The sequence below is a fragment of the Jaculus jaculus genome, chromosome 1 (genome assembly GCF_020740685.1).
Source record: "Jaculus jaculus isolate mJacJac1 chromosome 1, mJacJac1.mat.Y.cur, whole genome shotgun sequence".
NCBI classification, from domain to species: domain Eukaryota; kingdom Metazoa; phylum Chordata; class Mammalia; order Rodentia; family Dipodidae; genus Jaculus; species Jaculus jaculus.
The window spans coordinates 304,044,155-304,116,243 of record NC_059102.1 but is presented as its reverse complement, the minus strand read 5'-3'; the positions used below and the strand labels follow the sequence as shown (position 1 = coordinate 304,116,243).

The 72,089-nt window shown below is 41.5% G+C and overlaps 1 protein-coding gene and 1 non-coding gene across 2 annotated transcripts; both read right to left on the bottom strand.

Annotated features, from left to right (window-relative positions):
• Nucleotides 1–19,111: 19,111 nt before the first annotated feature.
• On the bottom strand, nucleotides 19,112–42,216 carry Tnfsf4 (TNF superfamily member 4). Its single transcript, XM_012948846.2, has 4 exons — nucleotides 42,064–42,216; nucleotides 27,160–27,202; nucleotides 23,719–24,054; nucleotides 19,112–19,153 (listed from the first exon to the last, which is right to left on the bottom strand). The coding sequence occupies exons 1-4, from the start codon at nucleotides 42,214–42,216 to the stop codon at nucleotides 19,119–19,121; spliced, it is 567 nt and encodes a 188-aa protein (XP_012804300.2). The 3' UTR covers nucleotides 19,112–19,118.
• A 26,044-nt stretch (nucleotides 42,217–68,260) lies between these two features.
• Nucleotides 68,261–68,367, bottom strand: LOC123458135. Its single transcript, XR_006635433.1, has one exon. It is a non-coding gene; the product is annotated as a U6 spliceosomal RNA (small nuclear RNA).
• Nucleotides 68,368–72,089: the final 3,722 nt, after the last annotated feature.

The window sequence follows — 72,089 nt, the reverse complement described above, 5'->3', positions numbered from 1 at the left end:
ATATTTTCAACAGATGAGTCGCCACTCGACTGAGCACCTGAGGTCTTGGCAAACACCCAAGCCATGGCTTGTTTATCCCTTGAGAAACCTCAAAGAGCGCAGCTGAAGAGGCTGGGGGAACCAAGGGCTATGTCAAGTCTGGCTCAGTCCAAATCTCTGAAGGAAGGAAACTCATGTCCCAGCGGCATAAGCCACATGGTGATGGGCTCTCAGACCACACTCCCCTGATACAAAACAATTTGAAGTGTTCTCTCCCACCCACACGACCCAGTAAAGCCACTCAACAGGGGGAGCTGAATTGTAATCCATCTCTGCCTTCTGGTCCCCAGAGAGGTTAGGATCCCTCTCAAGGTGGCTTCTGGGTAGAGCCCTCGGAGTTTTTCTGAGCGATGGAATGGTGATGGTATTTCCCCAGTTCTAGCTAGTGACTAGCTGAGCAAGTCAAAGTCGCTCAGGCCAAATCCCCAAACCAGTCCCAGTGCTCCTGCGGACTGGAGGTCGACTGCCATTTGGGGAGGGGGTGACTGTTTTCACATCTTGCCCTAACTTAAGGTTCCCTGACTTGTTCATCAGCTCCCCTGCATTGTCTTTCTGACGTCATTTCCACACTGTTTAGGCTTTCAGCCACTTCCTATTTAGTTTCCAGAGTTTCCCACTTTCTTGCCACCAGTTATTGTTTTAATTTGTTGCTCTGACTTTTCTCAGTTGCAGATGTAAACCTAGGCTGTTTCCATTCTTCCATCTCAGCTGCACCTAACATTATTTCTCCACAGGATTCCCCACTATCTTCACTGGCTTTATAGTGAAGCCTCTGCCTAACTAGAATGAATATAACCTTTAGGTCTCCTGCCTTCTGATTCCAGGACCCTTAGACTCAAGGGAAATAATTCTTCCCATTCAAGAAGGCCACTGCTTGGCTTTTGCTTTCCTTGAGAGAATTTTAAAGAAACAAAAGTATTACCAATATTCACATATGTTCACAGTCAAACAACTTTAGAGACCAAGTCCAAACAAAATATGCAAATATTTGAAACCATGAGATTTCCAGTTATCACCTGAGGTGTTTCCTCAAGATAAGAAATCACAGTCTAAAACTACTAGCCAGCAAACAGAAGGGGAAACTACCTTCTCAATAAGCCAAATACCATAGCATCATCACCTCTGTTTCATACACCTAGATATTTCCCATCAAATGATTGTGGCTTACTTTCTTTCAATAACATCATTTACACATTCCTTAAGAATGTGCCCTGTCCAGCACTGAGATTAATGCCACCATCTCTTCTTTAAAGACATCAGTTTTTAAATTCATGGTGCAGGAAAGAAAGCATATGTCTTATTCATTTGTGCTCACTACCTGCTGTATGTAGGTGTGCTGAATTCAGTTTGTTGAAGTTTTGAAGCACTTTATTTTCAGCAAAATACATACTTGCCCTTTAAAATGAGATTTTACAGGGCTGAGAGAAATGGTTAAAGGGGCTTTCTTGCAAACCCTGATGGCCCAGGCAAAGCCAGATGCAAAGTAGCGCTTACATCTGGAGTTCTGTTACAGTGATTAGCAAAAGGCCCTGGCATGTCCAGCCTCTCTCTCTCTCTTTCTCTCCCTCCCTCTCTCTCTCTCTTTCTCTCCCTCCCTCCCTCCCTCTCTCTCTCTCTCTCTCTCTCTCTCTCTCCCCCTCTCTCTCTCTCTCTCTTTCTCTCTCTCTCTCTCTCTCCCTCTCCCTCTCTCTTTCTCTCCCTCCCTCTCTCCCTTCCTCCCTCCCTCCCTCCCTCTTTCCTTATTTCTATCTCACATAAATAAAATATTTTAAAAGAAACCCTTAGAAAGGCATGTCTGGTTCCTTGTCTCACACATGGGCTAGTACATGGAAGAGAATACAATATGGCCATGATAGTTTGTGAGGCAAAAGCATGGAAAGTTCAGAGAGAATCTTGATTCCAAGTATGGAATAACTGGTCTGGTGGCAGGAATAGAGCAAGTGCTGGTAGACTGAAGTCAGACACTTATACTAGAGTTTGTCAGGGCAAGAAAGAGGAGGGGAACTATGATATGGGAATTTGGGAATCTTTGAGACAGAACCATTCTTAGCTCTTGGTTGCTTGAACTCTGGACTTAGGGTGCTGAATGGTCAGGATCATGCAAAACTTTCTCAGAATCAGTGGCTTCCAGCTCCTTGTCTAATTAATCTGATACGTGAAATGTAAAAATCATAGAGGGTGACATTTAGAAAGGGTTTATCATAATTCTTTTTTTTTTTTTTTTTTTTTTTGGTTTTTCGAGGTAGGGTCACACTCTGGCTCAAGCTAACCTGGAATTCACTATGTAGTCTCAGGGCAGTCTCAAACTCTCAGCGATCCTCCTACCTCTGCCTCCCAAGTGCTGGAATTAAAGGCGTGCACCACCAAGCCCGGCATTATTATAATTCTTAAGAGAAGGAAAGAAGGCAGAGTTCTTTCTATAAATGGGGGCTTCCCTAGAAATGGGAAACTCACCTGATGACCCACTCTTTGTGTCCAGCCTATGTGGGTGGCTTGGAAATTGAACCCTAAGACAGAAGGTTTTGCAAACCGTTGTCTCCAACCACTGAGCAATCTTCCCAGACCCCTAAAGTCAACAGTGTTTCAGTCAGCTTTGTTACTTCAGCAAAGACCTAAGATAATCAACCTATAAGGAGAAAAGTTTATTCAGGCTCTCAGTTTGGGCACTTATGGTTGGTTATCCCTACTGCTTTGGTATCTAGGGCAGCACAGTATGATGGGAGTACATGAAAAGTAAAGCAGCTCACCCCAAGGCCAGTACACAAAAGAGAGGGAGAGGACAGGGCCCCTTCAAGGGTATATGCTCAATGACTTCAGGCCTCCCCCACTGGGTCCTGCCTCTAAAGGCTCTACCACTTCTTAATTGTGCCAAGCTGGAGACCAAACTTTTAACATACAGGCCTTGGGACATTTCACTTCTAAATATAGCATATAAGAACCAGAGTAATGAATCATCAAAGCCAAGTCTATTCAAAAGATCTCAGATAGCCACAAGTAGCACAAGTTGTCCTCGTCTCCAGGACGGTAAGTGCTTAGTGTGTCTCTCATGCGGGTTTGCCTTTCTATCAGTTGCACTGTGAAGTGATTCTTGTGTCCCCCGCCCGCCACCCAAGTCTGTTAAGGAAAGTCTGTGTTTAGCAGCTCTTGTTAATAGCAGACAGTGTGTCCTTATTCAGAACCCACAGACTTTAAGTTTCAGGTTTGACTGCCAATGTTTTCATCTTTTCTGCTGTTCAGAAGTCTTAAGTGCCAACAAGGGCTCAACACATCCATGAAATTTTCTCAGAAATTACAATCCATGATGATATCATCTTTTTCAACTGCTATATATAGCACCTCTCTCTGTGCCATTCATCTGCACATGTAATACCTTTAGTGTCGCTTCTCAGTCCAACCAGCAGAAAGGAACGACGCCACACAACGTTCTTCTCAAAGTAGTTTATTCAGGAACCTTAACCGCATGCAAAGAAAGAAAAAAATGAACCCCGAGCCCTTCCCAGTCCGTCCTTAAATCCCTAGCCTGCACCACTCAAGAGTCCGCCGCGTAGGTCTCTTCAATAGGCTCACATCAGTAAAACATCAGATGGTCTGATCTTGCATAGCAACGAGTCTGCGCAGTGCGCACCGTGGACGTGGCTATTCAGGGGTGTATAAGGAAGTCAGGTGCAAATCGTACGACTTGGCAGCCGTCCCAGGCGCCATCTTGGAATGGCTGCCACACCTGCTCCCTACAATTCCCCCTTTTTTTATTGTTTATGGCAGAGAGAATGCCTGTCTTAGGCTGCCCCCTGCGACAATGCTCCTTACCCGTCATGGGGAGTCAAACAGCATTGGTTTAATCCCTGTCTTAGGTTGGTAGCACGTCCAGGGAGTCTTACCCGTCTTTGACTACTTCTCTAGCATGCCAAGCCACACTTGAGGAGATTGTCCCATCTCCATCACTGCAAATGCTTGTATAAGTAAGACTTGATTCTTTTGTTGACGAACTCTCTGTTACATATGCACCAGAACGCTAGGCAACTGATGAGGAGCAGGCATAGGGCTAACCCCCCCCCCAGTCCAGCCCATTCCTTCAGATGAGACATTGCTTGAAGAATCCAATTGGTTAATCCCGAAGCTAGAGAGGCATCCACTCTGGTTGAATTTGTGTGGACAATGGACTGTCGCAGTTCCCTCAGCTTGGTATCCAGCTCACGAGACCAATTACCTGTAAGATAGCTAGAAAGCTCTCGGGAAAGATTACCAGCAGCAATTGCATTATGGAAAGGAACAGAGGTTACACACAATCCTGGATAACACCATTGGCACCCTAGCTGCGCTAACTCCATCAAAACATCTACTTGTTCCTGGACTAAATATACTCTTTGACTAAGCAAAAGGATACCTGCTGTTAATTGGCTATTTATATTACCTTGCACATATAAGGCCTCTGCTACTCCTGCTTATTATTCAAGATTATTCAAGGTAGCCACAGTCTGTACTGTAGTGGTTAACGCCACTGCGGTGGCCGTGGCAGCAGCAGCTGACACAGCAATGGCTGTAATGATGGCTGCAGTAATGCCAAAATCTCTTTTAGATCTAAACAAGGTCACAGCAGAAGGAGCCTCCACAGGCCAGGGAACATACCGAGGCATGCGGGCAACAACAGCCAATTGATGCTCAGAAGCATTCTAGCACATCATATAAAAATAGGTATCATTACTACAATGTAAAACACTATCATTATGACTACCATTATATACTATAAAAACAAAAGGAGGCCACACACACACTGGCGTAGGCTGAAAGGAAATATTCTGTCCAGGGCTCAGCTCTTGTACAGAGGCCTCAAAAGTTCCATCCCAACTAAAACTATCTTGTTGATCTGTTCATACACCTTTAGAGGGTAATTATTCTGGAGGTTGGCAAACCGACCCTGCCCCATTAACATATCCTGGTCCCAGGCAGCTTGGCCATTCGCATTATTTACAGCCGCCTGCTCTGCTGCCAGCTCCATATAAAAGACTTTCCAATCTAAGTATTGACCAGGAGACAGACAGGCTCTAGCAAGATTTTGCCAATCACTGGGAGTCATGCAATATCGATGGAGAGATTCTAATTGGGCAACCACATAGGCAGCGGTAATATCATAGGCTCGAACCCCTTCAGCTAACCTTTGAATAATTTTCCAATCAAGTGGCTCATGATAGCGGTTACCTTGGGCATCCTGAAATACAGGAAAACACTGAGCTCGTAGCTCCCTCCAAACCTCGGGATGCAAACTCCATCCCGAAACTCCATTAGGAGCATACGGAGGTGGACGCGGTGGTCCTGGCACTGAAGGTTCCACTTTTAGTTTCACTCTTCCTAAACTTTCAGCTATGCTTTCAAGCTCATCTTCAGAGACCTCCTCATCAGCAGAACTCTCAGCAGCCTCAGATCTCTGCGACCGCTCTTCTCTTAACTGCTCCAACACCTCTGTGCCCTTTTCTAGCTCTGCTCCGCAGCCCTCCTTATCCTCTATACAATTCCTAACTAGCTCCCAAACTGGCAGCACCGTGGTCAGCAGTATGCCCTGCTCTTCAGCAAACTTTAAACCCTTCCCTAGCTTCTCCCAACTGGGTGCCATAAGACGTCCTGATACTGAAAACCAGGGCACAACTTCATCAACTGCCCATAAAAATTTCTCAACAGTAGCTTTCTTAAGGCCAACTCCTTTCACTTTTAAAAGACTTCGGAGGGCCTGACTAACTGAACTGGCAGACGATGTATTTCCCATAGTGCTTGTGCAACTTGTCCCTCAATCGGGAACCTTATTGTCTCTTGCCGAGAACTTGCCCTCCTCCCACTTACCTGGGAACTTACCAGCTAGCTGCCCTGACTGCGATGAGTTCTGAACATCCCCATATGGGCCACCACTTGTCACTTCTCAGTCCAACCAGCAGAAAGGAACGACGCCACACAACGTTCTTCTCAAAGCAGTTTATTCAGGAACCTTAACCACATGCAAAGAAAGAAAAAAATGAACCCCGAGCCCTTCCCAGTCCGTCCTTAAATCCCTAGCCTGCACCACTCAGAGTCTGCCGTGTAAGTCTCTTCAATAGGCTCACGTCAGTAAAACATCAGATGGTCTGATCTTGCATAGCAATGAGTCTGCGCAGTGCGCACCGCGGACGTGGCTATTTAGGGGTGTATAAGGAAGTCAGGTGCAAATCGTAGGACTTGGCAGCCGTCCCGGGCGCCATCTTGGAATGGCTGCCACACCCACTCCCTACACTTTAGCTGTAGTGTTATTTAGCTGCAATCTTCTTTGTAAAGGCAGTTGGAATTGTATGATGAAGAGAGCTTTATCAGTGGTTATTTAACAGAATTTCATATGTATATCTCCATGCATGATACATAATAAATACACATGGCAAATCTTCAGGAAGAATCTGCACCATAGGCTTCTGGAGTAGCACAACACTTAGAAATCATAATCCCACTGTATGGTAAGCTTATAAGAAACAATTCAAAGACATATGATCAATGTTTTGCCACTTTTTCAGCATGCACCCCCCCACAGCAAGTGCTTCATTAGGAGCCTGCCCACAGAATGCTATTTACCAACTCGGTGCTTATCTGCCACCCCCTCATCTCGGTATCTCTGCCCACTCCAAAGCCTATCCCAGATTCACTACTGGCTGCCAAACTCTTTTTCACAATGCTCTGAAGAAATGTTCCATAATGCAAAGGTCTAAGTAAGGATGACGTGTCATGACTAAGAGGTGCAGTTTGTGATATGGGTCATAACTCTGTAGCTCTGGGAGAGCCTTTAGAGCTTGGGTGAGCCTTCATCTTAGTATATATTAGCATCAGTCGTTCCCCCTCCTCTGAAGTTATGATGTTCTTTTAAATAGAAGTTTCTTCTAACATAGTGTTTTCTAATCACATGGGAATAGTTCTGTCTGATGACTTTGGTGCTTCTTCACCATGGTGTGATTGTCCTTAAGTGTTTGGCCATCTTTGTATTGAAGGACCTGGCTTGGGCCTGTTTATTCTGGTTACCTTCATTTGCCTTGAGTCTTCATGGAAGAGGAGCAAGACGTGTACAGGAACCTCCGTCTTGCTTCTGTTTCTGGTGCTTACACACTCTACAGTAACTGCACATTGCTTAGTACAGTAACCTCATCACTCCAAGCACAGAAACTAAATCCATAACCCTGCCGAAGGCTCTGGGGTCCCCTCTGAATGCTTGTACTGGTGTACTTTAGGCTTGGAGCTCTCCAGCCACTCTCATATTCATGGTGTACATATAATTTTGGAGGATTGGTTACACTGTGAACTGACTTGAGTATGCTTTTTATCCTTCCAATGATTCTCAGAATTTCACATTCATGGATGCAGTAACTATCTTAGCATTTGTTACAAATCAATACTTTCCTGATCTTAAATTTCCGTAACACTTTATAATTTACAAAAACATTTTGATTACTTCATTTAATTCTTACAACAACCTTGTCATAGAATTTTACATATGGAAATGCAGCAGTTTGGAGAACTGTAGTGACATGTGCAAGACCACAGAGCTACAAAGAAGGAGATGAGGCATGTGCAGCTTACACCATGCAGACTGCAGGATGCTCAGCTTTCTAGCTCAGGGTCAGCAGTTCCATCTACACTCTCTCAACCCTTTGGAATAACAATACTGACTCAGGACTCACAATACCATTCAGTTAACCCCACAATTGTGTCATTTGGAACCTCTTAGGTAAGCCTATACCTATGACTCATTTTCATTATAGTTAAATACTTCCAACATCTCCATCTTTAATACTTTCATGACAGAGAAATCTTCTTTGTCTTATTAATACCAATCAGCTTCATTTGTACACATAACACTTGGTTAACAAGATTGCTGAAAGTAAACAGTTATAACAAGAGAGAAAGTCTAAATGAGTTAGACCTGTCTGCCACACAATGACAGACTGAGACATGTAAAGCTTATTTTCCCCTCTCACCTTCTACCCATCATTCTGCAACATTTTTCTTGCTTGTTAACTTTTCATCAGTGGGCATGGGACTTAGTTATATTCCTTGCTTCTGAATATTTTTTAAAAAGTAAAGCCTCTAGTCCATGAGGTACTTGCTGGGTATGTAAGGCATCTTGGGCAGATCCAGGTTAGGTGTTGCAGATGAGTGAGACTATGTGTCGATTTTTTTTCTGTGATTGGGTAAGTTCGCTGAGAATGATCTGTTCCAGGTTCAACCATTTTTCCTCAAATTTCTTTATGTCTTTTTTTCTTACTGCTGTATAGAATTCCATTGTGTAGATATACCACATCTTTGTTATCCATTCTTCTAATGATGGACATCTGGGTTGATTCCAGCTTTTAGCTATTATGAATTGAGCTGCTACAAACATGGTTGAGCAAATCTCTCTGGCTTTTGGTTTGAAGGTTTTAGGGTACATGCCCAGTAATGGTATAACTGGGTCTGTTGGTATTTCTATAGTCAGCTTTTTCAGGAGTCTCCATATTGCTTTCCAAAGTGGTTGTACCATCCTGCATTCCCACTAGACAATAAGATGGATGGGAGGGCGGGGAGGGAATCAAAGGGTGGAAAACAGTAATCCGGACCCAAACGGCAATGGTACCATAAAATTCTACTTCCTAAAAGACAGACCAAATGGCTGAACCTTCACTAGTCCCTTACAGGAAACACCTGAACCACAAGACACTGGAGAGGGTAGGATCAAGACTGACCTAAATCTCCTACATCTTCCTTCCCTCCCTCTCCCCCTCTCCCCTCTATCTCTCTCCTCTCTAACTCTTGTATATTAGTTATCTTTTTCCTCAATTTCTTAGTGGACACTGACCTGTAACCCCCACTTCCAGCTTGGGCCTACCATCCACAATGAGCTTTTGATCAGAGAAACCTACAAGGTTTCCCAAAACAATGACAGACTTCTGTCAGAGTACTTGATGACCCACCAAAGGCCAGTGGTAAGACCCTATTGCTGAAGACTCCATACGCAGCTGACGCGTAAAATGGAATGACATGGCTGGAAGCCAGGAGAGAGTCAGTCCCCAGACAGTCAGCGTGTATAGTGCCAGAAAGCGCTACATAGGCGACTGGGAGAAGTGACCAAGATCTGTCCAAGCAACACATCGTTTAACCTAAGTAGCAACAAATAACCGGATGTGATACCCACACAAGTGCAATAGTGGTACACAGCCATGGTGAGGAATCAATTGCTCTTGATTTGGCTAACTGATCCACTCAGTGGTACTAGACCCTTAGCTGGAGCTGGGAAACAAGTCAGAACCATACCCAAACACAAGCCCACTCTACAATATCAAGCTACCATCAATCACGGGGTATAAGAGGGCCTACACCTATCAAACTGTCTATCAAAAAAGTAAGTGTTATCTCAATTTTCCGGGTGCTAACTTACTCTCCGTTGGAGAATCTGCTTCTCTTTTCCAGATAGATGCAGATCCTAAGAAGAGAGCTGCCCCAACATACCTCAAAAGGGGCCCAACTGAAACTAGGGACAACTGGCAAAATAAGCAAGGGTGATGTTTTCCTATGAACTGGATACCAGGACAAAGGGGAAGGAGATCAACGCAGAGAAAAATCAACTCCTACCAAATCAGAGAGCCAAAGCCTCAGAGGCCCCCAACACCTCAGCACTGAAGCAGACCAAAAATGAACCCAACATGGCTCAGGGAAATCTTGCGGAAGAGGGGGCGGAAAGAATGTCAGAGTTACATGTTGGGTCATGATTTTCAGAGACATTTATCATACTAATAACTGGGGGCTAACTCCACAATGCACGACCCATTTTCAATAACAAGGAGGGTCTAATGGGAGGGGGTAGATCACAGATGAGCCTAAATAATGGTACCAAACTGCCTGTATTTACTGAAAAGAAAACTAATAAATTAAAATTTAAAAAAAACTTACAAACGAAAAAAAGAGAGAAAAAAAAGTAAAGCCTCCTTTTCAACCTGGCATTTCAAATATATCTACAACTTGAAATTTCTGACTGACTTCAACAAAATCTGTTACAGTTCCTAAAACAATTAAGATAATGTCATGGATTTTAGTTATATTTCTGTGGTTTTACATTGGCCAGGGAGATAGGGACAGGCAACTATTGGGAAAGATTTTTTAAATAAGCACAACAAAGGTCAATATATAAATCTCAGAAATGCAGTTGGCCCCATCATCTCAAAACTCTCATTTAGAGTTTCAGAATTCTATCTGACTACTTTAAAAGAAAGCAATTAGAGAACTGTTTTATTCAGTGACAAATATAAAGTCATGGAAACAAAAAATGGACTTTAAAAGTTCTTGTGACTTAACTACTTTACGGATCAACCTTGAAGGGAAGCATTTCATTCAGTAGTCAAATCATAAGAATTAATGGAAGACAGCTATGTGAGATGGTTGATATATTAGTACAATGGTGGCAATAATTCCAGGAGTATGCTCATAATAAAACATCATGTCATTAATCTTAAACATATGTGTCAGTTGGGCCTCAATAAACCTAGAAGGTAATTTAAAGTTACAAAAATAATTGTAAATTTATTCTTAAATAAACCAAGCCAATAAAGCATCTGGAAAAAAATAAGATTGAATATGTTTGTGTGTATGTTTGGATATATATGTATCCCCTTATCTCTGGAAGATATGTTCCAGGACCCCCAATAGACACCTAAAGCCTTGGGTAATACCAATCCATATAAATACCATGCTTTTTATGTGTATATTTATGATAAAATTTTAGGGCTATAGAGATGGCTTATCAATTAAGGCACTTGGCTGCAAAGCCGAAGGACCCATGTTCACTCTTCAGATGCCACATAAGCCAGATGCACAAAGGTGATGCACATGTGCAAGGTTACACATGCCCACAAGTTGGTGCACATGTCTGGAGTTCAATTGAAGTGGCTGGAGGTCCTGGTAGAGCAATTCTCTCTCTCTCTCTCTCTCTCTCTCTCTCTCTCTCTCTCTCTCTCTCTCTCTTTCTCTCTCTCTCTCTCCCCCTCTCCCTCCTTCTCCCGCTCTCGCTCTCACTCTTGAATAAAAAAAGGCCAGTCTGTTGGATTTGCCTCAAAAATAAAAATAACAATTTTAAATTAGGCGTCATGAACAAATAAAACCAATAATAACATAGAGCAATTTTCATAACATACTCAGTAAAAATGTTTATAAATATGGATTCTCTTGAAGTATATTGAACAGACCCTTTTTCTTTCTGTGATGGTTGCCTAGCTGGTGAGATAGTTGAGGCGAGTGGCAGCCGTTATGTTGCAGTGTTAGGCTACTGTATAAGGGTTACTTGAACACAAGCCTACAAGACTGTTACAGTTGACCTGATAATCTAGACAGTCATTAGACAGTTGTTACGTGAATAACAGGTGACTAGTATGAATGATGTATAAATGCTAAGTAAATGATGCAACATCAAACATTTCCAGCCAGGTTTCAGCCTCTCTCTATATGCAGACCCCAAGACAAGACAATCTTAAGCAAGAAAAGGAATAAAAAGAGCATGAAAGTGTGAGTAACAATCAAAACTGGGGGAAAGAAGGTAAAACTTGCGCAAAGTGTCGATATTATCAGTGCGACATCTGGTGCGTGGTGCCGCACTCCTACGACCCATTGCTCAACCTGAAAAGAGCCAGACTATGTCCTCAGAACTTATTTAAATTACAGATGATGTTTTGTATGAGGAAATATCTGTTTAAATTAGATCACCTGTAAGCCAAGGTGGGTGGGTTGGGTGAAGAGGGGAGAAGGAGAGAAGGAAGAGGGTAAGGAGTAAGGTGTACATATTGGCAAAAGTAAATTATAGACAAAAGTGGAAATTTTCCATCTTCACTTGTTTCTATAGAACCAGAGGTCATATGGCACAAACCTACTGATTGGAGCCATGCTCAGATCTTTTTCAGATAAGGGACAATTAATTGATTCATTTTTATGAGCATTTATTTGGCTTTTAATTCATTCATTTCTTAGTCACCACACATGTAAGAAATAACTCACAATGACAAAATTCCTACTAAACATTAAAGGTTAAACCTTGGGCATGACACTGTTCCTGTCTTCATTGAACCTAACTCTTAAAGAAGGAAACAGACAGATGGTTTAGCAATTACAGTTGATACCAGACATGTTTTATGGGAATCTTTAGAAACTATAACTATTCAGTCTTAGAATAAAAAAGAAACATTCCTATAATAAGTGATAAAGCAAGAAAGAAGAGTAGGCATTTTAAAATGAGGCATAAAGAATAGAACAAATTTGGGGAACTGAAAATAATTAATACTGTTTGAGATATAAGTCTTTAATGGTTGAGGGCAAAAAGTGGGCAGACCTGGTATAAAGATGTGACTGAAAGCTTAGGCAGAAACTAGGCCATAAAGCCACAGATATAACTTTGATGTTAGGTATAACTGTGAAAATGAAAATCACCAAGAAAAGTATTTCAAATAAGTTGTTTTCCTTTTCTGTAAAATGATGTGAAGAGGTAGTAGTCTAAACTACCTCCACGATGAAGGGACCAGCAAATATTCAGAGTCACTCTGGCTTTCAGACCTTCTGCTACTAGCACAAGACTTCTTTCCAGAGGTCATTTCAGGGTTTCAAGATGGTCATATTATCTTTATCCACTACTCTGCCAGGCAAGGAGGTAAAAGAAAAGAGTAGCATATTATACTCAACCCAAGTTATTCTCTTTGTTTATGGATCTTTTCTAGGTGTCACACTCTGAACTGGACTTGTATCTCCTTGCATATAACTTGGTCATACAACCATTCCTTTTGCATGGGATGCTGGGAAATGTCTTTTCTTATCTGCATAAAATTGCTTTCCCTAACAAAAACAGAGCTCTTGTCCATAAAGAAGAAACAAAAGATATTAAGAGAAACTATGAATCTTGGTCATGCCACACAAGGTTAACCCTGTCTGGAGACTAATGGAGAGTCATCCACATGTATCAAGCTAAGAAGTAACATGGTCACATTTTCACTTTCAAAAGTACCTGTTAGATATGAAATAGAGGCAGAATCTGAGGAGATGTGGTTGGTGACAACAGAACTTGTTAGAAAGAAGTTAAATCCAGACAGTAGGTTATGGTGGCCAATAAGTATGGTTTCATAAAGAAACGGGATGAGATCTAGAGAAAAACAGAAGAAAGGAGAAAAGAGAAGGATCCTGTTAACTGTAAAGACAAACCTGACCTGTCTTGTCACTGTTTCTGATATGGTTCATCATGTCAGTCTCACTGTAAGCACAGCAAGCCAACAGAGCATTGAGCTTAGCTCGTTTTTATTGGCTCTATTAATTTTTTGTCTCTATAATTTTTTATTATTAGATATGAACATATTTTGAATGTAAACATCACATGTTGGTACCATCCTTTCCCTCCTCCCTTCCCCTTTTCTGAAGAGGACTTCCTCATTGGGGATGCAGGTCAACCACATGGGAACTGTGGATCATGCATTATGGGGCAGCAGTTAGTTGTGGGGGAGAGGCAATGTCTCTGTGCAAAATGTCCCAACCTGTGGCTCTAACAATCTTTCCACCCCTCTTCCACAAAATTCCCTGAGCCATGCTGGGAGCATTTTAAGTCTACTTCAGTGATGAGCACATAGGAGCATCTGGATCTTTGATTTGGTAGTTGTTGAGTTCCCTCAGTATCTTTCTCCATCACCCTTGTGCTGGTATCAGCTTAACTAAGTAAGAGAGCAGCATTCTTGCTCATTCCTCCAATTTCTCTGTGGTTTCAGCTGGGGCCAGGGTGGAGTCTGCTGGGTCTTTTAACTCCTCAAGTCCAGTTCCCATCTGAAAAAGAGAAGCAGATTCTCCAATGGAAAGTGAAGTCAGTGTCAGTTAAATAGGATAATCATTATTAATTTAGAGAGAATTTTAAGGGTTTAGGCACTTTTATAGTGTAAGGTTAGTGGGAGCTTGACGATGGAAAGCAGAATCATTATCTGGATATGATTCTAACTTGTTTCCCAGTTCCAGATATGGTTTCCTTTCTACTGAGTGGATCTGTTAGCCAATCCAATAACAGTTGGTTACCCATCATGGCTGTGTGCCACTATTGCACTTGCATGAGCATCACATCAGGTTGTTTGCTTCTGAGTAGCTTAGACTTTGAGTTGCTTGGACAGATGTTGGCCACTTGCCCATAGTAGCTCATGAAGTGCCTTCCATCACTGCATGGGCTAATTATCTGAGGTCTGGTTCTCCTTCAGATTCCAATCAGGTGTCTCCATGGCCCATGCCAACAGCACTTAGTATCTTCAGCAGTAGGGTCTTACCATTAACCTCTGGTGGGTAATCAAGTGCTCTGACAGAAGTCTGTCTTATTTGTTTTGGGAAATCTAGTAAGTCTCTCTGATCAACAGCTCATTGTGGATGTAGACCACATCTTTTTATAGGGAGTTACAGGCCAGCTCCAAGGAAAAAAAAGAAAAATCCAGAGAAGAAAGAGAAACAGGACAAATTTGGGGTTAGGTTTCATCTCACTCTCTCCAGGTCCCTTTGATTCAGGTGTTCCCTATAAGGTTTGCTTGAGAGTTCCGCCTTTTAATCTGATTTACAGTGGTACCAGTTCAGTTTGGGCTGAGATTTTGTGTCTCCCCCATACATACCCTTTCCCTTCCCCCAAGCTCTACCTTCCTATTGGGGTGATATGGATAATGGTCTTGTGATTTTTTTTTTATTTATTTAGTTAGTTAGTTTTTCAAGGTAGGGCCTCACTCTGGCCCAGGCTGACCTGGAATTCACTACAAAGTCTCAGGGTAGCCTTGAACTCACAGCAATCCTCCTACCTGTGTCTCCCGGGTGCTGGGATTAAAGGTGTACACCACCACTCTTGGCTACTTGTGATTTTTTTTTTAATGTTAAAAATTTACTCATAGCGCATATGAGCATCCACTTGTATAATGCTATATAAACTCACAAATAAGATGTCACAAATCCTATTGTCTCAATAACTTTTTATCTATTTATTTGAGACAGAGACAGAGAAAAAGAGGCAGAGAGAGAGTACAGGCATGCCAGAGCCTCTTGTCACTGCAAATGAACTCTTGACACACCCACCACTCTGTGCATCTGGCTTCATGTGGGTGCGGGGCAATCAAACCTGAGCTGTCGGGGTTTGCAAGCAAGCCCCTCTAACTACTGAACCATCTCTCCAGCCCTAATGACATATTTTATTAATATTAATGCCATATTATGTATTTGTACATTGACATTATAGTCGAACTAACAGTCATGATTCACTATCCAACTTAAAAGCCAAAGCAGAAGCAATGGTTCCTTACGCTTAAGCTATCATCAAGTGAGAGTCAAAATATCTAACTGAATTTTCAGTTATCTCTTACCACATTCTTTATATTCTCATAGATGCTGAAAGATGGCAGGGTTTTGAGACCTCTGTAGCCTTTTAGTTCCTTCAGTGTCGTGAAGCACTCTAAAATCATAACAAGAACAACTCATACACAGTTAGTGTTTACTAGTTGCCAAACATTTTCTGAATGCTTTTTGTGTGTGTGTGAAGTCACGGTATACTCAGTGACCCTGTAAAGTGAACATGATTGTTCTCATCCCTATTTTACAGTTGAGTGAACTAAGCGAGGCACGGAGCAGTTTAGTATCCTGTGTAACTCACACAGCTACTAAAAGATGGAACCAAGATTCAAATACCTGTCATCTGCTTCCAGAATTTAGTCCTAGCCACTAAACAATGTTCTTGCCCAAAACTTATGATGAGAGTGGCTGTGGTGCTAGGAGTCTTCTTCTTCCTTAAGTATGATCGTTCCTCTTGTGAATGTTAGGTCTGGGAGAAATGTTAGAGACTATACTGATAGATTTACCCATTTCATAAATTTAAAACCCTTTTTCCATGATTTCTGACAGCTTGATTATATGTCTTGGTGAAATCTTCTTTGGCTTGAAACTTACCCAAGAACTTTGAGCTCCATGTTCCTGGGTGCTCATCCTGCCCCACATTTGGGGAAAGATTTGTCATTATTTCCTTAAAGAACCCTACTATCCCTTTCTCAGTGTATTCTCCTATCATTCCTATAATACCATAGTTGGATCTTTTGTTGACACTCCATAAATCCTAAAACTTTCTTCATTCTTTTTTGGTCCTTAGTATTTTGCCTCTTCATGTTTTCAAACGCTATGTGGTGGAATACACAGATTTTCCCCTTCTACTTGACCAAGACTTCTGTTAAAGATTCCAAGTATATATTTTATTTTGTCCATTTTATCTCTAATCTCCAGAATTTAATTTTTTTTCATTATTTCTATGACTCTGCTGAACTATATTCTGCTTGTACTACTTTCTTAACTTTGTGAAATTAGCTGTTTTTGGTAGCTCTGTGGCTTCCTTAGAACTATTGGTTTTAGTTCTTTAGCAATGTATACATCTTTGTTTCACTTCTACAAAATGCATTATGTAACTTTGATGCCAACACATTTTCTTAGTTTTTCATGCTTCTCATTGATACCCTTGTATTTGACGAAACACCTTTTGCCTATATCAGAAATCATTATAGGTGAGGAAAAACATTCACCTCAAAAGATGTGAGGGCACTGGCTTGAAGGATGTGTTTATCTGGCTCTGGTGAGGGCACACGGGTGGAAGACTGTATGCAACTCAGTGGGCTAAAATTAGCATCAGAAAAGGGTACAAGGATCCTCACCAGCCAAAGCTGTAGGTGTCTATTGTAGAACCAAAAGCTGTTGGGGTCCTCCCAAAGTCATGATCAAGGGGGGTCTCCCAGGTACTAGGTGCAGCTTGTGGACACGCTCACTCATGGTAGCTGTGGCACCACTGGAGCATAGCGGCGCTGTTCTGAGGTTCATACTGATATTCTCCACTCCTCTTCTTTGTTCCCTACCACCGCCAGGTATCTCAAGTGTGTTATGCTCTGTGTGTGTGTGTGTGTGTGTGTGTGTGTGTGTGTGTGTTTCACCAACAATGCTTTCCATGTACTTATGTTCTCCATTTCTTCTCCACTGTGTTCCTGGAAGGTTCTTAACTGGACCCTCCAGCCCTCTCAAGGTTATCTTCCTTTGTGGGCAGCTGTCCAAGAGCTGCACTCCATCATCACTGCTTTGTAGAGGAGGCTGAACTCAGCATCTCTTGCCCTGTCACCTGGGTAATTTTACTTCCCCTAGAATTTTCAATAAGGCAAAAGCTAGAGGTCAAACATTCCATATAAAAATACACACTGTTTGGTAATAGTGTAAAATTTAGCTACCATTTATCCACTTTTTTAGTAAACCCATAAATTTTCAACTTCCTGTACTTCTTTTATAGGCACCTGTGTTTTTGGCATCTTTGAAATAAGATCCTTTGTGGGAGAAACTATGGTTTCTACAAGTAGCAACAACAACAACAACAAAAAAGGTTAAACCAGGAGTGATGGTGCATGCTTTTAATCCCAGCACTTGGGAGGCAGAGGTAGGAGGATCACCATGAATTCAAGGCCACCCTGAGGCTACAGAGTGAATTCCAGGTCAGCCTGAGCTACAGACCCTACCTTAAAAAAAAGTGGTCAACTTGACACAAAAAAACAAAAGAGAAACTGGGCTTGTGTCCCAGTATCCCTTCCAATTTGGCACAATGCAATGCTTTAAAACTCTCTCACTAGGCCCCACATCCAAAAGGTTATACTTCTTCCCAGCAGTGTTGCTATGGGTGACAAAGTTCAACCCATATGCTTCTGGGGGATCATTCTAGATCCATATCTTCAATTTAATATATCTCTAGTTGGAATCTGTGTCATTAAATCCAATTACATTATCTCTTCTTTGATTCTTTTAGTAACTATTTTTCTTTTTTTAAAAAAAATGCTAATTTTATTTATTTGAGAGAGGAAGAGGTAGATAGAGAGAGAAAGAATGGACACGCTGTGGCCTCCAGTCACTGCAAACAAACATGTGTCCAGGCCCATGAGCCACATTGTACCATTGGCGTATGTGGGTCGTGGGGAATAGAATATGGAACCTTAGGCTTCACAGGCAAGCACCTTAACCACTAAGCCATATCTTCAGCCCTTTCTTTACTTTTGCTTTTCTTTCCATTGCATTCCCTTATTCCTGTTATAATGCTCCCAAGAGCCATTTTAGTCCTGCTAATAAGATCTTTTTTTTAATTTTTATCATTTATCTGCAAGTTGAAGTGTGTGAATGGGCATTCCAGTGCCTATTGCCACTGTAGACAAACTCCATGGGCCTGTGTCACTTTATGCATGTGGCTATGTGAGTACTGAGGAATCAAACTTAGGCTGTCAGGTTTTGCAAGCAATCGCCTTTAACCACTGATCCATCTCTCCAGCTCAGAAGAAAGCCTTCTGTTTAGGAGTTACAGTGCACATGTGCTTGCACTTAGACACATGAGAACTTCTGGCAAGAACTTTATGAAGAGCACAGCTCCTTATAATTTGAGAGGCTCCTGACTTAATCAGCTCCATGGTTAAAGAATTAGACAGTCAGTTCAGACCAGAACTTCTTATAGAATATGAGTCTAGACCCAACTGTCTAGATGTCTAGACTTAACTTGGAATACTATTATTTTCTCCAGGCTTCTTAGCTGGATTTCATTTCTCTTCCAGAAAGATTCCTATTAATGATACATAAGTTATGTTTTCAATTGACACTGGACTGACATAGAAGTCTGCCAAGCCAAACATCATGCTTTTTTATCTGGTCTAAACACAGATGCCTTAAGCCTCCACTTAGAAATGTTTTTGTTCATAAACTTATAATTTATGGCAGACTCAGAATGCATTCTACAGGTTCCTTACATCCTACTCAAGGTATCATACTCTGTGTATAAAGAAGTTGTAGTTGGTAATTAGGAATGATGCAATTGCTTTCTTTGTGGGTAGATAATTAAGGTTTATGAAGTTTGTCTAACAAATTGTGTCCACAAAAACTAGCCACCTTCAGAAAACAGTAAAAGGATGGGCCCTTGGGGAGCTATTTCCACACTACCAACATGAACAGAATACTCACCAGGGGCAGGAGCTAGGTATCCACAAGGAACATTTGACTACATAATGAAGAGACGGCATTCATGAGAGTGCTCCATCCTGCAGGTGCTGCATTACTTTCAGGAAGAAAAAGTGAGGATCTTGTTTGAGAATTTTGTTAACAGTTGTAATTCTGTTTCTTTAAGACAAATTATTTATCTATTCACAAACATATACTGACTGGCCAACTTCATGTGCATAGCACTACACTAAGTAGAAAAATTCATTATGGTGCTTCAGAAAATGCATGATGTCACTGTAATGCAAACTTACAAAGGAATGAGTGACAAAAGAAGTGCAGAAAACAAGAAAACTTCTCTCCAGCATAATGAACATCTCATGGAAGGCTTGTGTTTGAATTTAGCCTTGAATAGTGCTTACACATTTACTTTATCCCATTCTTTACACAGTGGCAGTTTTCAGTAATATGTGATTCATGTGAGGAGTGGTGAAAATCCTGTGAGATTACGCAGTGCTCACAACATCCCATTTGACATGTGAAAATGCTACTAAAACAGTCCTGCACAGCCTTCATGAAATATACTCTCCAAGCTCACTTGAACAACACATTTACTAAACACACTCAAAACTTAATAAAAATCTGTGTATGGGGCTAGAGAGATGGCTTACCAGTTAAGGCACTTGCCTAGGAAGCCTAAAGACCCACGTTCAACCACCCAAAACCCACATAAGCCAGACACAAAAGGTGATGCATGCACTCAAGGTGGAGTGCTCATCTGGAATTCAATTGCAGTGGCTAGAGGCCCTGGTGTGCCAATCTTCATTCTCATTCTCGCTCGCTCTCTCTCTCTCTCTCTCTCTCTCATGTCTTATAAAAAATGTAAAAATCTGTGCATATTTTTTGCCAAATACTATGAATTTAGCCCTTATAACATTTCTTTATTTTTGTTGTTCTCTTCTAGTAAAAGTAAAGCTCCTGTCCAACTGACAGAAAATAAAGTACTTTATAAATTTCATGAAAATAAAACATGGTGCTGTCAGAACTTAAGCTCTTTTCCCAATCATGATAAATTCTCTTTATTAGAAAACTTTCAGTGCCCCTTTATAGGATTTAGCCAAAAGTGGTCTCTAATGCCTTTTATCATCAAATTACCCATTAATCTTTATCTTGAACCATAACAAAACACAAATTTCTACCTTAAAAATTAAGCATGTGATTAAATAGAGGAATGAGGCAGTGTAGTCACATTGGTTTGTGGTCTCTTTGCCTCCAGAATACATCATAACGAGTCCTATCTTGGAATGACCTGCTGCATATACTGCCCTTCCCATTACATTTTCTTTCCTTCTCCTGTAACCCAAGTCCTATAAAACCCTTCGGCCAAGTCTCAGTAACATCTCCATCCTTAACTCCCCCAAATGGTGGTATGCATTTGACCTTAACTTTCTGAATTATGGAATAGATGACTTTTTAATAAGTTGTTATTTATTGAGACCAACTATTTTCAGGCAATATACCAGGTATTCGATAGGAATTATACTTATAGTCACAATAATCAGGAAGGTACATATTAACATCATCACTTAATAGAGGAGGAAAATAAGATTAGGAGTGGTTTATAAAAATTTCCAAGGTTACCCTGCCAGTAAGTATCTGGATTTAAAGCTGATTTCCCAGCATCATGCTTGTTCCATGCCTGCCTCATTTTGTTTGTTCATCTTGTTCATTCAATGAGCTAATGTATATCAGACCAAAACTCACTGAGGCAAGAAAGCCTGTGGATACCTGCTATAGTACTATGAAGGAGAATTCATGGGGAGAATCTGTGAAGCTATACTCCATGGGCTAGTGGGTGAAGGAGGGAAGCAGATAACACCAGATTCAGGCATGATTATAATGCCTTTAACCCACATCATGTATCAGGAGGAGGGGTTTGGCAACCAAAACAAGATACGCTACTGTGAGCACACTCCCATTGCATACACATGGAACTAACAAAGGGACAGAGTTGCAGGGTTACAAACATAGTTTTGGGGGGTCAACTATCTTTGGTCTTGAATATGAACCCTGATATTTGGTAGCTGCATGCTTCTGGGAAAGTTTACCTCTGAGAGTCTCAAGTTCATATATAAAATATGAATAAGTTATGAAACTGCTGCCTGATAGAAGTATTAAGCAGGCAGAATTAACTAATCCTCATAGAATGCTGATATAATGCCTGTAATAGATTAAGTACTCAATAAGTGTTATTTGATTAGGAATAACACAAATTATAGTAATAAATGTGACAATGAAATTGAAAATATCTGGACTGAGAAATGGTTTTACATATCATGGTTAAATAAACTGTGTTTGATGGCATAATAATCAATTTCATTGGTCTATGTAACAAGTTTATTTTATGTGTGACAGAAATTACAACCCAAATGCTTCAAGGCCAGATAGCAAGTGAGTTCATATAAGCATATTTGCACATTATGTGTATGTAGGACTCTGGGAAAACCAAAAATGAAGAATATTACAGAAGTAAGCTGAATTTCTATTTGAAAAGGTTGTGACCATGCCAAAATTGAAATGTTTTGTTTTGTTTTGATATGCCAAAGAAACCAGAAATTGCTAGAAGTTGGGTAAATTTGAAGTTAACAACTAAATGAAATGCATATATGGGCCAGATTGAGGCTAACGACTGTTCAAATGTGGCCTCTGGCATAGAGAAAGAAGGGGACCAGATGGAGCCCTTAATAACACCAGCACTAGAGCAGCGGGCAGAGAAAGGGAAGGATAACAAAGGCCAAGAAAGTCACAGAACAGGAAGGGAAAGAGCAGCCTAAAGAAGCCGTGGACAAGGAGCACTTCAGAGGGGCAGTCATCAACACCATGCAGGTGGCACCTCGGTCACTGTGGCCCACAAGCCCATCAACAGCTATGGCTCTCCCTTGGGGCAGCAAGTGGAATTACTACCAACAAGGAGGGATGGAATACTCTCAGATCATCCTAGAGTTAGAAATGAGGTCAAAGGTCTTGTGCAAAAGAACAGGACATGAAAAAGCTCTGCATTGCTCCATCCCTTGAAGTGTGATAACTTCCAGGGTCTTTTCAAGAGCAAATATGAACTTTTCTAGCTCAGCTATCCCCTGAACAAAGCTCTGATGGCTAAAGTTAGGAGAAAGTTGGAAACCAGAAAGCATGTCACTTCTCCCCTTCTAAGGGATTAGCTTATCAGAAAAGAAATGTAAAAGCTCCAACACTCGAATGAGTAATGAATGCTGAAGTCTTTTTATTTGTGTCCATGTAGATATCAATATTATTATTAGCTATATCATTAACATCAATATTTATACTGAGAGCCAGGAAAGCACTAAACACAAAATGTATAGCTTAAAATAGGAAATATATTTAATGTGCTTATGAACAAGTCATGATTTGTACCAAGATTGCAATCTTCTTTATTTGCTAAGCAAAAAGTCACTAAATAACAGTGGATCACTGTAGTATTGTGATGTTTCTAGACTGAGGTCATTGTTTTGCACGAGGTACAATGACTTCAATGTCTATGTGACACAAAATTGCATTGCATCCTTATGAAACTAATGAAGTGGTACAAGTGTATAGGCAGGGTGCTAAGTGTGGAATTCAGCATAGATAGAAGGCTAGATTTTGCCTATCTGTGGCAACTCATGGATATTCCTCCCCAGATTTAAAATCTTTATTGTCGCCTGATGTGGTGGTACATGCCTTTAATCCCAGCACTTGGAAAGCAGAGGTAGGAGGAGTCCAATGAGTTCGAGGCCACCCTGAGACTACATAGTGAATTCCAGGTCAGCCTGAGCTAGAGTGAGACCCTACCTCGAACCCCCCCCCCAAAAAAAAACAATCATTGTCTTGTACCCTGAGTTATCCAGTTAACTACCAACCAGTATGATAAAAATAGCCTTCATAATAAGTTACATAATCCATGTACAAAAAAGTCTTAATTTTTCACGTCACCAAGTAAATGTCTTGGCAGCACCATCTCTCTGGGATGGCTTTTTGAAGGGGTGCTATATTGAATATGTTTGGAAGCAAGGAAAGCAAAATGGTAATGAGAAAAGCCCAGCATGCATGCCATTCCTAGACAGCTATCTCCAAATCCTGATTCTTCACAGGCATATCTTCTACTTAGCTCCCATCAGATGACAGACATATTTAGGCAGCATAGAAATATCAACCAGGTAAACCCTGAAGAGGTCATTTCAGCCACAAGAGTGATGGACATCACCTTTTCCAGATCCATAACCCCATTACTTGCCCTTCTTTTGGACAGTTACATAAGTCAAATTTCCAGCAAATAGTACCTGAGCACCCTTTGAAATGACACAAGTTTATTATGACAACTGTCTAGTCAATCAAAGCAATGTGTCTTGAAGAGGTTCCAAAGGGGCTTACAGCAACCATGAGGAATAAGAATTAGGATCTTTATGAGGTAAAAGGACAAATGAGGTTAACTGTCATATAAAACACTTTAAATATTCCTGAGTCAAGGGGGTAGAATCTGCATCTGGTCACATCCCATGTGGCTGAGCTGGACAGACTCCTCTGCTCCCAAGGAATCACCCATGTCCTGTCCACCAGCAGTTTGGTTTTCATACTGGTGCCTATTTGAGCAGCTGCCATCACAACCTCAGGGGTTACAGAACCCACCAGGATTTAGCTGGACAAGAATCAACTCCCCATAATTCATCTGGAGATGTTCACAGGAAGTATTTTGAGTTTTCACATCCAAGTAGACGATATCTTTGTAATACAGATAGACCACCGCAGTAAAGTTGACACTGTGGTCACTGCCCACCACAGAGATGGAGATGGGTTCCCAACCCTTCCGGTAATGAAGGTTGATCTTGACATTCTGGAAGAAAGACCCCTTCATGTAGATGAGGTAAAATCCATCACAGGTGATGACGATCGAGTTGTTTTGCACCTTCATGGTTTCAGACTTGTTGAGGGGTGTGAAGAGGGAAAGTCTGTTCTTTTCACATCCTAAGAGAAGGGAAGATAAGAATTAAATGAACAGGGTTGGAGAGATGGCTTAGTGGTTAAAGTGCTTGCCTATGAAGCCTAAAGACTCATGTTCAACTCTCCAGGCCCCTATAAGCCAGAGATTCACAGTAACACAAACATGCAAGGCTGCACATGTGCACAAGGGGGCGCTCAGGTCTGGAGTCCAATTGCAATGGCTGGGGGCCCTGGCATGCCAATTCTCTCTCACCTTGTCTCTCTCTCTCTCTCTCTCTCACAACACACACACACACACACACACACACACACACACACACACACACTTTTGCATTTAAAAAATGCAGTCTTTTGGGCTTGTTTCAAAAAAAAAGAATTAAAAAACATTATTTCTAAGCACAGCATGGGGTAAGAATCTTCCATTTCATCTAGAATTTAGTGGACTGAATGTAACAGGGAAAGAGATTTAAAAAGAGTGAGATTATGTTATTTGGGGAAACCTGAACCCATGTTCCCTGCCCATAGTTATTGGGCTGAGACTGTAGTTCAGTGGCCAGAAGGGAGTCTAGATTTTCCTAGAACGTACTAGGCCCTGGGTTCAATCCTAAATACTGAAAGGGAACAAAAAAGAGTGAAAGTGATGGAGCACTGTTTCTACCTGTGACCTAGAGCCTGTTGTACCTGAGGAATGGAGAACAAGGGCAAAGCAAATACCAGTGGCCAAGGGAGTATCAAATAGAGCAGTGATTCCAGACCTGACACATTATATCACAAGTATGACAGAAAAGGCGAGTTCCAGGTCTCCCCAATTTTTATAAGAAAAGATGGCAACTTTGATGCCTCTGTTCTTGCTGAGTGGATGGATTACAGCCTGGGGTGGCAGGAGGGCCCACCTTGCCTTGGTCCTGCACCTTCCTTATTTAGCATGACTCAAAGAAATTGCTGTTACCTACTTGCTACACTGCTCCACCTGACCATGAAACACAGATGTTCCATATGCCCCTGAACACCAGGCTCACTGATTCGCATTTACTAGTTGTCTTCACCTACAATTCCAGGAAGCTTAGTGTCACAGCTAAACACAGGACGCCTGTGAGATGGAAATGGGCTCAATCAGGTACAGCAGCAAGAGCTCAAGGACACCAGATGAGTCTTCTATTTCTACCTCCTATGGCTAGGTTCTGGAAGATTACTCAGGAAGAATCACTACCACAAGAGAAAGAAAAAGAGGAGGAAGAAGAAGGAATGGGAAACAACAGCAGTAGCTTTGGTAGTGGGCCATTCCAAGTGCAAGTCTAAATTTCTTGTGTTTTCAACATCCGCCAGAATATCTTCTCAAATGGCCAAGCAACTACATCTTGGAACGCCTGCTCTGGCTCATGACCCTCAGTGACAGGAACAAATAGCTTGCAGTATTTCCCCCAATTTACTACTTTGAACTAAAAGTAAAAGCCAGTTACTGAGGGAAAAAGGTAACTTCCCTCCAGGCTCAAAGAACTTAATAAATGAGTAGCCATGTGGAGACCATTGTTGATTGGCTGTGATCATGGGCCCAAACAATAACTTAAATAGCAGTCAAGTACCACTTTTACATCATGTAGAGCATCTCAGAATAGACTTAACAGGTGATGTGTCTTACAGTCAGAAGACTTGTAAAAAGTAAATCTTTAGCTTTCTTAGATCAAAGAATGAGAATAATACCTACTCAAAAACTTTCTGGGGAGGATTACAGGAGGCATATTAAAAGCAGAGACACCAGGCATGGTGGCACACACTTTTGATCCCAGCACTCAGGAGACAGAGGTAAAAGGATCACCATGAGTTCAAGGCCATCCTAGACTATTTAGTGAATTCCAGGTCAGCCTAGGCTAGAGTGAGACCCTACCTTGATAAAAAAAAAAAAAAAAAGCAGAGACAATGGACCTAGAGAGATTGCTTAGTAGTTAAGGCACTTGCCTGCAAAGGTAAAGGACTCAAGTTCAATTCCCACATAAGCCAGATGCACAAGGTGGCACATGTATCTGAAGTTCATTTGCAGCAGCTGAAGGCCTGGTGCACCTATTTGCTCTCTCTCTCTCTCTCTCTCTCCCTCTCTCTCTCCCTCTCTCTCTCCCTCTCTCTCTCCCTCCCTCCTTCCCCCTATCCTTCTCCCTGTCTCTCGTAAATAAATTAATTAAAAATTTTAAAAAGAGTAGAAACAAGTACCTGCTTAGTAACTAACTAATACCTCCCCTCTTGTCTTCTTTTTTGGTTTGCTTGTTTTCATTGTTATTTTGCTTTTGCAAAGCAGGGTCTCACTCTACCTCAGGCTAACCTGGAACTCACTCTGTAGACTCAGTATGGCCTCGAACTCACCAAGATCCTCCCACCTGTCTTCTGAGTTCTGGGACTAAAGTCATACAACCCCACACCCAGATTCCCCTTGTCTTATTTATACACCTTCTTTGTTCCTAATGAAAATAATATTTAGGCTTAAATAATCCTAGGATGCAAGGCTTCCCTAAGCAAAAGGAGAGATTGGTGCAATCTATTCTGAGGAAACCAGGATACTACAGAAGAGACTTTAAATATGAATCAGGGCTGGGGAAATAACTCAGTCTGTAAAGTGCTTGCCTTACTAGCATGAGGACCTGAGTTTGATCCCCAGAACCCACTTTAAAAAAGAAAAAAACTAGATGTGGTATCATATGTTTATAAACCCAGCACTGAAGAAAAGGAGAAGGAATGTCCTTAGGATTTGCTGGCCAGCCAGTCTAGCCTAATTATGAACTTGAGGCCAATGAGCAAACACATCTCAAAAAAGGGTAGACAGGGGCTGGAGAGATAGCTTAGCACTTAAGGCACTTGCCTGCAGAGCCTAATGACACAGGTTCAAGTCCCCAGTACCCACATAAAGCCAGATGCCCAAGGTGGCCAATGGCTCTGGGGTTTGTGGCTAGAGGCCCTGGTGTGCCCATTCTCTCTACCCCCCCCTCAAGTAAAATATTTAAAAAAAAGAAAAGGTAGATAGAATTCCTAATGAATGACACCTGAGGTTTTATTCTGGCCTCCATATGTACCTATATACATGTGCACACAGATACACACAAAGATGAAATATAGATCAATTAAATTATTGATAATACTTACTGATAAGTTCTACTCGTATACTTTGAATTGAAGGACTCTCCACCTAAAAAAGAAAATAAAGTTATATATTTAGAAATGAAAAAATAAGTGAAGTGATATATAGTAGCCCACAGGGGAAATATTTGACAAAAGATGGCTTTTCTGTGGGGATAAGGCCCAGCCTTCCTGCCTGCACTCTGGCTTTTCTACATTTTTTAAAATAAGTTCAGATTATTTGCTCTCTCATAAAAGCAGCTATGATCTATCTTCACTTCTGCCAAAGGCTTCTGTTGTATTGTACTGGTTCACTGAGCACCAATTTCCACTTTCAGGTAGTATATACTTAACAGACCTCTTGTTAAGCAACCCACTGATAGATATTCCCTCATGGAAATCAATCCATCATGGCCAGATTCCAAGAACACACTAAGTTCTAGAAGCTTCCAGAGGATTGGGAGTAAATGCATACTATTTTCAAGGGTCACAGATATTGCAGTCTATTCTGTTTTCAAACACTGGATCTTTCCTTTTTTCTTCAAACAGCTTAAAAAACCTAATATGAAACAAGTCAGTATTCAATAGTGAAAAAAAGAATAACATAGTGAGGTGAGAAATCTAGGTGGATAAAATGTGCATTGTTAGAGCCACAAGTTGGAACATTATGCACACAGACATTTCCTCTCTCCCATAACTGATGGCTGCCCCCACAATGTACCACCTACAATCCCCATGGGGATGACCTGCATCCCCAAAGAGGAGGGACCCTTTGGAAAAGGGGCAGGGATGAGGGAAAGGATGGTACAACATGTGCTCTTTACATATTAAGTATGTCCACAACTAATATAAACTTGGATCAAAAAAATGTGCATTGCAATTCGGTAGCTAGAATAAAAAACAAAGAAACTCAAGATGGAGCAAAATCAAAGCTCTATTAAATGGCAATGGCAGAGGGTAGAATCATGTAGTGAATATTCATTTGTATCAGATCTAGAAAAATAGGACTGGAGGGATAGCTTGGCAATTAAGGCATTTGCCTGCAAAGCCAAAGGACCCAGGTTCAATTCCCCAGGATTCAAGTTAGCCAGATGCACAAGGGGGCACACGCATCTGGAGTTCCTTTGCAGCAGCTGGAGGACCTGGTGCACCCATTCTCTCCCTCTCTCTCCACCCCCCCCCTCTCGCTCTCTCTCCCTTCTTCCTCTGTCAAATAAATAAAAATAAAATATTTTTTTAAATTGAAAAGTAGAAATGTTTTAAAAATTGAGTATACGTGAAAGAACTCACAAGGAAGCCAGTTTAACGTTACCTCTGGAGAAAAGAATTAGAAGCAAGAGGACAGGGGTAGAAGGAATAGAAGGAAACCTCGCTTTTCTGTTTTGTTGTAACATATGGCTATATTCCCTAATAAAGGAAATAGGAAAACATGCCTGTGTGCCAGCCAAGAACAGCACCTCCTCTCACAGGTTGTTTTTGGCAGGATGTCCTGAACAAAGGTATGGAGAGAACACTTATTTTCATGCCCTGGGCAGTGGAATCCCTGCTTCCCACTCTGCTGGCAGACTGGTAGCCATACTTGAGAGGATTCCACTGGGGACTCCCACACACAAATGAGGAATCCCCTACTTCCTTATAAGCATGACCACAAAAGCCTTTGAGCTGAAACCAACAGGGAATGAAGGAAGAAGGGAGGGTTTCGCTGAGCCCTGTGGCTGGGCTGGGGAACAACAGCAGTTCAACATGCCGAGTGTGTGGAGAGGTGCTGGCTTGACTAGCAATGTCAGTCTTGGCTTCCTTTCCATTGCATGCTGTTTTTGGCAGTTGCACTAATGCCTGTGTTTAAGGCAGTACTCTCAAGGAAGACCTCCAAAAGGCACATTACCACCCATTTCCATCCCCACATCAGGCCTGGGTGTAGCCAAGATGTGCTTCAGTGGGTAAAGCCATGGTACAGCCACCCAATAGAACATCATCTTCAGCACTAACAGGAAATAAGCTATCAGGCCATGCAAAGATGTGGAGAAATCTTAAGTTTGCATTACTGAATAAAAGCAGCCAATCTGGGAAGACGATATACTGCATAGTTTCAGTTATATGGTGTTCTAGAAAAGCAAAGCTAGGGAGACTAAATGATCAGAGGTTGCCAGGGAGTGGAAGTTGGGGAGAGATGAATAGGTAGAGCACAGAGGACTTTTATGGGTAGTGAAACTGTAATGGGAGAGATATGTCATTTTACATCAGATAAAACCCATAGAGTACAGAAAGTACAATGTTGAGAGTGAATTCTCATGTAGAAGCGACACCATTCTTCCGGCAGCTGTCTTCTGACTGACCAATCTCCCCTACTTAGAATAGCCAGCTTGGCCTCTGAAGAAACATGTACCTTGCTCCCTTTCAGTCTCTTCATTTGTACACTGGAGACAGTAAAAGTGCATTATCTCAGAAGGCTCTTGTCAGATTGAAATAATAAATGTGAATGAGACACACCTGATGTGGAAGTAGTTAAGAAGTTGGTGAACATCAGCCATTGTTCTTACATACACACAGAAAACAAAAACCACGTCACTTTTATGATTCATTCTTTCTAAAAACATTTTATCTATTTATTGATATCAGAGAGAGAGAGAGAGAAAGGCAGATAGAAAGAGAGAATAGGAGCACCAGGGCCTCTAGCCACTGCAAATAAACTCCAGACACGTGCACCACTTTGTGCATCTAGCTTTACATGGGTACAGGAGAATCGAACCTGGGTCCTTAGGCTTTAAAGGCAAATGCCTTAACCACTTAGCCATCTCTCCAGCCCTTACAATTTATTCTACATAGTAGTATAAAAGTTTTGTATGTGGGCTGGAGGGATGGCTTAGTGGTTAAGGCATTTGCCTACAAAGCCAAAGGACCCAGGTTCGATTTCCCAAGACCCACTTTAGCCAGATGCACAAGGGGGCACCTGCGTCTAGAGTTCATTTGTAGTGGCTGGAGGCCCAGGCATGCCCGTTCTTGCTCAGTCTCTCCCTCTCTCTCTCTCTCTCTCTCTCTCTCTCTCTCTCTCTCTCTGTCCCCCTCTTTCTCTGTCAAATAAATAAAATATTTTTTAAAACTTTGTATGTGAAAACAGAATGTAAAAATAAACTAAGAAAAAATAAGTCTACCATAGTCATCAAATCATACTATCTGCACCACACAGAAACCATGCCACAGGACCTAGACTTTGTGAACTTCTCCAGAAAACCATCCAAAGATATTTAGTAAGCCTCCACATACAAACATGGTGTTTTGAATATCAAGAAAAGCAAAATTTCCCAAGCTTCTCCAGAAAATAGGAACTGTAAAGGTCCCAAAGGGCTCCCAAGTAAGCACAAACTATAGCGTAGAGTTTCTTCAATGTGGAAAGTCTGAAGAGCTCACACCAAACTCCCATGTAGGCCAAACGAAAGCCTAGCTTTGAAGTTTGACTTAAATGACTTCAGCACCTTGAAAAAGTACAAAGGAAGTCATCTTTTACTTAGAGATGATATTTTATGAATGAAGAAATTAAAGCCTAAAGAAGTGGAGACATGACTCCCACAATTCTAGTTCAATTTTTATTTCACTACACAACTGAGTCTTTTTCCCCCTGGATTTCCTCTGGGATTAAACCCACAGGCTTTTCCCATTGTAGGCAAGTGCTCTACTACTAAGATACAGTGCGGATTCCTTTTTGTTTTTAGATAGCATCCCACTAAATTGCCCAGAATAGCTTGAAATTACAGGTCTCTGCCACCAAGCCTGCCCTTAACTTTTTTTTTTTTTTTTTTGCCCCATGCAAGAATGCAAGAATGAAGTAAGGAGAACCTATCATGAAGATTTTACTAATATTCTTCACATCCTTAAATCCACTTCAATAATCAACCTTGGAGAAGTTGCCACCCAGATTAGCAATGACCTCATCAAGAGGGCACCCAGGGAAAACCCCGAGCCCAGGCTTCCCACTATGGGTTTCAGGGCTGCCACAGGTAAAGAAAAAAAAAGGGTAAAAATCCAGGAACAACCCAGTACCCATCTGGCAAATATGAGCTAGCTGATGAAATGACACCTATGTTGTGTCTGGGAGCTGCAGATGACGCAGCACGAAGACCCACCAGCCCAGAGCAGCTTAATGCTAAGGTGCACGGGTTCTCCTGGAAAATGTCAAAACACAAAAATACAAATGGCCATCATAGTCACAAAAAGATTGGATCAACGAGCCCAGGAGTATACATGCCTACAAGAATCCAAGGTTTATAATTTGAAAATCACTGTCTTAAAATTTCAACTTCGAGATTTAAATTTAGAGATTGTATCTTCAATAAGCCCCCTGCAAGAAGCTGATATTCAAGAATACTTGCTTAGCCTCATGAATTATTCAATAGTTGAAGAGTAATGTAGTCATTCCATTACTGGGTGGCTTGGTTAGAGATACTATCCAACAAATATTAAGTATTGCTGAACAGTTCCATGAATTTTCCTGAAAATTTCCTACTCCATTCTTCCTTACAGCTGAATAAATTTCCATTGTATACATGTTTACCACACTTCCTATGCCTATCTATCCTTCATTATGTTAAGTAAAGCAAGCCAGATGCAGAAATTCAAATGTTACATGTTTCCTCTACTTTGTGGAATCTAGACTTTGTGTGTGTGTGTGTGTGTGTGTGTGTGTGTGTGTGTGTGTGTGTGTGTGTAGATACATATCCACATAGATATGTGGGACATGAAAGTAGAAAAAGGAATTATTCTGCAAGGGAAGGAGAGGTCTAAGTGGGGGGGATGAAAGAGTAAAGAGTAGTGGAATATATGTGACATGAAAGAGGAAGGGGGCCGTTTGAAGGCAGGAAGGGAACAGACAAGGGCAGTGGTGGGGAGGAACACAAATCAGAAGAAAGTATAATACAGATGTATGAAAATGTCCCACTGAAACCCATAACTTAACACTAAGCACGGTTATATGGCAACATTATATTCAATGCTGGAGACAAGAAAGGGTTAAAACATATAATCTTTATTTTTGAACACTTATATTCCAGTCTTATAGTCCCTCCACATAAAACCCTTTGGAAAGACTAACAAGCAATGTATGCCACAACCTTCCATAAACTGAAAACAAAATCATCTCAGACATTGGCGGCATAAGGGGAAAGCACCTGGACTTGGGCCTTAACACAGAAGACCCAGTGAGAGACATTCTCTAATTGGCGGAAGGAAAAGAATTGTTACTATTTAGAACTTGCTGAGAAGTAGAAGGTATTGAGTTTAGTTGAAAACCAGAGACATGGAAATATCTCAACTCTTTTTAATACTTTTTTTTTTCAATTTATTTATTTGAGAGTGACAGACACAGAGAGAAAGACAGATAGAGGGAGAGAGAGAGAATGGGCGCGCCAGGGCTTCCAGCCTCTGCAAACGAACTCCAGACGCGTGCGCCCCCTTGTGCATCTGGCTAACGTGGGACCTGGGGAACCGAGCCTTGAACCGGGGTCCTTGGGCTTCACAGGCAAGCGCTTAACCACTAAGCCATCTCTCCAGCCCAATATCTCAACTCTTTAGCCAATGCTATCTTAAAAAGTTTGTAAGAACGAACGTATCTAGGGAAACCAAGATCAATTTGAACTGTTTTCATTAATACTAAATGGAATTAAAATTTCAATTTTTTGGATAGTTGTCAACATGCCCAGAGGCTCTCCTCCCAGTGAGCCGCTCTGCCAGTTCTGCACAGTTGTTTCTGCAGCTCACAGACAACGTCGTCACGTGGTCTCTGGCTAGGTGCAAGAGTCCTGGGGAGAGGCAGCGGACTCATGGACGAGCACAATGCAGGCATCAAATCAGGTTCAGAGAAGAGTCAGAACTGGATGGTTCCCTGGGCTCTCTATGTTCAGCATTAGCCTTTCCAATAACACTGGTAAGACAGTATGCATCTAGCCACTCACACCATGTTCCCAGCAAGGAGGTAACTGTTTTAAGAGCTCATCTTCGGAGAGTGTGGGTCTCTGATTCTGACTCACTAGGATGTGGCACAGCACTGCTGACCTCACACGCATTTGGCATTTGTCTGGAAAAGGAGTATCTGTGGCAGGGGAGAACAGTACTCATCAAATACGAAACCAGGAAGTGGGCTCTGCGTTCATCTGTGGGCCTTGCCCTTTCTCACTCAATACCAGGCCACATGACATGAAGGTCTTTGTGAGAATGAGATGTGAATTATTAGAGAGGAGTTGGGACACAGATTTGTGACAGGGCTGTCTTGATTCACCATGGCATCTCCACTGGGATAGAACTGCTCCTTCCCCAGCCTTGGGCTTCATGTCAATCAGAGGATATCTGAGCGATCACAAAAGCACAACTTCATGAGCTGTCAGTGCATCACAAGGAGCTTCAGAAGAGAAAAATAGACTTGTCAATGCTTGCTCACTTGGTGAAAAAGCAGAAGCTCATCCTCAGAGACTTGGGGTATACTTCACATAAAAGGCCTGTTATGAAGGGATGGACCCCACTTCTGGTAAAAAAAAAAAAAAAAAAAAAAAATATTCCCAAAGTTCAGTTTCCTAGAGACTTCACAAACTTTGTCAACTAGTTTATAAAGAGTTTGTGAACTGCCCAAAAAGCTTTTATTTCTCCATGTTCCCCTCTAATCCTCACTGCCAGAAACTTTTTACTTTAAACTTTCTCCTTAACCTCTAGCTGCTTCCCCACCATAAAGCCTACTAATATCCTAATGGCCTCTTCTTTCTAGCCATCTCTACTCTTCTTATCCAATGTACTTAATAATGGCTAGACATGCCTCCCCTCAGACAGACATCCTTCCTTTCTATCTTGGAAAACAGGATCTGGTTTGATTGTCCCTGTTACTTTGAAATTCATAGACTCCTAAAAGTAATCTCAAATATTCAGGAAAAACAACAAAATTAGCCAAAAGCATCCATGTGACACAATACACTTGCAAAATTATGTTATTGACCTAACACTAATTATTTATATTCTAAAAGGAAGATGTTCTTTTTTATAACTTTTTTTTATTTGAGAGCAACAGACACAGAGAGAAAGACAGATAGAGGGAGAGAGAGAGAATGGGCGCGCCAGGGCTTCCAGCCTCTGCAAACGAACTCCAGACGCGTGCGCCCCCTTGTGCATCTGGCTAACGTGGGACCTGGGGAACCGAGCCTCGAACCGGGGTCCTTAGGCTTCACAGGCAAACGCTTAACCGCTAAGCCATCTCTCCAGCCCAGGAATATGTTCTTATACCTGGATCTCCCAATCTGAAGTAGCTGAGGAATTTCTCAAGATCAGAGATCTCCAAAATATTCCTCCCCTCAGTAATTGAGAATGTTGCCATTGAAATATCTTTGTACCAGCATAGTATCTAAGCAACCAGAAGGGTAGGTTTACAATATATCCACTGTATTACTATACCCCTTACCATGTCTCAAACATCACTGGTGCTTTGTAAATAAGTATTTGCTATACTAAGGTGGAACTTAGCCCTCAAGCCAGGCTCGATCTTATGCCAGTAACTGCATGATCACATAACATCTGACACTGGCTGTAGTCAATACCATGCATTGCCCAGTGTTTTTAAATTGTCCTATTCAACTTTAAGTACAAAAGGAATCTCATATTTATTATAGTCAATATCTTTCTATTGGAAACCACCCATTCCAATCTCGCTGGCTATATAAAAAGGAGGGATGATTGCCTGAAGATGGCAACCTAGTAGGTGGAGTAAACATGGAGCCAGCAGCAGCAAGCTCTGGTTTCTGTTCTTTGTCTAGAATAAATTTTCTCTTTTTCTGAGTTTCTAATGTTCTAATCTCAATATCCAACCTCAGTGATAATGGTTAGAATGAAGGGCCTAAGGAAAATTCCGTTTTGGAAATTAATCAAATCACAATATTCCAAAGGTTATTCTCAGGATATTGGACAATAAGAAGACCTTCTAAATAGAAGATCTGTTCAGCAAAACAGAACCTTTCCCTATAACAAAAATAGCAGGTCTCTACCTCCCTAGAGGAGGTTTCCCTATAAGTTAGTAAACAATCAAGATTATGCCTGCTGTGTACAATGAAGTACTTGGATGTATTTGTGTGAGGCTAAACGATCCTCAGTATGTGTTCTGATATAAACTAACACTGTTGATTGGTAAAATCATCAGATTGTAGCACTAGGAAGATGACAATGGCCTTGATGGTGTTGACAACGGCATTTTAAACTATAGCTTTCTAGTTAACTAATGCAAGAGAAATCTACTGCTTCATGCAGTATAAAAGTATGCTCACTTTGTCATCACAATGGAGGAAACAGGTATTAACACTGCAGGGTAGCTTTCTATGAAACTTCTTTTTTAGTATTGTATGTATGTATGTATGTATGTATGTATGTATGTATGTATTTGAGAAAGAGTGAATGGTTGAGCCAGGGCCTCCAGCCACTGCAAATGAACTCTAGACACATGTGCCACCTTGTGCATCTGGTTTATGTGAGTACTGGGGAATTGGACTTGAGTCCTTAGGCTTCATAGGCAAGTGCCTTAACTGCTAAGCCATCTCTCTAGCCCTAAACTTCTTACTGAAAAACTGTAGTCTATTTGTATAAACAATGTTTGCATACACTATTCTATGTCTCAATTAACTGTCATATTTTCCCACTGGGTTACAGACTTGCAGAACAGTGAGGACCATGCCTATCTTGCTCAGCTCTATGTCCTCAGTGCCTGACAGGAAAATGAGTGCTCCAAACAAATTGCTGAGGAAGCACGTGAAGAAATGATTTGCAACTGGCTGAACAGTGCTCCCTCTGAATGGATGCCTGCCAAGAACTCCAACTATGACCTTATTTGGAAATAGAGTCTTCATGACATTGACTTAAAAAATCAAATCAAAGCCAGGCGTGGTGGTGCACACCTTTAATCCCAGCACTGAGAGGCAGAGGTAGGAGTATCACCATGAGTTCAAGTCCACCCTGAGACTACATAGTGAATTCCAGGTCAGCTTGAGCTAGAGTGAGACCCTACCTTAAAAAACCAAAAAAAAAAAAAAAAAAAAAATTCAGATCAACAGGACTAGGGTGGGTCCTATTTCTAATATGACTCTCATCCTTAAGAAGAGGGACACCGAGAGATAGTCACAGCAGCAGTGATCTTATGAAAAAGCAAGTCGAGCTTTGTGTGGTGCAGCCACAAACCAAGGGAGATGAAGGGCCACTGAGAGGTAGAAAGAAGCAAGAAAGGATTCAGAGAGACCACAACCCATCCAGCGTCTTAGTTTTTAATTTCTAGCCTGTAAGAATACACTTCTGATGTTTTAAGCCACCTCGTTCATGATCATTTGTTATAGAAGCCCTAGAAAATGATTGCATGGTTAAACAGGTATTTGCTTGTAGTAAGTAAATCAAACATCACATCACCACATCAAAATGATTATCTGAATCGACACCTACTAGAACTAGAAAGGCCTAGTAGATCTACAGCCATACCACCCTGAACACAACCAATCGCATCTAATCTTGGAAGCTAAGTAGGGTCAGTGTTTGGATGGGAAAAAGGCCTAGTAGATTAAGTAATATAATCCCCCTTATGTTTAAAAAATGAAATATTAGGGTTGGAGAGATGGCTTAGCACTTAAGGTGCTTGCCTGCAAAGCCTAAGGACCCATGTTCGATTCTCCAGATCCCACATAAGCCAGAGGCACAAAGGGGAGGCAAGTGCAAGGTTGCACATGCCCACTAATGGTGCAAGTGTCTGGAGTTCAATATCAGTGCAGGAAGAAGAAAGAAAATGAACTTAGGCCATCTTCCCCCTCTCTACTAGAATATACCACACATGCAATGTTCTGTTTTATAAAAGTACCATATAAAGCATGATATGATTGTTAAGCTTTCATTAATCATGTTATCTATACTTGTGGAAGTAGATGTAAATCTCTTTTTAAGTCTTTCTTTCTTCTGTTATACAGCAAAAATCAGTTCTTCAATTTTCATCTCAAAGCAGGAAAATGAAATTTTGGAGCAGTCATCCAACATTCTTAAAGCTCAGAGTAATGTAGTCACAGCCAAATGTAACAGAAAAAGACAAGACTAGAATTTATGCCTGGCTTTGGTTTTTAACCCTGACATTTCTGTGCAAACCTACCAAAGTCTCTATTTTTCAAATTTCCCCAACAGAAAAGAACACATAAATAGCAATCCTATCTGCCTGCAAGGTCACAGTGAAGAAGAGACTGGAAGTAGAGTAAAGCCCTCAAAATTGAGTTTACTTGAAGCAATACTACTCAACTTCCAGGTACATCCACCCATCCATCCCAAAGAACTTTGATTTTCCAGTCTGTACTATACCACATACAGAGGGCTGAGAAGCTAAAAATGTTGAGCACCCAACGCATAAGTAACTCAAAATACTAAACTTTAAAACACGTGTTTTACAACACATTTTATAATGCTTCCAGGATTTATCCTCCTCCCCCGACCTGGTGACTATTTTGATGTTATTATAAAGAAGTCATTTTTGTGTTATATTCTCACTTCCATTGTGGTCTTTGATCCCTCTCACTCATGTTCCTGCTGCTTGCAGGGAAGCCCACCCTCCACATCCATCACTACAGCTCACTGAAGCCCTGAATTCTCCACATATCTCATACAATACTTAGAACTGGATAAAATGTGTGTAAGAGAATAGAAATGGAACCAGACTGGTCCACGTGTTTAAACTGTGTAATTTTGACATTTCTGAACTACATTTAACCAGACACTGAACCTAATAACACTTCATAACCTCATAAATTCTCCCTTCTGCCTTCTTTTATCCTCTCATACAGCCGTAAGTTCTTAATTAGAAAGCTATGTTCAAAAATAAAGGAACTATTCCAACATAAATTATTTTAAACCTAAAATTAACAACAGAGAAATCAAGTTTATGAAGATAAAGTTAGTCTTAAGATGACTAGATTTGCAATAGATAGGGCAGGGTTAAGAACTTAGACCATGTATAATAAATTATGGTTTTGTTTCTTCCTGCTACACTTAATGACTCCGTAACTCTGAAAGGTAATAATGTTCAACTCTATTCCAACACTGCACCATGACTCCTTAACTCTGAGCTTTGAGAATGTTAGATAACTGCTTCAAATGTTTTCCCCTTGACATTGCTCATCCTCTTCTTTGTGGATGAGCACTTGGTCCCTGAGGAAGGGTTCTTCATTCTACCTCTTCATAAGTTACTCAACAGGTTACTGAACCCATTTGGTTAAAGGGAAAAAGAGGTCAGTCCTAGAGACATAGAGGGATGTTTACTTTTGCTGTGGTGCCCCCTAGCGTTGGATGAGATTGGGCTAATTTCTGTATTTGCCAATATCTAGAACACATAGAGAAAAAAAAAAAGTTGATGAAGCAATAATTTTGATAATTATTCCTGTTTTCTTTGGCATGGGACAGAATGAGTTTCTACTTCAAAGCATGAATACAAGATCCTTTGCAAACATCTAACTTCAACCATTCTGAATAATGGGCTGTTCCTATCTGGAAAGCCTTCTGCCTACCCACCCCCGTCCTCCTGTCTGTGTGACAAACTCCCCTCGTTCTTCTATCATAAGCTGAAGCATACCTTGTCCCTCAGATTTCTTCTTGGCAGCCTCTTCCCTCGCCTTTTCTCTCCTCTCCCTGTTTCCCTTGAGCAGGCTCTGCATGTCTATCACCCTTTTATCCCACCTTGAATCTTAATCATTCAAAGAATTAAAAGACTTTCTCCAATGTAGTTCATGATTCCTAAGCTTTAAACACTCAGTGGAATGAATTTAAGTAAAGATGCTTTAATTGCTAACAGGAAGAACCCTGCCACAAGAGTCAGAACTTTCTGGTTAATTAACTGGTTAGCAATTAACCTACCTTCTCTGGATTTTATTTTCTTTTTAAAAAAAATTTTTTTTTTGTTTATTTGAGACCAAGAAAAACAGGAAAAGAAGCAGACAGAGAGAGAGTATGGGCATGCCAAGGCCTCCTTTCACTGTAAACAAACTCCAGACACATGCAGCACTTTGTGTTATCTGTCTTTACATTGGTACTGGAGAATTGAAGCTGAGCTGTCAGGCTTTGCAAGCACCTTTAGTCACTGAACCATGTCTCCAGCCCTGGGTTTTATTTTCTTATACTAGGCTATGGCTAATACCTGCTCACAACACAGTGACTATGAACAGTGACAAGAACAGTCTTGGAAACATGAAAGTTTCTCACTTTCTAGACGAAACTTATTCTGCCACTGCTCCCCAGCTAAAATTCCAGGTAAGACTGGTAGTCTGATGCTGTAAATGTCAACTTCAAAGAAATATCTGATATCCAAACACTACGTAATCACCTTGGTCTTCTTACTTTTTCTTTTGTTTTGGTTTGTTTTGTTTTTTGAGGTAGGGTCTCGCTCTAGCCCAGGCTGACCTGGAATTCACTACGTAGTCTCAGGGTGGCCTCGAATTCACAGTGATCCTCCTACCTTTGTAAAAATAAACTAAAGAGGCCAGGCATGGTGACACATGCCTTTAATCCCAGCACTTGGGAAGCAGAGGTAGGTGGATCGTCATGAGTTCGAGGCCAGCCTAAGACTACGTAGTAAATTCCAGGTCAGCCTGGGCTAGAGTGAGACCCTACCTCAAAAAACCAAAAAGAAAAAAAAGAAAATATTTAGAATAGTAATAAATAAAAAGAAGGGAAAGCTGACCACAAAGCGGAATTTAGAAGCTGTATCTTCCCCCTATTACAACAACCAAAAAAATCCAGTTTAACTGGGTAAATGCTGAGTGTTTCATCTGTTTCTCTCCTTTACACACCACTGTAACATTATGTGTTACAAGAGGAGAGGTTTGAACTGGGATATACATGATTCAACCATTAAAGGTACTTGCTTACAAAAAGAGGGGTTTGTATTACCACCCTCCTATTCCATCCCCAACCATAATTACAAATGGCATTTTAAAGTTTACCAACCTTTCTTCAAAGCTATAGTACAACCTCTCTTCTTTCTCTCTCTTTTCTCCCCCACCTCTCTCTCTCCTCTCTCTCCTCTCTCTCTCTCTCTCTCTCTCTCTCTCTCACACACACACACACACACACACACACACACTTCTACCAATATTATTTGACCAGGTTCCAAGAAAAATAGTCTAAGCTAAAAACTAAAAATTAAAAAAAATGTTAATTTCAACTGAAGAATTTCAAATACCTAAGCCCCCAAATTTTCTGTATCAAGAGTAATTGAGAGCCCAATTTGGGGATGAACATTTCTGAGCCAGGGCCTCAGGAAACTAAGTCCTCTCCCAGGGAACAGAGCTCACTGTGAGTACCTGGAAACCCTCTATTTTGCAACTCTGTCACAGAGTTGCCAAATGACCTAGAGAAAGAACCCCTTTTCTTACCATTCCATGGGTATTGACAGGCCAAGGTGACCCCATACACAAGCAGGTTATACCTTTGTGTTTCACCTTTTGCTCTCTCCTCCCCAGCACCCTTGTGTGAGCCTTGCTCAGGGCTGTGCGCCCTGTCTTCATTACCCCACAGAGTAAGGACGCACAGCACTGTGGGTTGTTTGCAAAGCTCTCTCAGGGCTCCCAGGCCCGTTTACCACACTCAGCAGGTCTATTTTTGGTGACTGTGTTTGTTTCTTCTCAGAAGAGCTTAATTCCGGTTTGTGACTTGGGCATCCTGCCACGGACACTTTACCCTTTCCCCGCACTCGCTCCCCAAAGTGCCTACTTTAATTTCACCTGAGTTTTGCACAGAGATGTAGGCATGCTTTGAGGACACACTGTTGTGCCTGAGTACCACACCAGCTACACATAAACAGAGTTCGGGGACTTGATCATGGTTCAGCAATCACCACCACACGCGCTCCCACCAGCCCGTGCACAGAAAACCCCCCATTTCCTGCAGGCAGAGACAAGTCCAGGCATTGACTACCCTAGTCATCTTATCTTGGCTCAAATTTCAATAGCTAAGTTTCTGGAAAGACCATTAAATATCAAAGTTCCATTTCATCTGACATTTACCTGGAAAAGACTTTTCTAAACCAAAGCAACCACCCAGGGAAATAAGAATTATAAGGCCAGCCCCAGCAAAGGGCCCTAGAGAGTCTATGGATCTATTTTCCTCTTAAGTGCCACCTCTTGCATGAGTGAAGAACATTCTTATAGACCTAATAATGTTTGTATATCTGAATAAACAAATATGAAAATAATAATGTGAGATGTGGGGAGCATAAGATGAGAATAAACACAGGGAAATGGAATTAATATCTAAGTGGGGAAAATACTACAAGTTGATCACCCACTGCATTACTGATTGAAGAAAATAGGAAGAAAACAAACTGAGGTCCTTAAGTTGTAACTGGTAAAAAACTGATTGTGAGAGACAACAGCTGATACTGAAATAAATGTGTGGGCAAACAAATGTGTGCATACATACTGCTGCCCTTAAAAATGCAAGACTGGCAGTATAAAAAGACTTAATATCAATACCTTCAGCATTTTTAAAATAGTGAATCTCCATGAGTGTCAATGGAAAGTACGTACAAGATACGTGACAGAATTGGTCTAAGTTATTGATGTCCTTTTTATATTAATGTCCTGATCAGACACACTGTTCCCAGAATGGGTAATCCAAGTACTTAAGTCATGACTCAAGGCATCAAAGTCACAGCATTTCACAATGCAAAGGAAGAGAAAAATTATCTATAAATCGTGACTCTGTCCTTCACTCTTCCCTAGCACTACCACCGCTCAAGGAAGGAAGGAAAGGAGAGAAGAATGTGTGACCACAGTTCACAGCCACTGGATGGTGGAGGAGACTTGACACTTTTGGCATTAGATTATTTTCAAGTGACTGCAGCTGTTGTAACTGTCACCAGCAAGTGCTGGAGTAAAAACAGCATGTGGCGATGCATCTTACCGGAGGAGCGTAGTAGTGCCAGCAGACGTAGGCGAGGCACAGGACTAGCAATAGTCCCTGAATCCCAGAGGCCACCAGCCATAGCTTCTTCCATGTGGATCTTGCCCTTGGAACATTTTGCACAGCCCCATCCAGGGGTTGAACCCCTTCCATCTTCACAGTCTGGGTACAGGGTTGGGGGGAAAGGCAGATATGGCAAAGGGGAACCTGGAGGAAAACTGGTCTTTCCCACACAGGGTCAAACAAAGCCTGGGGATCACAAGGTAGACGAAAGGACTCAGGACCTGAGACAAAGGCAATTGAAAAGAGCGGAGCAAACTCTCTCAGTTTTAGCTCTGCACATTTTGCAGGCAGGCGGGGGAACTTCTTTGTGACTAATCTGAATTTCCCCTTTACTTTCTTTCTTTTTTTTTTTTCCCTCTGGGCTAACAGGGAGTTGTTTTTGTGGCATTCCAGTTCTGAATTGAGTGACTGTGAAATGACAATCATGAACGTGTACTCTTTTCTTAATCTCACTGCCTTAGTAACCAACCTGCGGGTCACTTGAAGAAGACAAAGATCATCATCTGTTGATTTAGGAACTCACAAATCCCTTTCTCACAAGTGTCTTAAATCTTAGAAAAGATCAAGGAAAATACTGGCCTATGATCTTTTCTCTATTATGCAATTTAGCACTGAACCCATGCTACCCAAGCACATGCAGAGCTTTCTAGAACAAAGAAAATAGGATGATAGATCATATAGACATAAAGGAGATGGATCCCCTAGTTGTATCATGCATGGCATTAAAATAAAGACACCAGCATTCATTCAGCAGATGCTGCATACCAGATATTATGGTAGACAGCCTTACAATCTTTTTTAGTATCTAATCCTCTCGGGAAAATTCAGCAAACACATACCTGATGTTTTGCACACCAGGAAAGAATTCCATTTTTCCCCTTCTCACCACTTTATATTTTCACCACACATAACTTTTTCATGCATGAACACATGCATAGATTCAAATAACCCTTGAAGATTAACTTTCTTTGAGGTGTTGACTGAACTGAGAGCATGCAAGCAAAAATGTATTTCCAATAGTCACTATGTATCCTTGTCACTAAAATAATTAAAATAAACATGATAAAATTATGTCAAGTTCAAATAGGAAAATTATTGAATATATATGAACCCAGTGTTATACAGGACAGCATAGAGATGCTGGTCAAGGCCCAAGACAGAATTCTGTCTCTCTTTTATGAAATGTATGTCTCTCAGTTTCCTGTAGGTGATTCAACAGACATTTAAGGAAAGAAGAGAAGGAATATTTTGAATACCAAAAATATGAGATAACCAAGCCGGGCATGGTGGCTCATGCCTTTAATCCCAGCACTTAGGAGGCAGAGGTAGGAGGATCACTGAGAGTTCAAGACCACCCTGAGACTACATAGTGAATTCCAGGTCAGCCTGAGCTAGAGACCCTATCTCGAGAATATATATATGTAATATATGATATATATGAGATAATAGTACATGTAAGGTTTTTCACAAAAAAAAAAATGAGTAGGAGGCAAATTCAAAGGAGACACAGGTTACAGGAAATGGAAAGTAATATTTCACAGTTTCAATCAAAGGAATTGATACCTTCATTATAATTATGCACTGTACTTGAAGAACATATTTATCTTCAGAAATTTGAGATTTTATCTGAAAGATTAGGCAACTATAGCATTATATTAAAGATTCCAAGCCCAAAGTTGGAATCAAATTTCATGGAAGTAGCTCTGTAGCAGTTATTCCCCCAAGTAAGGCATGTGCAACGCTCAGGGTGATAAGATGGAAGCTGGGAGAAAAACTAGTGTAGCACTGCCGGCCCTTGCAGAATATGTAATACCTGAAAATGAGCATTGGAATCAGTAACTGCTTACTCACCTATTCCCAAAAAGTTACTAAGCCGGGCATGGTGGCACATGCCTTTAATCCCAGCACTCAGGAGGCAGAGGTAGTAGGATTAAGGCCACCCTGAGACTACATAGTGAATTCCAGGTCAGCCTGGACTAGAGTGAGACCCTACCTTGAAGAAAAAAAAAAAAAAAAAACAAGTTACTCAGAGACATTATAGGAGAAAAAAAGCACAAAAGACTAATAGAAACTAGAGACTACCTGAAAAAGAAGTAAAACAATTTGTGCTTAAAATCAAAGGGTTTATTTTTAAATAACATAGACAGGACATAAATCTTAGCCTTATGCACCATTCCTTCTCACTGTCAACATCATGGCTTGGCTTCTGTGAAGAAAAAATTGGCAAATACTCTTTTTCTTAATGCACAGTAACAATTGTGGAGTAGAATGAGTTTCTATTCCTGTCTTGTTCCAAGAAAGCACATCTCGGGCATACTTCTCATCTTCCTTGGCCTCCTACTCCTGTACTTTGCCTCCTGTAATGTACGTTGAAGTCTATGTGCTATATTACACTTAGTTCCTTCTTTTTCTAAATTAACCACATTTTCTCAGCTTCTTCACAATCTTTGAGGGAGATACTGTACACACACCCACATAACCCCCCCCACACACACACACACACACATAGAAATAAGCCTGGAAGTTCTGTGCAATCCCTTGGTGGACTATGTAAGTGTCTCAAAGCTCATCATTGGATTCCAGCATGTGAACGCTGCTGATGAAACCACCACCAGCAATATCTGTGGTGTGTTTCAGTCCTAGGTAGATGGGCAGGCTCCTCTACCTTGAAATTGCATCTGTTTAATGTTTTCATGTGCATGTGGATGTATATGCTGTATGTATAGGCACACATCTGCCACAGTGCACAGATGGAGGTCTGAAGACAATCTTGGAGTATTTATCCTTTCCTTCCACTTTTGCTTGAGACAAGGTCTTCCTTGTCTTGTTTTTGTCACTTGGTGTGCACCAGTCTAGCTGGCCCACAAGCTTCCAGATCCTCCCACCATTGCCATAGCACTTTGAGATTATGAATGCATGCACCACTTTGTGTTTGGCTTTATGTGGGTACTGGGGAGTTGAAGTCTAGCTGGCAGGCTTGCAAGAAAGTGCCTTTAATTGCTGAGCTATTTTACCAGCTCTGAAAATGCTTTTTATTTTATTTTGTTTTGTTGTTTTATTTTATTTATTTGAAGGAGAGAGAAAGAGGGGCAGAGAGAGAAAGAGAGAGAGAGAGAACCAGTGCCTCCAGCCACTGCAAATGAATCCCAGATGCATGCACCCCCCTGTGCATCTGGCTTACATGGGTCCTAGGGAATCAAACCTGGGACTTTTGGCTTTGCAGGCAAGCACCTTGACTGCTAAGCAATCTCTCCATCCCTGAAAATGTTTTTCAATAAGACAAAGTCCAAAAGAAGTCTGTAAAGAAGTCTGAGTGTTACTAAATCTCTGGGTGATTTTTTTCAAACATTTCAAAAAAAAAATAAAATCCATATACCAGAATAAACTAGCCTTGGGAGGATGCCTCAGGAGGTAAAATGAGCCAAAGCAATCATCTTATCACAGATCATTCCCCTCCTGTAGGAGCAACGCAAACTACAGAGCAGTATGGGAAATAAAATTACCTCAAAAACTGACATAGCATCTCAAGTTCAGAAAGCAGCAAAAACTTTTGGGGGCTTTCTGGTTGGGGGGATTTTGTTGTTGTTGGGGATTTTGGTATTTGGGGGTTTTGTTTGTTGTTTATTTATCTATTAAATGCACACATCTCATCATTTGTCCATTCCACAAGCCTGGTACAGGTACCTACATCCTGGTGTTTAGGGGAAACACGTGAACAAAGCACATCCTCCATGAGGTCAGGAGCAAGAAGGCAGGACATCCCCAGCCCGGAAAATGCTGGGACTGAGATATCAGTGCAAGAGGAAAATGTGGGGAGGGAGGGCCCTACTCCACACTGGACTTGAAGTGGGGCAGTTTCCATGAGATGGGAAGTCTGCTCACCTATGGAAGTAAGGACAGGAAGTGAGGCAGGAGTGAGTGGGCACTGCACTCTTAGAGGGGACTGGGGCTAGGACAGAGGACGGTAAAGGTGAGGAGCTTCCTGAGAAGTTTTGCTAAAACAAAATTTGTTAAAAGTCACAGATTTTGGATATTCTCTTGAAGGAGCTAGGAAAACTCAGAAAGGCTTGATGTAGAAGATGATAAATACATATATATATATATATATATATATATATGTTGCAAAAATCCCTATCTGGGCTGGGGAGATGATGGTTCAAGTGGTCAAAAGCACTTACTTGAAAAGATTGCAGACTGGTTTCAGTTTCCCAGTACCCATGTAAAGCCAGATGCACAAAGTGACACATGCATTTGGAATTGTTTTGCAGTAGCAAAGGCCTTGGCATGCCTATATTCATCCCCCCTCCCTCTGTAAATAAATCATTTAAAAAATTTCAAAACAACCCTATGACTGCTGAACATGGTGGTGCATGCCTTTAATACCAGCACTTGGAAGGCAGAGGTAGAAGGATCACTGAAAGTTGGAGGCCACCCTGAGACTACATTGTGAATTCCAGGTCAGCCTGGGTTACAGCATGAAACTACTTTTGGGGGGGAGGGGAACTATGACTGAGTGGGACAATGTGTGTAGCTGGGAGACACTCCGTGGTGTTTTTGCCAGCTAAGGGAATGAATGAGATCTACAATCCCAACTCTGCACTCAGCTCTCAAAACCATTCATCCTTGTATGGGAGGTTTCCTCCCCCAACAAAGGAATGTTCTACCTTCTGAGCCTTGAGGGGCTGGATCCCTGTAGATTAAGGCTCTTTATTTAATTCATAAACCCAGAGAGGATGCCTTGCTCCAACTCACACAAAGATAGCAGTATGAACTAGGGCGACCTTGGATTATGACTATGTGAGAAATAATCAGGTTCTAAGCTAAAGCAGGGAGAACAATGGCTGCAGGAGATATGTGCCATGGCTCTTTATTCACCAGACATGTTGAAGAAATCTCTGGGCGTGCTCAGACTGCCCCGGGGGCAGGTGATGGAGTGATGTGGATGGGAAATGACAGAATGACTGGATTTGCTGTCTGTCCTTCTCAAGCTGCTCTGGATCCTGGTGTCACTGACTCGGTTAATGTTTTTGTCATCTAGGAACCTCCAAATCCCAGAGTTAGCATTGAGCTTTCTTTGTTCCTTATAAGTGATCTTTTTAGGATTGTCTTTGGGATATAGCTCCTGTGTCCTAGTTTCCTTCTCTTTGTCATTCTTACTCTTCTGATCTAAATCATAACTACTCCTCATTTGAACTCCTAAGTTCTCTCAACTTCCATTCTCATTGACCAAACCATTCTGTTTCATATACTCAGTGAGGCCAAGATCCTGCCAAGGGCTTTCATTATATAGAAGATGCATGTTGAAATTCTCTGACTGCACATTTTAGTCACCCCATGATGGATCCCCAAGTTTCCTCTCCAAACTTATCTCCTTCTATTTCCAATTCCTTTCAGTATTAACTGCTTCAGAAATCCTTGATGTCTCACCATCAAATCCCTATACACTACACACTTCCCCAGGAAGGGCTGCCTTGTGAGGTACGACTTTGCTGAATAGAACAAACTAAATAAAAACCTTAGAAAAATACTGTTCAGGGAACTCTGAGTAGAGGGCTGACTGCATCCATGGTTCTCAAGGCCTAGTTGATCATGAGAGAGTCACTAAAAGAATTTTTGAATGATACAAATCCACAGATTCTCCACTAGAAATTCTGACTCAGTGCACTTGGAAAAGGGTCTTTGGAAGCTTTCTTTCTTTTGTTTTCACAAAATGGTACATATAAATATTGAGAGATTTATAATACATAAACATATGATTTTATTACAATAGTAATACAATAGAGGGCAAACAAAAAAGAGGTACATCAAATGACAAGAAGAGAAAGCAAGTGTCTCTCACAGGATGAGTCATCTCTACCATACCCACTAGGGCCCAGGAAACATTACTTAGGAAGTGTCAGACTACATATGAGTGCTGCTGTCCCTGCTATCCAGAAAAATCATCTCCACAGAGACGGTAGTAGACAACAAAGGTCATCAAAGCAGAAATTAAGAGGCTGCTGAGAGCTCAGCACTAAAGGGGACTCGGGGAACATTGCTAAAGAGGAAACAGAAAGAATTTAAGAGCCACCGGGTGGGAAAGCATACTGTGAGGCATTATGCTCCCCTGAGGAACCAACTTGTGCATTCATGACACCACAGTGATTACCAAGGCCCCACTAAAGAGGGACCTCGGTGCAATGGGGGTTGAGGGAGAGTGGACCAAAGAGAATAACCCAAAGGAAATACAGAATACAACCAATTTACAGTCGGTTCATACATTAAAGTTCCAAATAACAGTTTTAAGATTTTTATTAATTTATTTTCAAACATACACACAGAACGAGTGCATCAGGGCCTCTAGCCACTGCAAACAAACTCCAGACACGGGCTACCTTATATATCTAGCCTTACATGGGTCCTAGGAAATTGAACCTGGATGCTTAGGCTTCATAGGCAAGCATCTTAACCCCTGAGCTATCTCTCTAGCCCTCCAAATAATATTTTAGTTAATGTTTTTTTAATTTTGTAGAGAGAAAATTGATGCACCAGGGTTACAGCACTGCAATTGAACTCCAGACACTTGCACCACCTAGTGGGCATGTGTGACCTTGTGCTTGCCTCACCTTTGTGCATCTGGCTAATGTGGGATCTGGAGAGTAGAACATGGGTCCTTGGGCTTCACAGGCAAGTGCCTTAACTGCTAAGCCAACTAATTCCAGCACCCAGATAATTTTTTAAAGGGCACACTATTTGCTAGGTAATATGGAATAATGAAAACTAAGAGACATCCTTATCCTCATTCAATGACTGCATTTGGGGGTTTAAAAATGGGGCTGTTAAGTGGCTCTCTAAATATTAATGTTTATGTCTATATTTAATGTTCCTCTTAGTTTTAGTTAGAGAAGATCCTCTTTTCAGATGGAGGTTACTACTAGGGAGATTCAAAACTCTTCAAAGTGCTGAGAAAAAGTGGCTGTTGATCATTCAGCACTAAATGAGCATCCTCTCCAAGGGTCAAGGAGCACTGTAGAAGAGGTGGCAGTAGAAGTGATAAAGGATAGAGAGGGGTGCTTTGGAATGCTGTCTCCTAAACACAAAGTGGAGGCTGCATTCATGACCAACATCAACTGTTACCTGCACAAGACCTGCATAACACTGGGACTGTGGATGATAGAGGAGGTGACAAAGAGACCTCAAGCTAGAAGAGCTACTAGTTGGAAAGAAGAGGCAGTTCAGTGGAAGGAGGGGTGAGAGAGGGAAGGCAAAGGAAAGTGGTGGGGGGATTATATTAGTGTATACTTATAGAGGTTATCAATATTTTTTAAAATTCAAAATATGAAGTGTATCAAAACAAATTTTTATACATATGGTATTAATTTCATATTAGTCTGTTTATAAATTAAGAATTTGCTTCTAGTTCCAAGGGTAGTGCCAAAGAAAAATAACAAGAATAAGCTAGGCAAGGTGATGCATGCCTTTAATCCCAGCACTCAGGAGGCTGAGGTAGGAGGATTGCTGTGTGTCTGAGGCCAGCCTAAGACTAATTCCAGGTCAGCCTGGGTGAAAGAAAGATCCTACCTTGGAAAAACAAAACAAAACAAAAAGAAAAAAGAATGTAACAAAAATATACAGAGACTGCTGTGGTGGTCAGGTGTCCCCTATAAACTTAGGTGTTCTGAATGCTAGCTTCCCACTAATGCCTCCTGAAAGTACTGTATTGTTGGGGGCAGGCCTATGGGTATTATAGCCAGCTCCCTCTTGCTAGTGTTTGGCATACTCTGCTATTGCTATTGTCCACCTCATGTTGCCCAGGAGGTGATGTTCACCCTCTCTGCTCACGCCATCATTTTCCCTGCCATCTTGGAGCTTCCCCCTTGAGCCAGTAAGCCAAAACAAACCTCTTTTTTTTCCCACAAGCTGCTCTTGGTTGAGTGACTTCTACCAGCAGTGTGAACCTGATTGCAACAACTGCCAACAGGAATATAAAATGATCCAACCATTAACACAGTCTTAAAAGTTCTCAGAAAATAACAGACTTGGCATATGACTTTGAAATCCCAGTCCTAAGTACACAATTCAGACAAAAACTTGCACTTGAGTGTTTAAAAACATTACTGATATTGATTATACTTGGAAGGCATAAGGATAGGGCTGAATTTGGGTTCCCCTCTCCATGGAGAGCCCATTGGAGTAAGGTTGCTGTGGATATGAAGCAATTGACTAGCCTCCCGTGACTGTGCACTGTGCCGAGGCCTGCCTGAAAGGCCTCAGAACCACCACGAGAGGACCATGGCTCGTATGAATGGTTGCCATATACTAAGATCTGGCCTCATGAGAGTCACCCTGTGATGCTTACCAAACCAAATAAGTTGAATTGTCAGGGATGGCAAGATAGAAAATGACACCAGGGCAAAATCTCCCAGGGAATAGACTAGGGAAAGCTAAACGACTATCAGAAGAGCTGGGAATGATGTCTGAATATTTCTTGTGAAGCTGTATTTCTTTTTTATTTTTTACTGGGAGGGAAAGTGTGTGTGTGTGTGTGTGTGTGTGTGTGTGTGTGTGTGTGTGTGTATGTGTGTGTGTGTGCATGCATGTACATCAGTGCCTTGACATGCATCTGAAGTTTAAAGGACGATCTTGGGGTGTCGATCCTCATTTTGCACCTTGTTTGAGACAGTCTTTTGTTGCTGTGGATACCAGACTGGCTGAGCTGCGAGCTCACTTCACTTCACATTGCTGCGGGTGCATTGAGATCAGAGGCATTGAGACGTGTGTTCTACTTGCCTTCAGCATTATGTGGGTTCTAGGAACCCTGGTCATCACACTTGCTCAGCCAGCACTCTTAACCACTGAACCATCTCCCCAGCCCATGAAACTATATTTCCAAAAGATTCCATCAGAATCAAATATGTGAATAACCCCAGTAGTAACTGAAGGTCTCTTCCACTATTACAGTCCTGGGATAGAGCATTTCCCAGGACCACTAGGAGAAGACAACTATTTTTAGCCTTGTGTTGGGAGAGTTTACAAGGGTTTGTTTGGTTTCATAGTTGTTTAAAGTTATTTTGGTCTTCCCATGATGTTGCATGTACCTGAGGTCAGAAGTACTGTATTGTATTCTCACTGGGCTACACTAAGCTTTCTTTAATTATGTGCCAAATTAAGATGTGTCCAGAGGTGCAACAGTGGAATGACCACTACATGAGTAACAAACTGCTTTCTGATTGGATTTGAAGCCTGCTCTATAGGAGGAATTGATGCTTGGTACCGAAAACCTAGTCAAGAGGCTTATGGCTAGGAAGGTCATAGGCCCTAGTGGGGTAAGCTATTACTGTTGTTTGGCTAAATGGATATGTTGTACCCCAAAATCTGCCTTCTAAATATTTATGTTAATGTCCACAGAGTAGTGATGCTCTCAGAACTGGTTAGAGACATTTCCCTTTATAGATTATAATGATGACTGGGGAGACTGGAAATTCATCAAAGTGCAGAGAGTAAGTGACAATACAGTGCTCAGAGCTAAATGAGAGTCTTTGTCATGCCCTCCGAGGCTCAGAGAATATGGTGGGAGAGTGAGTAGAAACAATGTAACAGCCAGAGGATAGGAAGAGGTGCTTTGGAATGCTGTCTTTCAGGTTAAAAAAAAAAAATATATGGTTATTGCATTCATGACATCACAGTGGCTGATATTGCTGTGGGGAGGGTAAAGGGGGAGAAGACATCAAAATACAAGCAAGAAAAAAAAATTTTAAATACAAGTAAGACTCACTGGAAAGAAGGAGAGGTCCAGTGAAGGGCAATGAAGGAAAGGAGGAAAAAGAAGATAATGAAAGGGGAATGTGATCAAAATACATATGTACATGCATGAAAATTGCTCAGCAGTTAAAGGTACTTGCTAGCAAGGTTGCCAGCCAGACTTCAATTCTCCAGCACTCATGCAAAGCCAGACATGAACTGTCACACAAGTCTGTGATCCCAGCATGCTTTAAGCAATAGTGGTGGAGGCAGAGGAACCTGGAAGCTCATGGGCCAGCTATACTGGCACAAAACATAGCAGAAAACAAAACAAAGCAAAACAAACAAAAAAACAAGGGAGACCCTGTCTTCAGCAAGGTCAAAGGACAGGACAAATATCCCCAGGTTGTCCTCAGACTTCCACACACGAGTGGTGGCAGACACTTACCCCCATACACCGCCAAACATATATACACACACACACATTTCTTAAAATGTCCATTGGAAAGAGGATGGGGAAAGGGACAAAAGGAAGTAATGTAAGAAAAATATGATCAAAATACATTCCATATTTGTATAAAATATGCCAATAAAAGTCATTAAAAAATGCCAGACATGGTGGTAGAAGCCTTTAATCCCAGCACTTGGGAGGCAAAGGTAGGAGGATCACTGTGAGTTCAAGGCCAGCCTGAGACTATAGTGAGTTCCAGGTCAGCCTGGGCAAGAGTGAGATGTATGTATGTATATATCTATCACAAAGATAATTGGATACACACATAAAAAATGTTTTTTTTTTTTTTCAAAAGGACTGGAGAGATGTCTTACCATTAAGGTGTTTGCCTGTGAAGCCTAAGAACCCCGATTTGATTCCCCAGTATCCACATAAGCCAGATGCACAAAGGGGCACATCTGGAATTCATTTTCAGTAGCTAGAGGCCTGGCATACCCATGTTCTCTTCCTCTCTCTCTCTCTCTCTATCTCTCTCTCTCTCTCTCTGTCTTTCTCCCTCCCTCAGTCACTCACTCAAATAAAGAAAGAAAAATAATATTTTTTAAAGTAAAAAATAAAATTATGCCAAATTAAATTGAATTCACTTGCTTTTAGATCTAAAGGACCAGGAAAGAAGAGTGAATGATATTGAAAATGACACTATTAAAAATAGAAGTCTTGTAGCTGCTGGACTTTGATCTTAGATTTGAAGATTAGCAAACCTGAAATGTGTAATTTTCATCGAAACCGGATGTGCAACAATAGTTCAAATGCAAATGTGAGCTTGCATAATGACATTCCATTTGGGCTTCAAATCAATAGCTCCTTCTCATTCCGTGGTGATTTTCCCTTTCATCTTTCACATGATTTGGTACTTCTTTTTACAGCTCAGATTGACCACTGGTGGTTATTTTAGGGCATGATAAATTCTAAAACTCAGTGGTATAAAAGAGTCACGGAAATTTTTCTCTGTGTTAAACTATACCCATTATGTACCCTACCCTTATGGAAAGCAACTGCCTAGGTAGATTTATAGAACTCACAAAATCACATTTTGAATTGTGTATTTAAAATATGAATCAAAAGTCCGGTGTGGTGGTGCATGCCTCTAATCCCAGCCATCTACTCAGGAAGCAGAGGAAGGAGGATCACCATGAGTTTGAGGCCAGTTTGGGACTGCAGAGTGAGTTCCAGATCATCTGATCTACAGTGATACCCTACCTTGAAATAAAACAAATAATAATAAAATATGCATTCAATTCCAAGAGTGCAAAAATACTTAAGTATATTAATTCAAAATATGTACGATTTTCTTTTTAAGAAAACAACTCTAATATAATGACATATAACTTTACAATAAGATGCCTCTTTTTTTTTTTTTTTTTTTTTTTTTTTTTTTGAAGTAGGGTTTCACTGTAGCCCAAGTCAACCTAGAACTGACTCTGGAAACCCAGCTTGCTTCACCACAATCCTCCTACCTCAGCCTCCCAAGTGCTGGAATGAAAGATGTATTCCACTGCAGTCAGCATAAACTGCATCTATTTAAGGCATACAATAGATGAATTTGACTGTTGTATACATTTGTGAGACCACCATCACAATCAAGACAGAGAATGCCTGTGTATCTTCAAATAATTGTCTATAGTAGAAAGCCTCACATTGCTGGGATATTCCTCCAGACCTGACACAGTTATGAAGGAAGGGAATTTATTGAAGATAGAGGGGAAGTTCCATTATGTAGAAGAATCTGGCCCACTTTCACAGGTCCAAGCAGAGACACACACACACAAAAAAAAAAAAAAAAAAGGCCACACCAGCACCATCAGCAAGCACACTTAGGTACTCCAGGCAAAGCTCAGGCACTTTGCATACCTTTCACCTGGAATTCCAAATCCACCCCCACACCTTAGGGCTGGATCCTAGGATCCACCCACAGTGATACGTGGCTGCAAATCTAAATAACAAACTTTAATAAAGTCCTGAATATATTGGTGGCCAGCCTTTCAAACTACCACGTTGTCTTCAAAATAACTGAAAAAAAGCCTATAACAAATACATAGACAGTTAATAGACACTAGAAGGTAGATTTGTTCCCCCAAGGATCATTTGACATTTTATGTAGACATTTTATTGTCTAGAAAATGTAGGGTGCTACTAGTGTCTAGTGGAGAGAAGTTATAAACACTGTCAATCCCACATATGATATCCCCTCACATGTATACACACACACACACACACACACACACAATGAAGGCTGATCACCCTAAAATGTCAAGAGTGCTGAAGTTGGGAAACTAGTGTGGATGCACCTGTGTTCATAACTAACTGAGGACGAGGCCCTGCAGGATTCATTTTGAGCCTATGCATGGGTGTGGGAGGTATGTTCTTGTCTGAAACATCTCTCCATTGCCCAACAACCACCTTACAAGGAGACTAGTAGTTTTCTCCCCATTATGTAGATGAGAAAAACTGAGGCTTAGAAAGATGACCTAACCTAGCTATGCTCACACAGTGAGTACATAGCAAAGCTGATACCTGAATCCAGATCCTTCAACTATTAACGTTTTTCTTAAGCTGTATGTGATATGAATTTTTACTATGAAAATGCACATACTGTGACTGGTGTAAGTACCCAGTAAACAACCAATTCAATATTGGCATGCCAAGTGTATACATCACTAACCCAGTAAGAATAACTTGTATTTCTTAGAGTCCTTATTTCCCTCGGATTTTCAGTGAGGAAAAAGACACCTTACATATATGTGCCAAACATTGAAGCCTGCATTTTTTTAAAAAAAAAATGTTTTTCTTTACTTGTAACCAGAGTGAGATAGAGAGAAAAGAGACACACAGAGAGAATGGGTGTTCCAGGGCCTCTAGCCACTGCAAAGAAACTTCAAATGCTGTGCCACTGTGCATCTGGCTTTACGTGAATACTGGGGAATCAAACCAGAGTTGATAGGCTTTGCAGGCAAGTGCCGTAACTGCTGAACCATCTCTCCAACCCTGAAGCCTTCTTTTATGCAGATCCTCCCTGGAGCACTAAATGGATATCAAAAATCACATCTTCAAAAACTCACAGCCAAACTCAGAGCAACAACCACAACTGTGCTAGGATTCAAACCGTCTCATTTGGATTTGTCAATTTAGCTGTACCAAACCACTCAATAGCTAACAATGGTCTGGACTGAATGTTTGTATTCTCCCAAAACACATATATTGAAGTCCTAACCTTCAATGTGGTGATATTTTGAGATGATTAGTAGTGAGAAGTAATTAGTTCATAAGGACAGGACCCTCTTTCTCTCCACCAAATGAGAACACAGCTTAAAAGTACTCTCCCCAGAATCTGACCATGCCAGCCTGCACCCTGACCACAGACTGCTAGTCTCAAGAACCGAGAGACAGTACATTTCAGCTAAGCACGCATTGCTACAATGTTGCATGACAGTGGCCCAAGTGAACTGAGAAATCTGATCATGATAAAAATTGTATCAAATGAACATAGAACTTAAACCCCTAACCCTAGGTTCATGTCTTCTAACCAAAGAATTAGATTAAAAAGACTGAAAAGGATAATTGTTAAATTATTGTATTTATTGATGGAAGTACAGAGCCAAGACAAGGAAAATGAATACACCCATGTGGCCTGACAGCTCACCTCAGGCCTAAAAGAAACATAAAAAGAGGGTTAGAGAGGAAAGTGAAGAAAGTGCAAAGAGCTCTGCCATGTGGAGGCAGGAGGGGGTAGAGAGCTCACGTGGGCGTACGGTCCGGGGGTCCTCCCCTCTGAGATGAGGGGAATCCTCACCAGAACCTGGAGGTTCACAAGTGATAGGCCACCAAAGGAGCTTACCCTCCCCCCATGAACGTCTTTATAACCTTACTGTAGTGGACTTTTAGTGAGAGTTGATTGAGCTAGCTCAGGGCCAGCCATGACCCCAAGTTCTGGGGGTTGAACTTGACCAACCACAATGCCAGGATTAGATTTAAATTCTAAGAAAGGGGATCTCCCACCCAGGGAGGGGCTCAGATCGAGGGAACTCCTTTAGGCAAGAGATAAGAAGTTAGAACGTCTCTAGTAAAGTTCAAACTTCAGACCGTCCTGCCTTTACTTCCAGGGACCCAGTCACCCTGACTGCCTAACAAAGGTGCCTGCCTCCCTCTTAAATGCACTCTTGTTTCTACTTTCAGATGCATCTACTCTGTGATAGCAAGAGTTCTATGCCATCATCTCCCATTTGCTTACAAGGAAGTCTTCTCTTAAATGGCCTTATTTTGGCACTAGCATGAAATCGTCTACACAACACAACAAGCCACGTGTGTAGGCAGAGTAGTCCCTAGCAAATGCAGGTGTGTAGTTTAGCTTGGTGTTCTTCACCTATGAAGACTTTTCAGATTAACTCCCTGCACTAACCACCACTAGGAGTTGTCACTGAATCCCATGAACAGTCATCAATGTCCTTATCCAAATCAATGAATGAGACATTGAAACTTGCTCCACTTTTGTTCCCTCGGTGTCAGAATGGGGATTAGAATGCCTCTCAGCAACACCATAGGACTTACATGAAACAGTTTCTCTGCATTGCTGGCACTGTGCCTTGCACAGGGGATGTGCACAATCAGTGTGACTGATGTATGTAGCCCACAGACTGGGCAGCCACAGATCGCCCAAGAACCAGTCAGAAAACCAGAATACCAGGTTTCACTCCAAATCCACCAAATCTGAATGTGCTTTGGAAAGAGTTGTACGTGAAGTTTGAAAAACTCTTTGTCAAAGTTCTGAGTGCATGAGACAGAGAGAAAGGGCAAGCGAAAGATGGGTGGGAGGGAGAGATCTGTGAAAGCTACAGGAATATCCCCAATAATAGAAATTGGGCAACATTGTACATCTTACAATATACCTTGGGTTTGTCTAAACCCTACCACCACCCTGGGCTGCCACAGGACAGGGATTCCCCAGAAATCTACTTTATCTGTGCACCAGCTCTCCCTTTAGTCCCCTTTTTCTCCAGTCCAGGGGAGCTTTACTTCTTCTGAATGGCAGAAAAGCTTCCTACTTACTCATCTAACTTTTTCTGTTCCCCTCTATGCCTGAGTTTTCACACACAGAAGTCAGGAGAATTCTCCTCTGTGCTTTGTGTATGAACTTTTCTTCCCCCAAAGACCAGCCAACTAAATAAGGTCTGGAAGTAAAAGGAAATAGCCAGAGCAAAAGTAAATTATCAATGTTAAAATCTTGATTATGGGGCTGGGGAGATGGCTTAGCAGTTAAGGGGCTTGCCTGAGATGCCTAAGGACCCAGGTTTGATTCCTCAGAACCCATAAAAGCCAGATGCGCATGGTGGTACATGTTTCTGGGGCTCATTTGTAGTGGCTGGAGGACCTGAGGTGCTCATTGTGCTCATTCTCTCTCTCTCTCTCTCTCTCTGATAGAGAAAATTTTTAAAATACTTTATAAAATATTGATTATCACATCAAGAACCACATGACATGATTCTTATCTTCAGAGACTAAAGGAGGAGGGGAACTAGAGTATAGAGCCACAACTACACCCACCCCAATTTTTTGACAGTAGAATTCCTTATCTCCCCAACCAGCACCTCTATGTGTGGTTTGTTTATTCATTTCTGCCTTCCTAAGTTGTACTTAGAAGTTTTTTGGGGGGATGGCTTCTCTGTACAAGTTACACAAATCCAAAAATCCTTACTGCTCTATGCAAATCGGCTCAGGGAATTGCTCTGGGCCTTTCCTTGTTGCTCTGCTGTAGGCCCTCAGGCTTCATGTATTGGCTAAAGATTCTTAACTTGTCCTGGCTAAACTTGGAAACAACCTCATTTTCTTGCTTCATACATAGCACAGGAGTCCCAAAGGGTGCCGGCTAGGAATTTTCTCAGACTCCAGGCCCCCCAAATCCCTGTTTCTAGTGCTCTCTGCCGCATCACCTCCCCTTTGCACTAGTCTCAAACTGGGTAAGATGGACCTTCTTCTAGAGCAGATCACAGCCTGTCCTCTGGTAGTCAGAGTTACGTCCACATGTGCCTCTAGTCCCTTGCTGGAGAGGCTCTAAGCTGAATCCACCTTCATATACACCTGCGTATCTGCAGCTCCAACCCATAGCCGAGGTCAGTATATGTCTAGATCACAGTCTATGGTTTCATCCCTACCTTTTCAGAACTTCTATCCTGCTTTCCTTCTACTCTTCCAGCTCCATGGTGGTTTGCAGTTCTCTAATCCTACCTTGACAGTGGCAGAAGATTTCTACGCGAACCAAACTTTTGCTACTTCTCTTTGGGCAAGCTATTTACCACTACCACTATTCCAACAGCCTTCATGTAGTCATCTACTATGAAAGAATGGAAGTAAGGAAGGAAAGAAAAAGAAAGGACGGAAACACAATACATGTACAGAGAAAGAGAAAGCCTGCTAATATTAGAATTCAATAATATGGCTAAGGAAATGGCTCAGCAGTTAAAGGCTCTTGCTTACAAAGCTAGACACTCACTCCTATGCAGCAGCAAGAGATTCGGTGTGCCCATACACGCAGGCACACACACACACAAATTAATTTAAAAGAACATTCAAAACAGATAATCATCATTATTGTAGCTTGAAATTGACCATGGTGAGAGTATTTACACCATGAAAACTGACAAATGCTTCTGTTGAGGACTTTTTTTCTCAGCTGCTTTATCAGCACAAGAGTGGTGTCACATATTGAAATAATAAGATTTTAGGCTTATTTAGGTAAATTACACACTGTTAAAATTAACTTCACTTGCCTGTTGTGCTGTTTTGTATAACTACTAAAACTCTAACTTAAATTGTAATGTTTACATTGAATATAAATTTCCTTTGGCAGAAGATTAAGCAGAGGGGAGAACCAATTGCCAAGTATAGTATATTCACATCCTCCATCACATCATAAGAGAAAATATCACAGGGTTTAAATTTATTTATTTATTTATTTATTTATTTATTTATTTATTTATTTATTCGGGGCTGGAGAGATTGCTCAGTGGTTAAGGTACTTCGCTGCAAAGCCTGATGACCCAGATTCGATTCACCAGTACCCACGTAAAGCCAGATGCACAAAGTGGCACACGCATTTGGAGTTCATCTGCAGTGGCTAAAGGCCCTTGCATACCATGTCTCTCTCTCTCTCTATCTCTCTCTCCCTCTCTCTCTCTCTCTCTCCCTCCCTCCTTCCCTCCCTCTCTCTTCTTTCTGTCTCTCTGCTTGTAAATAAATAACTAAATATCTTTTAAGTATTTATTCATGTATATACAGGCATGCCAGGGCTTCTTACCACTATAAACAAATGCCCATCCAGCTTAATATGGGAGGCTTGGGAATTGAACCTGGGCTTACAGGCTTTGCAAGCACCTTTAATCACTGATCCGTCTTCCCAGCTCCTATCATAGGGGATTTACCAATCTAAATAGAATCCTGAGCCTAATAAGTGTTTGCCTTTTAACCATTTCACAATGCTTGGGTTTTCCCAAAGAAATAAGTGATTATTTATCTTTAAATATGATCTCATCAAATTTCCCTAAGCAAAGGGATTTGGTTCAAAGTGACTATTTACAATGGAAACTGCTGGCAACTTTTATATTATTCTTTTGGTAGGGGAGGAGAGGAAAGGTAAAATTTTAGTAAAATTTCTCCTGCCACACTAGGCAACAAGATAAAACTCTCTTGCCTAATTTGGGTGATCTGAGATCCCAAAATATCTCTCGTAGCACAGATCTATTCCAGATCTATAATAAGTGCTACACAAAATCCTTGAATTTGGTCTATTTTGTTCATTTACTCACAAATTCTTAAAATCTATTTAGTCCTTACTAAAGAATAAATGCCTTCTTAGAATTTATATTCCTGGAGATAACAGACAAAATAAGACTTATGTGCAGACAAATTAAGTAATTTTAGTGCTATGGGCTAAGTATTCTAATCTCCCTCCCAAACTCATAAATCGAAGTCTTATTCCCCAAGCTGATACTTTGCGGTGGCAGATTTGGGAGGTAGTTAAGTCACGAGGGTGGGACTTTTGGCAGGAGGCAGTGCCTTGTAAGAAGAACCCCAGTGAAGATGATCTGTCACCATGTGAGGGGACAGCACCAAGTTCTGCAAACTCAGAAGACAGCCCTCATCAGACACCAAATCTGCTGGCACCTTGGTCATTCTTTGTAGTCTCCAAAACTACGGAAACACATAGTGTTTAAGCCATCTTGTCTATAGTATCCTCTATAGCAGCCCACACTAAGATAGTTGATGGTGGTTGTTGCAGTCCGGTTCTCATTGCTGGTAGAAATCACCCAACCAAGAATAGCTTCTGGGAAAAAGAGATTTATTTTGGCTTACAGGCTTGAGGGGAAGCTTCACAATGGCAGGGGAAAACAATGGCATGAGCAGAAGGTGAACATCACTCTCTGGCTAACATAAGGTGGACCACAGCAACAGGAGGGTGTGCCAAACACTGGCAAAGGGAAACTGGCTTTAATACCCATAAACCCGCCCCCAGCAATATACTCCCTCCAGGAGGCATTAATTCCCAAATCTCCATCAGCTGGGAACCTAGCATTCAGAACACCTAAGTTTATGGGGGACACCTGAATCAAACCACCACAGTGGTGATTAAACATGCATGCATACACACATACGTGTGCACACATGTATTAAAAAATGTTCATGGAGCCGGGCATGGTGGCGCACGCCTTTAATCCCAGCACTCGGGAGGCAGAGGTAGGAGGATCGCCAAGAGTTCAAGGCCACCCTGAGATTACATAGTAAATTCCAGGTCAGCCTGAGCCAGAGTGAGACCCTACCTCAAAAAAAAAACCAAAAAAAAAAAAAAAAAGTTCATGGTACCAACATAGATAATAATGAAATGGCACATCATCATTTTGATAACTGTGTTATCAGAAACCTCACTGAGGAGGTTAACGGATGAACAAAGCCTACACATGCGTCAGCTATGGAAACGATTAGGGGAAATACATTCCAGGCAGCTGTGACAGTAGCCTAAACTGGTAAGATGTAAACAAGTGTGAGATGTGTGGCAGTCAGGTTCACATTGCTGTCAGAAATCACCCAACCAAGAGCAGCTTTGGGGAGAGGGAAGGAGAGAAGAAAGGTTCATTTTGGTTTACAGACTCGAGGGGAAGCTCTATGATGACAGGGAAAATGATGGCATGAGCAGAGGGTGGACATCACCCCCAGGCCAACATAAGGTGGACCATAGCAACAGGAGAGTGTGCCAAACACTGGCAAGGGGAAACTGTCTATAACACCCATAAGCCCGCCCCCAACAATACACTGCCTCCAGGAGGCATTAATTCCCAAACCTGCATCAGCTGGGAACCTAGCATTCAGAACACCTGAGTTCATTGGGGACACCTAAATCAAACCACCACAAGATGTTTGAAGAAATGGCCGAGGTAAAAAGGCATTTATTTCATTCATAGGTATCCAGCAACTAGTCAAGAGTTGAGATTTTACAGAAAGCCATTGGAAGGTTTCACACCGGGAGTGATTTCAAAAGAAAATTGGTATCAGATTTGCGATTTGAAAAGCTAGTGGCCTCTGGCTCGTGTGTGGCAGGTAACCATAGCAGGACAGAAGTTAAAGCAGGAAGATACATAAGGAGTCTGTCGTAGTCCAGAAAAGATGTAAAATACCTTGATTTCTAGGGTAAGTCAATAGAGGACCCAAATGATCAAATTCAGAAAATATTATGGAGGTTGAGCAATAACACCAACCAGATTAGCTGCAGTAAGTAAATACATCAAGGTAACTTGGGGGGTCACTCGGATGATTAAGTGTAATGTGGTACCATTAGCCAAGGTTAGAGAAGACTGGGGGAGAACATATGAGGAGAGATGATTTTCAAGCCAAGAACCCAATTTTGCACCACTACTCATGTAAGCACACCCTGATTCTCCAAAAATCACTTTCTTCTCCCCATATGATCCAAAAGTAAATTAATGCAGAGAGTTCATGTAACTTGGCTGTGGTCACTTGGCTCACTCATGCTATGTGACATTTTTCCTTTCCATAGCCACATCGAGCTTAAGGTTAATGAATTCTAATACCAGGACCATTATTTACTGTGTGACCCTTTGGCATTCCCTTAATTTCTATAAATCCTAATTTCTCTCCTCTTGAAATTGAAATTTTTCCATTTTTTTTAACTTTTATGTGGAGGAGGGATAAGTGTGTGTATGCGTGTGCACATGTGTGTAGAGGTGCACATCCTGTGCGCATTCATGCAGAGACCACAGGAAGATGTTGGGCATCTTCCTCTACTGCTCTTCCATTTTATTTACTTGAGATAGGGTCTTTCACAGAACCTGGAGCCCCAGGTTTTTCAGCAAACCGCAGTGATCCTGCCATCTCCAAGCCCCCTCTACACACAGAGAGCTGTGATTGTAGCGCATATGTAACCACATCAACTTTCTCGCACGGGGCCTGATTCCTCTTGCTGGTGCAGCAAGTATCCTTACCCACTGAGCCATCTCCTCAGCCTCTGAAATTTTTCTTATTCAGAGTTCATATGAGAATTAAGTGAAACTAGATAGACAGTGTGCATGACATAGACTATAGACATTGGTGATTATTTTAGTTAATCATTTCCAAAGCTAGGACTACAACAGAATTACTGTCCTGGAGCTACTCAGATGAAAAAAAAAAAGAAAAAAAGACATCTAGGGAGTGTAGTTTCTTCCTTCCTCTAATTGGCTCTGGTCTGTGGGCCTGGTCTCATTTCTCATTGCTATCACTGCAAACCAGGATGAGAACCTGATTGCCTAGGGTGAGTGGTCCCCATGGATGAGTGGATGAGGAATAATAATTGAAATCTGAAATAAAGCCTGACCAAATAAAGAAAACACAAAAGACAAGATACAAAAAACTACCATAAGGGTCTGAAATGACCAAAGAAGAAAAGTCCCAACTTTAATCAGGGAAAGTTAGATGCATCAGACAGAAAAACAAATACACTGTGATCATGTCATAAAAACCACATACACTATGATCATATCATAAAATTCTTGAAATTGGAAATCCAAAGATAAAAAGAACATTTCCCCCAGACTGGCCTCACAGGAAGAATTGGTTCAAATTTACAAAAGCACAAATAGCAGGAAAATTTCTTCCCTGAGACTAAATAGGTACAGAAGCCTCCTCCATCGTGCAAAAAAGTATCCTAACATAAAGATGCTTGGGGAATATTAACTCTTCACAAGAATGAACAATAGGGTGGGTAGGGTGGGCTTTTTAGATAAGTCACCAAAGTGATACCTTTCAATTATTTTTTCTTTCAGTTGGAATTTGTTTTATCTACTGTTTTCATACTTTTGTTCATAGTATTTTTTATAACCCTTTTTAAAATTTCTGTAGGGTCAGTAGTGATATTTGCTCTTTTTATTATAGATAAGAATATAATTATTAATAAAATGGTGGTATGTCTGTTATAGGGAAAAACAACTGTATTGTGATTGGACTCGAAACTCCTACTTGGAACAGAACACATGCCTGCTACAGAAAAACCTAGTCAAAAGCCTATAGCTGGGGTAGTTATAATCCTTAGCATTGGAAGTTATACCATTGTTTGGTTAACTGGATATATAATGCCTCCAAATTTCCCTCTAAATATTTACATTTACACCAATATATTAATCCTACTCTGACTTTTGGTTAGAGAAGCTTCTCTTTTCAGATTTCAATGACAACTGGAGAGACTCTAAATTCATCAAAATGCTGAGAAGAAGTGACAGTGAAATGTTTAGCAGTAAGTGAAACATTTATATCACATCCTCCTAAGTCCAGGGACCATTGTGGAAGAGGTAGCAGAAAGAATGACAGAGCCAAAGGATAGGGAGAAATACTTTTTTTTTTTTTTTTTTGAGGTAGGGTCTTACTGTGGCCCAGGCTGACCTGGAATTCACTATGTAGTCTCAGGGTGGCCTCGAACTCACAGCGATCCTCCTCCCTCTGCCTCCCGAGTGCTGGGATTAAAGGTGTGCGCCACCACACCTGGCAGAAGAAATGCTTTTGAATGCTGTCTTCCAGACACAAAATACCTATTTCATTTATGACATCATAGTGACTGGTACTATTTACAGAAGACCTACAGAAAATGAGGGCAAAAAAAGAGATGATGATATTAAAATAGAAGAGACAGTAGTTAGAAAGAAGACATTCAGTGGAGGTATGAAAGAGGATGGATAAAGGAAGATGATGGGAGAGGATTATGATCAGGGTACATTGTTCATAAGTATGAAGGTTGTTGATAAAAGTTTTAAAAATGAATACAGTCATTAAAAGTGACATGAAAAGCAAAATCCAGGCACAGTGGCATATACCTATTATCAAAACACTTAGGAGGTGGAAACAGTATCAAAGTTAAGGCTAGCCTCAGCTACTTAGCAAGCTCAGGGTTATATGAGACCTTGCCTCAAAACAAACAAAACACTGGCTTAAAAAACTTTTGGAAGAAGAAAAGTAGAGGTCAGACCATGGGGAACAGGTAGAGATGGTGGGGGTCTGTATTCCATTTCAAATATGTGTTCCATCCCAAACCCAGTGCCAATCCTAGTAGACTTTCTTCTGGTTCCCACCTGTCTGACTCTGGGTGGAGTCTGGTTCCTGCAGTCTCATGAGAATCTAACATAATGGGGCTATGAATAAATTCTGGCTGATGTCAAGCTTCTAAGTTATACCAGAAGAATTATTGGAGAAGCTATGTGAAGATACAGTGAGAAGACATGTGCAAGCCAAGAAGAGACTTCACTAGAAACCAACTGTGAAGTGAAGGCACCTTGCTCTTGTATTTCTCACCTCCATAACTGGGAGAAAAGAAATTTCTGTCATTTAAGCAGCCAAAGAGATACAGGGAGGAAGAGAGAGAGAGAAAACAATGACTAAGTTTACAGAGTTGCTAGTAGGTGACACTGAGGCAATGCATGCAAGTACGGGGAAGACACCTTTTTAATAAGCATTTATAAGCCGGGCGTGGTGCACGCCTTTAATCCCAGCACTCAGGAGGCAGAGATAGGAGGATCGCTGTGAGTTCAAGGCCACCCTGAGGCTACAGAGTGAATTTCAGGTCAGCTTGAGTTAGAGTGAGACCCTACCTCAAAAAACCAAAATAAATAAATAAATAATAAGCATTTATGTTTGTTATATTGTTAGCAAGAGTTTTAGTTACCCTGAACTACGGTAAACCTTAAAAAAAAAAAAAAAAAAGAAAAACTCTCCATCATATCTATTTTAGTCATTCTCTGGGATTTCAGAAATTCACTGGGAAAGACAAATAATGGAGAGAGTGACTAAGAAAGATCAGACCTAGTTCAACTCAAATTCCCATGAAAGTTAGGATCACTTCAAAAATTTCATCAAGAGTGTGCCTTCCTCTTGCATATTGTCTTATGTTCCCCTTCCTCCTTTTACCAGACATATCCTAAAATGTAGACAACTAGGAAATGCCTTATACTGGCTGGAAACAGGAAAGAGAGAAACTCTATAGTGTTTGTACCTTTTTAAAAAAAGATTTATTTATTTATTTATTTAATGGAGGTACAGAGAAAGAGGAAGATATAGAGAGAGAGACAATGAACATGCCAAGGCAACCAGCCACTGCAAACAAACTCGAGATACATGCAGCACCTTGAGCATCTGGGGTTTGTGTGGGTACTGAGGAATCGAACCCGGGTCTTCAGGCTTCACAATGCCTTAACTACTAAGCCATCTCTCCAGCTCCTTGTATCTTGTTTTGAAGAAGAAAAGGAACTAGAAATTGACTGAGTAATTTAGGATAGCAGGGCCCCAAAGTGAACAGTTCCCCACTGTCTTGGCTGAAAACAAGAAACATCCTTGAGCCTGTAAAAGGTAGATCTAGTTTTTTCTTTACCTCTTTTTTTCCCTAAATGATTTGTCCTTTCCTAGAAACCAGATATAAGGTTGTAACTAAGACTGTGCCTAGACACCGGGAAAAGGAACCAGACTGACTGGCTCATCCCCCTCCCCTCCATCTAGTAAAGCCTTATTCCTATAATAAACCCCAATCTGAGTCACCTTGAATCCCTCCCAACTCAGGAGTTTTCTGCTTCCCTAAAGTAATTCTTGCTTAGTTGGGTCTCATTTTGAGGGTCCTCTCCTGCTATGCAAGAGCTCTGTCTTCTTTCCTTCTCTTAAGCCCTATGGTGAAATTTTTCTAAACATCACCTTCTGAGATCTGTGGATTTCATGTATTAAATTCAAGAGACAAAAACCTGGAGGCCCTGACTCAGTGGAATTTTTGTGTGACCATGAGTATCCTGGCACCCTAACACTTGAGCTAAAAGCTCACCTAAAAGCCAAGAATGGCTCTGTTACTCCCAAGACACCCCATATTCTTATATTAGTCTCATCAAGAGGTCTTGCAAAGGACAGCAACCCCAAAGGAGAGAGAGATGGTGGCCACCACAGCGACCAAGACAGCTTATCCTGGGGACCAGCCAAGAAAGAAGACATGAAAAGGGGGCTTGCCTGAGGGGGATGCCTGTCAACTCAGCAGTGAGTCTACAAGGATATGACACAGCCCAAAGTCCCAGGTGATTTCCTTTGCACCGCAGGCAGCCTGGGATCCTGCTAGGCTGCTAGACCAGAAGCCAGAAATCCCGAGACAGTGCTGGATTGTCCTTAGGACCCTTGTTGTCCTAGGACATGTAGAGTGAAAGAAAGATGTCCATACTAATGCTGGATCCACAGAGTTCCCTAGGCCTGTCCACACGGCATAGTCAATCCCCATTGCCCTGCTCTCTGCGCAAAAACAAAACAAGACTGGAAGAAAGCTACAGCACAAAGGCAAAACAATGGATGTGCGATTAGGAAAAGGATAAACATTTTAAAGACTGTGCTAGGCCATCATGGAGAACTTTACATTCATGATCTCATTTTCTCTTTGAGAACTAGAGAGGAAGTGATGGAGGTAGAACTCAGAGTAAGGCTTTCTGAAGCTAAAGCCCTCATCCTCTCTACCCTATGCACGCCCTGGTCCCCGTACTCATCTATTCAAGAGGAGGGTATAAAGGTGATAGCTGCTCTCATTGGCTTCTTTAAAAACCCTGCTGAATGCTTTGCACATGGTTGCTCAAATATCTCAAGATAGTGAGGAAATGGGTTCAGAGAAGCTAAATAATGCCCTCAAGGTCACACACTAATAAGTAGTGGAGCCAAAATTCAACACAGTCTACCTGGCTGCAAAGCTAGTGTCTCTCACTCACAAGCTATGGGCCATGCTTTGCAATGAAGTGACCCATCTTATGAGCATTTCCTCATCCTGTCTGCCAAGTTATACATTAACCTTCTCCATGGTGTGATTTGATTTCTGATGCCATATTTCATATTTTCTTTTTTTTTCATTTGAGAGAGAGAAAGAGAGAGAGAGAGAGAGAGAGAATGGGTACACCATGGCCTCCAGCCATTGCAACTGAACTCCAGATGCATACATCTGTGACCCCTTGTGCATCTGGCTTACATGCGTCCTGGGGAAATAAACCTGGGTCCTTTGACTTTGCAGGCAAGCACCTCAGTGGCTAAGCCATCTCTCTCCAGTCCCTGCCACTGTGTTTTATTAGCACAGTTCTTTTTTTCTGCCTGTCTCCACTGATTGTGTGTGTGTGTGTGTGTGTGTGTGTGTGTGTGTGTGTGTACAAACGCTAGCTTTCTTTGTTATCCGTAACAATCAGGAAGTGAAGGTTCTGTGGTAAGTGGTTAGTTAAATACCACTGGTAATGGTGAATGTTTATGGAGGTCTCCTCCCTCCACCCTCACATTGAAAGAGGAATTTGCCAGGAGGAACAAAAGTCACTGATTCTGGCAAACACACATCCCCTTTTTTCGTACTTTCTTTTTTTTAATTTTTTTTTTTTATTTATTTGAAAAAATATGGAACGCTTCACGAATTTGCATGTCATCCTTGCACAGGGGCCATGCTAATCTTCTCTGTATCGTTCCAATTTTAGTATATGTGCTGCCGAAGCGAGCATGTACTTTCTTTTTTGATATCTATATGTCAACATTCAATTTTCATAAGTTAATGATGGAAGGGAAACTTCACTGAAGATAGAAAATCATAAGCTATCCCCAAATTTCCATTAAAAATTTCTCTATGACAAAGATAACAATCAATGGAATCGTGCAAATCAATCTGCACCTGCTCTAAATCACTCCATATTGGTGAAACTGGCTTTTAGGCTGTGACTTACCCTAGGTGACTCCACTTTATAAAGCAGAATTTGGCTCCATTTTGAGCAAAAATGCAGGGGCAGAATGACTGACTAACCAATAACTTATTTGTGAATTGTGACCAAATATCCTGACAAGAGCAATGGAGGGCGGAAAGAATGTCAGAGTCACATGTTGGGTCATGATTTGCAGAGACATTTATCATACCAATAACTGGGGGCTAACTCCACAATGAATGGCCCATTTTCATTAACAAGGAGGGTCTAATGGGAGGGGGTAGATCACAGATGAGCCTAAATAATGGTACCAAACTGCCTGTATTTACTGAAAAGAAAACTAATAAATTAAATTAAAAAAAAAAAAAAGAAGGTTGTAGCATATCACGGTAGGGACAGCATGGTGGCAGGTGCAGGAAGTGGAGCTGGTCACATCACACCCACAGTCAGGGAGCAGGAAGTATAGTCAGGCTATAAAACCTCAAGGCCCTCCCTCAGCGAGCAGCTCCCTCAAGTAAGGCTCCACCTCTTAAAGGTTCCATGCCTCTCCAAACAGCTCCATTAGTTGAGGACCAAGTATTCAAACACATAAGCCTTTGGGAAACATTTCACATTCAAGCAAGCCTCCCTAACGACTGAGCCATCTCTCCAGCCCCACATTTCATATTCAAACCACAACACACAAGCTTATCAAAGTATATCAGAAACATATGGCACTTGGAGATACTAAAATCATATCAGGAGAAAACAGGCCTAAGAACTTACCAAACACATTAACCAATTAAAAGTGTAGAGCTGGAGGGATAACTCAGTGGTTAAGGCACCTGCAAAGCCAAAGGACCCAGGTTCAATTCCCTGGGGCCCATGCAAGCCAGATGAACAGGTGGTGCATGCTTCTGGAGTTCCTTTGCAGTGGCTGAAGGCCCCAATGTGCCCATTCTCTCTCTGTCTCTCTGTTGGCTTCTTTCTTTCTTTCCCTCTCTCTCACTCTCAAATAAATAAATAAAATATTTTAAAATATATCTTTAAAAAAATTTTTAAGTGCAACACCCTCACCTGGACACCATAAAAAGGTCTCCTTACACTGTAATGGTGATAACCCCACTGTGACAGAACAAACTAAAAAGTTAAGAAAAAACAGAGATTAATTTATAAAGAAGCAGCTATGCCTTACAAGGAAGAAATAGCCTTTCCTTTTCTGGACCTTAATATTTACAAAGCCCTACCAAAGCCACCTTCCTCCCTTCTGCCTAATCTTCCCTAAGTACCTTTCCACACACTGCTCTAAATTCCAGCAGGAAACACTGAGTGATACTGCCTCCTCCATTTACCAATCACTACCTTTCATTTGTAAAATTAATGTGTTAACAAGGACATAGGAGGTGGGGCCTGAAGGAAAAGTTCAGAGAAAAAGACAGAGCAAATCTCCAACCTACAAATCCTTGGAAGAACATATGGGAGAACAAAGAACTTCTACAAGCATTAAAATCAATTTTTCAAGAGGTGAGACTCTGCCATCCATCACCCCATAAAAACCTCTGGAATATTTCCCCTTTTGAAAATGGGGAATGATTTTTTTATGAGGCACAGACTCCTGGACTTTAATAAAACTATCTTCCCCAGCAGTCTCTGTCTCTCAGTTTGTTTTGGCAGAGATGTCAGGCAGTAGGACCTCCAGACCAGTAACAACACTGACCTGTCATCTGACCATCAGGTGTTTGTTTCAAGGGACACACAGGCAATGAGCTTAGAACTGTCCTGGGGCTTCATCATTGCAGGGTTTCAGCCCTGAAGGAATCCCACAGCTCTCTACCCATCCCTTTCACTCTCCCCTACCACTTGGCCATACTAGTCCTGGGATTCTGGGACTGCCTCCGGGGTATGATAATTAGACTAAAAGGAGGGAAAGCCACCTTCCCCAGCCCCCTCCCAAGGCCCCTACCTCATAGAGCAGTTTCTCGTCTCTCCCCATGAAACTCTCGCCTTGACCTTCACTTGCTGTCTTTCAAATATCCTGCCCTAGGTGCATTCCTCCCCCTTGTCTCCCCTATATAATCTTTCCCTCTCTTTTTCATACCTGTACCCCCATATCTCTGATTTCTCCCTCTCTCTCTCTCTCCCTCTCTCTCTCTCTCTCTCTCTTTCTCTCTCTCTCTCTCTCTTTCTCTCTCTCCTCTTTCTGTCTTTAGCTTCCACCTTTCTCCCTCTTCCCCATTACAATAACGTCTCTTGGACCCAAGAAAATTGTCTGTCTGTGAGTCCCCTTATTCAAAGCTTCCTTCCCTCTTTTGGATCATACCAGTCTATCCTGATGCTAAGTAAGACCCTAGGAGTAAGCCTCCTAGCAATGTCAGAAAGAAGTTTGCCACATGCATAAAATGTGATTTGATATTTTGGAAAAAGGGAACTGAAAGTTGAGGTTCCCAGGAGCCACCTGTGTTGCTAGAACTTCAATGACCAATTTCAGCAATTTTGGGGAATTAAATGTTACAGACCCAGAGCCAAAATTATTTTGGCTTTTTAAAATAGCCATCTTGCTGCTGACTGGTTAGCTCAGTTGGTTCGATTGTGGTGCTTGTTAGGTCAGGATGGGCTCCCAAGATAGAGTCACCAAGGACAGCAGAATGGTGACAGAGGCATAAGGAAGTGGATTACCCACATTCTAAGGAACCCAGCAAAGCCAAGAAAAGAGAGAATTTCTTCCTTAGAGGTAGGCCGGAAGAGAGAGAGAAGATGCAGTTTGCGGTCTACAGTGACTTGTCGTGAGATGTGATAAGGAGAAAGCCCAGGTACCTAACCTGGGTTAAAGAAAGTTGAGCTTCTTGAGGGGAAACTCGATATCCCTTAGATCTGAGAAAGTTAAGAAGTTTGCTGGTATATAGTTTAGATAAAGAGAAGGTGAGCAGAGCAAAAGATCATCTACATATTGTAAAACTGTGCTGGGTGACAGATCCAGGGACAAAAGGTCAGTGGAGAGAACTTAACCAAATAGATGGGGGCTATCTCTGAAGCCCTGGGGAAGGACAGTACAGGTGAGTTGAGAGGCAGTGTGAGTATTGGGGTACTCCCAGGTGAAATCCAAGAGATAATAGGAATTGGGGTGGAGAAGGATGGAGAACAAGGCCTCTTTGAGGTCAAGAACTGAAAACTGATTAGTGGAGGAGGGATGTGAGGGAGGAGAGTATAGGATTGGGTACTACTGGATGAATAGGCATAACAGCAGCATCGACTAGGCACAAGTCTTGGACTAAGTGGTAGGTCCCGTCAGGTTTGATAAGAGGCAAGATCGGAGTATTGCAAGGGGAATGAGTGGGGCGAAGGAGACCAGCTTGGAGCAAGTGAGAAATAATAGGTTTGAGTTCTTAGTGATATTTAAGTGAGATTGGGTATTGAGGATGCCAGGAAAAGGACATGGGGCCTTTGAGTCTGATGAGGACAGGTGTATGATGAGAGGCTAGTGCGGGCAAGGAAGTGTCCCACACCCTGGAATTAACCTTGGAGGCAGGAAGGGGGAAACCTCCTTTGTA

Coding starts and splice junctions, on each gene's coding strand:
- Tnfsf4 (XM_012948846.2), bottom strand. CDS start 42,216: ATGGAAGGGGTTCAACCCCTGGATGGGGCTGTGCAAAATGTTCCAAGG. Junction 24,055..27,159: donor TATACGAGTAGAACTTATCA/GTAAGTATTATC, acceptor CCCTTCTCTTAG/GATGTGAAAAGAACAGACTT. Junction 19,154..23,718: donor TCTTGTCCAGCTAAATCCTG/GTGGGTTCTGTA, acceptor TCTTCCTGAAAG/TAATGCAGCACCTGCAGGAT.